Source organism: Pogona vitticeps, chromosome 6 (assembly GCF_051106095.1).
Source record: "Pogona vitticeps strain Pit_001003342236 chromosome 6, PviZW2.1, whole genome shotgun sequence".
Taxonomy (NCBI): domain Eukaryota; kingdom Metazoa; phylum Chordata; class Lepidosauria; order Squamata; family Agamidae; genus Pogona; species Pogona vitticeps.
Genome location: NC_135788.1, coordinates 48,506,187 through 48,578,275, shown reverse-complemented (window position 1 = coordinate 48,578,275; position 72,089 = coordinate 48,506,187). Strand labels below are relative to the sequence as shown.

At 40.6% G+C, this 72,089-nt stretch overlaps 2 protein-coding genes across 7 annotated transcripts in view; both read left to right on the top strand.

The window, feature by feature from the left end:
• The first annotated feature begins 37,686 nt into the window (after window positions 1–37,686).
• ENTPD3 (ectonucleoside triphosphate diphosphohydrolase 3) lies at window positions 37,687–66,383 on the top strand. Of its 6 annotated transcripts, XM_078377339.1 has the most exons (15): window positions 37,697–37,824; window positions 37,937–38,045; window positions 39,246–39,302; window positions 39,801–39,855; window positions 40,294–40,438; window positions 45,114–45,208; window positions 46,014–46,141; window positions 49,721–49,838; window positions 54,885–55,035; window positions 56,945–57,104; window positions 59,618–59,848; window positions 61,720–61,992; window positions 63,128–63,238; window positions 64,427–64,564; window positions 66,135–66,383. In XM_078377339.1, exons 7-15 carry the CDS (start codon window positions 46,034–46,036, stop codon window positions 66,363–66,365), a joined length of 1,521 nt encoding a protein of 506 aa, XP_078233465.1. In that variant the 5' UTR covers window positions 37,697–37,824; window positions 37,937–38,045; window positions 39,246–39,302; window positions 39,801–39,855; window positions 40,294–40,438; window positions 45,114–45,208; window positions 46,014–46,033; the 3' UTR covers window positions 66,366–66,383. The 6 variants fall into 6 exon arrangements, with proteins under 6 accessions (XP_072859576.2, XP_020655152.3, XP_072859575.2 ...); XM_073003474.2 differs by lacking the exon at window positions 37,937–38,045 and having other exon boundaries at window positions 37,692–37,824; XM_073003475.2 differs by lacking the exons at window positions 37,937–38,045; window positions 39,246–39,302 and having other exon boundaries at window positions 37,687–37,824.
• Window positions 66,384–70,975: 4,592 nt separating this feature from the next.
• The window catches only part of RPL14 (ribosomal protein L14), a 12,074-nt gene continuing 10,960 nt past the window's right edge, over window positions 70,976–72,089 (top strand). The window contains exon 1 of the mRNA XM_020799486.3: window positions 70,976–71,257. Within this exon, the coding sequence (XP_020655145.1) occupies window positions 71,255–71,257 (3 nt within the window). The 5' untranslated portion in view covers window positions 70,976–71,254. The remainder of the gene's footprint in view (window positions 71,258–72,089) is intronic.

The window sequence follows — 72,089 nt, the reverse complement described above, 5'->3', positions numbered from 1 at the left end:
AACTAATATTTCAGTGTAAAACAAAGATGATGCAGGAAGGAGAAGAATGTATGGATGGATACATCTTGCAGACTCCAGCACAATGTCACTGTTCAGAGTTTCTGCCTCGAAAATCAAAGTAGACATGCTGATGTCTGACCTCCCATAGAAGACAAAGCAGCAGACAAACTACAATGGGAAATAGAATGAGTTTGCTTTATTAGCCGTAGAGTTTCTCCTGTGACACAGGAGCTTTGAGCATACAGAGCTCCTTCCCTACAATGACTTCAGTCACTTTAGGGAGAAAGAGAAATCTATGCATGCAGAAGGATGGGTGTGTGAAGCTACCATTTCCATTAATGTGAATGGGGAAGCACTTATACAGTTGGTGCCTCAGTCATAATGCCCAGGCTTAGAAGGCAAATTCAGTGGGTACAAGGCAGTTTAAGAAGTCTGTTGATTACGGCTAAGGATGGATGGATCAATCTGCATCCAGTCCATGACAGTTTTGCATGTGTTTGTTTAATTGTCCCAATTTCTGTTATTTTAAGTGCACACAAATATCTGTTTAGCTCTATGCGTTCCCCCCTGAAAGACTCACTTTTGTACACATTTCTCAGAGAAAATGTATATTGTACAAATTTGTTTTAGACCAGAATTGCACCACAAAACACAGACAACTGTACCCTTACAGGAAAGTAAACTGCTGGGTGTGGATTCTTGTTTTAAAGACAAAAAAAAAAAAAAATGAGTCTGGGGAAATGTTTCCTTGATCTGTGATATTTTAAGAACCTGGGTGACAAACATAACTAAATTTCAAAGGGCCTTGAGAATCTTGGTATTGATTTCCCCTCAATGAAAAAGTGTTTTGGTTGGAATCTCACATTTCTTCGTAATGCTTTAAAATAAGGAGACTGATATAGTGTCTAAATTAATCAGATAGGAATGCAGATCAAAGACAATGCTGAAATTGCATACACATCGATTCTCTTTTTAAGCTTTTCCTGAGATTCATAATGGTCAATTCAATTATGATTGACCCGGTGCTGCAAGTGAGAGAGATCTTTTTATGGTGTGTACTTGCTATTTTTATTGTGATGGCAAATGAACAATAAGATGCAGTCTGTCTAAAAGGCTACTGTCTTAATGAGGCTTGGAAATTTTCCTTTTTTGGATTACAGTTCTCCAAATCCCAGAAACAGAGATAAATGGTCATAGGATAATCAATGACATCTCAGAATAGTTGTCAGGAAAATATAGACTATTCTGCAATTTATGGAAATTCTGCTTTTGGACTGCAGACTGAAGAAGTAGATTGGAATCCATGAAACCAACACTAAAATAAATGCGCTTGTCTTTAAGGTGTCACAACTCTTCTTTTTCATTGCTCCTATCCACACTAGCTTAAAACACAGAGGCCCACTGAGAGAAGAGCTGGTTCTCTAATGCATACTTTGTAGGTTCTATAGTTTCAAGGTCAGAACATGAAATCAGTGGGGTGGCCCCTTGTGATTTCAGAAGCTGCACAGTGCCTTCTAATTTAGTGCAAAGGGAAGCACTGCGCCTGGAAACGCTCAGAGTTTTAGCTGTAAAACACTTCTCACTTATGAATAGTGGAGCCTCACATGCTACTGGATCTATACTATGGACATGGTGTCATAAATCATGGCAGAATAAACAAGCCTTTTTACTTGACAGTTTCCTAAAGTTCCTTGGTTTCACCTTCTCTTTCTGGTTTAACTAAATGACTTAACTGGCTGCTCTTTGAGTTGACTAGTAACTGCCAGGGACCTTATCATGTATCCCAAATGTGTAGTTTTAGAAGAGGTAACCATGTTAGTGTGTGCTGACATATCAGATATAGGCAAAAGGGGAAAAATAAGACAAAATCATCTGAGGACCATGCTTTGATCACAAAAACTCACAAATATAGCAGTTAGTCTTCAAGTTGCCACAACATTTTTGTTGTGTTTTTAAATTGTTTCTTTTGTCTTTGTCTGATATTCTTAAATGTGATTCCTTGAAACCTCTTTCTAAAGTGGGAGTGGATGATCTTTATACCTCTCAGTGCTTTGGGCTTCAGATTCCAGAAGCTCCAGCCAGCAAACCAGTGTCAAGGGATGGTGAATTGCTGTTAATTAATAAGTGGGTGATACCTTTTACTGAACTCTTAAAAATTAAACAAGTTGCAAACTTTCAAGGAGAAAATTTCACTTCTTCAGGCTTAGCACAATCTCTTCATGGACAGCACAAAAATGTGCACAGGAGTCCAAAAATGGTAGATGTCTGTAAGAGTTGATGTCAGTCCTCTGAGGCTGTAGTCCCAAGCCTCTCTTCGGCATGGTTTGGAATGTTTACCCCCCCTTACAACCAAAAGGTTGCCAATTACTCTGTGAGAAATATATGTGTGGGGCAATCACTAGCAGCACTTTGTTCCTGCAGTTTTATACTACTGCATTTAAGGCCAGAATAAATGACCAATAGGATTTTGGCCACTGGGATGTAAGCTGCTCATGACTAAATATGCATAGTGGTGGTCGCACACCTTTTTAAATTTGTGAAGGCCTTTTATTCCATACATTTTAAACATAGCTATAACTTAACAAATATCCACATACATTTAATTCTATTAAAGGAGCATTTGGGCACAACCTCCTTCTGTCTTTGGTCTCCATACTTTCTGCCAGATATAATCACAATGCTGTGGATGTTTGTGCATCTGTAAACAGTTTTCTCTCTTCCTTTCCTGTATTTGCTGCCTTTCTACTGTTCTTTTCCTGAGGAGAAAAGCATTTGGGGAGAGATATTTTAGGAGGCAACCCATGCTTGCTGGAAGAGTCTCACACTTAAAGCTTACATACTGCTTTTGCTGTTAAATGTAGGCTCCCTCTTTTGATACGGTCTGCACAGATCTGAGTTTAAACATGGATATTTACAATATTATATATGTCTGTTCAAAAACACCTCCTATTGCTTTCAGTGGGGCTTACCTCAAGTAGGCGAAGAGTCACAGCCTTCCTTTGGTTCTCAATCTACCAGGTTTTTAATATCTTTGACTGTCAGTGGATTTTAAACATAATAGTTTTTTTTTTACAGCTTGCATTAAGTTAGCAGAGTTGGGAGCTTATGTGAGAAAGATTTATTCAGATGATTTTCTTCCTAAATATGGTATTCTGTGAACAAGAGGTCAGCTGTGCAGATATGATCACTAAAACCTGCAATGTGTACTGCAGAACAAGATGCAAAAAGAACCAATAAAAAGAGCAAATATAGAACACCAGACAATTTCTTCTTTCTCTCACGTGGCATTCCTCTGATTGGATCACTTCTCCTTACTAGTGAAGGGGAAACGTGCACGTGCAATAATAATAACAACCTTTGACCTACAGACTCGAACAGACCCTGTGGGTCATCGGGTCCAGTCCCCCTCAAGGAGGCACAGTGGAGAATAGAACTCCCAATCTCCTAAGCCACTGAACTATCCAGCGGTTCATTTTCAGTTCATTTACAGAGTCTAGGCACAAAAACCCTGCAAGAAGGAATGGTGTGTGGGCGGGCATTGCACTGTTTACTTATTCCCTCAAATCATACTTCCACTTTACTCTGCCCCGGTGGAAACTCACCAACAATGCAGTAACACAGAATCAGGCCCCCAGACGATAGCAAAATTCAACCAACTCAAAAGAACTCAGATCAGATGAAATCAAATCAGAAACTAAGTTTAAAGGTTGCCTAATAAAATAATTAGAGAGCAGGGCATCATCAAGAACAAAGGCAGATGCTACCATTAGGCGGAATGATGTTCCTTCAGATGGCAGGCGCTGCTGTGAGCAGAAGGAATAAACATGAGTGTGCCACATGACCTGCTGTTCACCTCCTCAACCAAACTGCTGTGCTCTGGTGTAGTGAAAAATGCTGTCCCACAGACATTGGGGGAATCTGGCCATTGCTTCACCATGTTGTAGCCCATCATGGGTTGGTTCTTGTCTAAACTCCTTTAAATGTCACACTGCATTCTTGCTTAGCTGGGATCTGAACAGACAAGTGTACACCCACCTCCACATCATAAATGAGTGGTGTAGCAGAGCCAGGGGTCTTTTTTTATCAGCACGACTATGAAGTTTTCTGTCAGGCCTCCCTGTTTCCTCAGAGCTAAGTTGCAATCCTCACAAGTAGCTGGGAGAGACATGATTTTTCCCAGAAACAGTGTATTGTTGAACATAAGATGCATTTAGGGGAAACAAGGTCTTTACTTTGGGAGATGCAAGCAGGCCTGTGATTTATTTATTTTTGTTTGTTTATTTAAAATATTTTGACTTGCCTTTCTCCTTAAAAGGACCCATGGCAGCTTGTATCATTAAAAGGACAGTATTTAAAAGCGAAAAACGATAAGTATACAAATATTTAAAAAGAATTGAACAAGTATCTTAAAAGTGGTAAATAAAATCAATACTAAAACACACTTAAAAGCAACAGAGCACAACAATCCAATTTGAAAACCCCATCTCAGACAGCCAGTCACTAAGGAGAAGCCTGTCTGAAGAGAAAGGTCTAATTGGTAGGGCCTCTCAGATGTCACTAATTCATAGAATCACAGTACTCTGGGAGAAACTGATGCTGCAGAACAAAGGCATGTAGCTGCAAACTATCCCTGTTTCATTGCAAAGTATTTGTGGTGGCTTTATCTTGAGCAATTGAGAGCCATTAGCTTTATAAAAAACCTTCTTATTTGTTGATATGGATTGATCCAGCTGCCTACATTTTTGGACTGTCAACGTTGGCGGGCTGGCATGGTAAGTGCCTGCAGTTCCAAATCTACAATGCTGCCAGAAATGCAAACACAAATGGAGAGTGAAAATCCAGTCACTGCAGAATGAAGGACATGCCTTTCAGTTCCCTGATTGGTGAGACAGCCACTGTTGTTCTGCTGTATTGCAAGACAGACAACCAAGGATTCAGAAAAGGGTGAGAAAGAATTGACATTACTCTCTATAACTCTCACAGTTTTTTCCCAGTATGAAAAAAACCCCACCCATCTTCCTGAAACCTCATGGGTGCTATGCTTTGTTAATGCGTTTATTACTTAGATGATCAAAAGTCTACATGTACACCCCATTTCTAGCTAGATGCATGTTAAAACATCTGCCTGTTTTTCTCTCATACTGAAGTAAGATTTGGTTGGGTGAGAAGATCCATTTTACCTTTGCCTCAGGTAACATAACGTTTGAGAGCAGCTTTGCTATAGAATGAGTTTCACCATCCTGCTGCCCCAATGCAAGTTAGCACACAATGTGTGAAAGAGCTGAATACACTGAACGATAGTTTTCTGAAACTGAGACTGGACTCTTTCCAGGGTTCTGCTCTCATACCTCTGTCTGACATCCCTGTCCTCAGCATACCTGGCCACATCAGGGTAGTGCCAGCCCCACCTCCTGAAGTTAGCAGTAGGTGGCAACTAGAAATGTCTGTGAGTAAGAAATCATAGTAAAAAAACATGAGTAAAAAATTGCCAAGCAAACCACTTCAAGAAAAAGTTGTGCTGACCTTATTTTGCTACTGGTTTTCAAGACCAGAGAGTAGTTAACAATTTCATTTATCAAATTAACAGTGGACAAAAAGCATTCCATCTGTGATATAGCTTGGGCTAAGTGAAAACGATTGGCCCAAGGTCATGCATCAAGCTTCATACATGGATTTGAATCTCATGCCCACATAAGCCACAGGCAGAGCGAGCTCTCCCATCAGTCAAAGTGAGGTAGTTGCCTCCGGTGGCAGATGCCACTGGGGATGGCACTGCCAACTTGAAGCTGTCCAGTCAGGGTCCTTCAGCCATTCTTCTCTGCCACAATTAGCCCAATACCTCAGATTAATTGGAGGATACATCTGCCTGTGTCTGAAGTAAGACCGAACTACCAGTCCAACCAGGTCTATACATGGAATGGGGAGAAAACCCTATCTTTGCCTTTGCATCAGGCGGCACGTTATCCTGTGCTCCCCCTGCTTGCATGCATTTTTTCATGTTTGCTGCCCAGACTCAAGACAATGCTTGTAGCATGAGTCCATCTTGCTGGTATCATTTCTTTTGTTTTGGGTACTTGTTGTATTTGGGTGGGAGGCAGTGACTGGGTAAGAACAGGGAGTATTCTATTATATTTTAATGAAAGTGTAATTTAATTTTAGTATCATTTTCCAAGTGCAAATAGTCCCATATTCATGGGCTGTCAGGTCAATTCAGACCTTTTCCAGCATTTTCCAGATAGAGAATACTCATTATTCTGGAGGCGCCCTGGGAATGTGTAGCTTGCCCAAGGCTACACAGGCTGGTTCTGCTCACAGGAGGTGCAGTGGGGAATTGAACTCCCAGCCTCTGGGTCTGTAGCCAGATGTCTTAACCACTGAGCTATCCAGCCAGCCAAATGCCCCCTATATCTAGAAACAGAAATTGAGACATTGTGTGAAATATTTCCTTTGTTAAAAGATCCATCTCATGGAAGGGGTTGGAAACCTGAACATAGTTTTGCTATACTATATTTGAACATGGCTGGAATGAGGAAATTATTGCACTGTGGGGTTTCTTCAAAGCAGCCATAACTGCTGTTCTTCCTCACTATGATTTTTGGGACAGGCTGGGACACTTCCTGGTTTACAAAAAGCTCCAAAACTGAAGGGAGGTAAGTCTTTAAAGTTAAGCTCACTTCAGAAGCAACTTGATTTACAAGCCAATTACGAATGATCCCTCTGGCTCTTAAATCACAGTAATGCTAGGTGGCTAACTATATGCCACTGTCTTAAATCCTTGCTCTCCTGTGTTCTTTGCTGGGGTAATGTTCTCTCTCACATATGCACCCTCCCATCAAACCTTTCGCCATGCAGCGGTCAAGCACACATTTTCCCCCCATACCAAAGCATGCAGCACTACATCTCCTACTTAATTCATTCCTTAAACAAGCCCGTTTATTGTCTTGGCTCAAGAAATTACAATCATTGGCTTTAATTATAGCATTTGCCCAAACCTGTTCTTGCCTGGTTTGTTTGCAGTCCAAGACTATCAGCACCTTCTTTGGTGTTGTTCATTACAAAGCACAATCAATGGACAGTTCTTTTGCAAGCACCATAGAGGTGGAAATGAATAGAAGCTGCACTAATATGATTATTTCCCAGATGAGCATAGTGTTTTTTTTTTAAAAAAATTATAACTTTCATACAGAATTATTGAATGCCATGGCTGAGTTTTAGGAGAGGTAAGAGCTAAGACTTATCTCCTACCTGCAGAAGTAAAACACATTGGTCTGCTATCTGCTGCCCTTCACAAACATGCCAAGGGCAACCTGTCCTATGTTGATTAAGCTGTGTCAGGTTTTCCCCAGATTCAGCTATGAAGCTTTGTTCTTATGAGAGATGGTTTCTGGTGCAAGTGCATGATGATTGTTACAGTGTTTGTGTAGGTGGAAAGAAAGGCATTTTTAAATCCAGGGAAAACATAAGCTGTTGGCTTATTATATCGTATATAGAAATTGCAACCTGAAGTCTCCAAGTATAAAGCCAAAGGGACACTATTGTACACTATCCTTGTACACAAGCACAAGGGAAGAAGGTGCTTGAGGGAAGCCCAAGACAGTTCAATTAAAACTGAATATGGCAACTTTTCTGTAGCTGGGAATGAAGTACCTTAGGCAAGTGTTTGACTGACTATCCACTCAAGTGTAAATTTAATTTTTACTGTGGATTACTCTTAGGCAAGTGAAGAGAGATCTACAGGCTGAAATTTTCAGTAGATGTGTTAAATGCTGCAAATACTAGCATTATATTATTTGTTACATCATATTATATTTTGAAATATTTCTGTTCCATTTTCCTATCCACAGAGATCACTCAATGCTGCTCACAATGCTCATAAATACAACACCATCAAACAAAAATGCATTAATACAATGCACTATCAAACAAGAATATTAATATCACCATCAATCAAACAACATCACTTTGGACTAAATTAGCAACAGCAGAAAACAAACAAAAGCCAAAACTCTTTCAGCCATCATCTATATCAAATTCTAATGGAAACAGGAGGGTTTTGATCTGGCATGTGGAAACAAGACTGGTGCTGTAGTGTCCTTAGAGGTGGGATCGTAAAGCTGATCCGCTGGTTCAGTCGTGGGTCTATGGATTTGGAGGTCGAGAGGTTTAGCCATGCGAACCATTAACTGAGCATAAGTTTGAAAGTCCTCCGCTGGAGATGGAGGATCTGTATCTGCCAGGTCTTAGTTTGGAGATGTTAACAATACAGATGGTGTTTGGGGGTTAGAACCATGCTCAGATGTTTCGGCATCATGCCGTGAGTCAACTGACTGTCAATTGACATCAACATCGAGGGGCTGGTCCTTGAATTATTGGTGTTGAAGCTGAGATGTCGATGCTGATGGTGCGTCAGTGGACAGTGGTCAATGTCAAGGGTTGCCGACTGGTATTGACATCGATGGGGCATCCAGGGACAATGGCCAATACCGAGGATTGTTGGTATTGATAGAGTCCGTGTCAAGGTGGTGTTGAAATAGAAGTTGCTGTTGGTATCAAGACAGTTGTTGAAATGATAGAGGCGTCGATGGACCATCGGCAGTGGCAGCAGCCATCCCTGACTAGTCCCCCAAATCCTCATTATCTCCCCCCGTTGCAAGATATCTGTATGTGCCACATGGCCTAATCTCAGCTGCTGCTCCCAGGTATGGTGGAAGGTTCAATCTTTGACATAGGAAGAATAATTCAACCTGGAATCCTGTCAGCTTCTGTATGGTGAGGGAAGGGGCACCGTATAGTCTCAGGATGTAGAAAATAGAATCAAGCTCTTTATTCTGTATTTCTTTAAATGAGTCATTAAAAAGCTCTGGCTCAACGCGTTTTGGTGAAGCCTTCTTCTGGAGCTAACACAAAGCAACATATATACACTTAGCTTGGGACTCTCAACTTTATATAAATACATGCATTTATACTGAGCACATTAGGCATGATAAAATATATTAGACAGAATATCAAATACATGCCAAGCTTCTTTATACTCTCTGCACCTTTCTTTGGTCTACATCAGCTCCAAAACTAATTGAAAGTGTTCGAAGGTCCAGGCACTAAAAAAGAGGCATTTGTACACAGCTGTACAGGGTGGCAAGATAACCAACCCGCAGAATGTCTTGGACTGCTGTGTGGGCAAGAGGACATCAAAGAGCACACGCCAGAAAGCCATAGCTGCTACACAATAGTAATTTTGTCCTTCTACTATCTACAGTAGACCTATCAGCCTTCAAGGGATCTTCTCCCCTCAGACCCTCAACCTACCTCTGTCCCATATGTTTGGTCTGAATGGCTAAACTTCACCCCCTGCTTCCTGACTGCACAATCCTTTTGGGCAGTTCTCTTCACCACCTCTCCTTCAGTGCGTTAGCCCCTTCGGCTGCTCTCTCTCTTTTTTTTAGCTCAGAAGTCCCACTTGAGTTGGCAGAGCCTCTTGAACTGCCACTGCCAACAATGGAGTTCAGTTGAAGAAAGTGTCAGAGCTGGTGATGGAGTTGTGCTAGGCATTGCCTGAGCAGGCCTCATTTTGGGTGAGCCTAAGAGCTCCTCACCCCTCCATCTCAGGTGTGGTCTTGAAATATCAGGGATTGGGATGCTGCCACTATCATAAATAGGCAACAGATCTCCTCCTCCAGGAACAAAGGCAGGAATTCCACATTTGCAGATAATAACTTTTTATTATGGGTGACCCTAAAACTGGAGTGAAGCCACTTGAATCATATGACTGTTTTAATGCCAGTTTTATGTGGCTGGATGGGAGTGGCGGCAGGGGTCTCCAGGCCATTGAAGACACTGCTGCCACTGCTGCTGTGTCTAATCACTGCACTCCTGGCCACTTCTTTTAGCCACCCACCAGAGAAGCCTGGCTGACTCCAGAGGAAGCTCTACTGAGGTTTAAAATTGTGCACATTGTGTGCCACGTAAAAGTGACAAAAATTGCTTCATATTCCACCTATTACTTTTTCATCCAGTGTGTAGTTGTGACCAAGGCATTTCTATACTCTTTACTCACAAGTAAATCAAATTTTGCAAGCTTCCCTGAACGATTACTGAATCCTCCTTGCAAAGTGTGCCACATTATTTGTCTTCTGTTCAGAGACACAGGGTGGATGAAGGTATCAAATTGCTTTTTAATCATTCTGCTTTGGTTCCCTGACATTTTAATTACTGCTTGCCTCCCCTCCCACTCAAACTTTTCTAACAGAATAGCAAGTCCAGTTAAGCAGCCAATATGCCTGTAAGAGTTACAAATGCTCTGATGTTATTCAGTAGACATCTGGAGAAGAGAAGAAGGCAGATTCTGCTATGCTCCTTGGCCTCTCAAGAGTCAGAAAAACAATGTACAGTTCATTGCACCAATTTGAAAGCAGATCATGGAAGAGTTAGTCTTTTGGACTGCAGCCCCCAGAATGCCTGGAGCTATACTGACTTTGAGTTGAAGTCCAAATAAAGTAACATTTCCAAGCTCTACTTCATGTAAGAGAAAAAGCTGGGAGCTCCTGTGACAGAACCATTCAGATGTTGATTCTGTTGCAACAACCAAAGCCACAGTTTTGCAGCAGCGCAGTTAAAATTGGAAAGCCTATCTAAACAGCAGGCATCTCTGAACATGGGGGTTGAACAAGGCAGCACTGTGACAGAAAAAGAAGCCTGGGAAAAATATCCATGTTTAAGTGTTCTGAATTAATAAATCTCTTGTGGACACAGTTATCCCACATGGATCCTGTGGCTGTTTATATATCTGCTGAGGCTGACTCGATTGCTCTGTGGCACCAGAGGCTGGGAGTCTGATTCCCACTATGCCTTCTGTGTGTACTAGGCAGCCTGTGTGGCCTTGGGGAAGCCACACAGTCCCAGGGCACCCCTAGAGGAAGAGAATGGGTTCTGAGTATTCTCTACCTGAAAAACCTTGAAAAGGGTTGCGAAAAGTCAGAACTGACTTAATGGCACAGGATTATTATATCTTCTGAAAGAATTAAGCCCCACTCCAGGTACAACATGTTCCTAAGTAAGCGCATCTAGGATTGCAGCCTGAAATATGTACTGAGTTACAGGGACCCCCCAATCCCCCAGTCCCTGGATTGCTTGTAGAAATATGTCAAGTAAAAGCTATCAGGAGATTCTCTGACACTATCAAGCAAACCAGATTCTGGTGCCAAATGGGGAACAGCTCTGTTTCTTTCCATCTGTAGTCTATAATACATGGTCTATTTCCTATTAACATCCATACATATGAAGGGCTCTCAGCTGAACTCAGTGTTGGCTTGTGGACTAAGCAGGAGGTACTTCTATGCCCCATCTCCAGACTGATTTCATGTCAGTCTTTTTCCCTGCCTGCTCATCTCATTTTCATCACTGATCACCAGCAGCTGATGCCTGTTGGGGGTGGTAAGGCAGAGAGGGCAATCACCAGAGGTTGAGGCAAATACATCTGGGGGGGATGTTGGGGGTTAAGAGCATGGTGCCCCATTTGTCCAAAGAGCAGGAGCATCCCAACACTGACTGATTGATAGTAGAATGAGATGGAGAGAAGCAGGACCAGCCTGATCATTAGGAAAAGTGAAGCCTCAGGTGGTAGATGCTAACGTATAGGGCACCTGCCATATTGGAAGACAGAGATCTGGGTGTCATTCAAGCCTGGTGCTCTGCAATGCAGTTCAGAAAGTGTCCCATTGCCAGGAGGAAAGTAAGATTCAAGGTGCACTTAAATGGCTAGAAAGGCATGCTCGAATTGCATTGGAAAGGGTTGCTTGGCAGGGAGCCATCTCTCTTAAAGACAGCCCCTTCTGTGTGCCAGGGAATGGCAACCAACAGGTAGTAGACCTGCCAATGGACCAAAAACATCCAGCTTGGGCACAGATCAGGTCAGCCTGAAGGACAATTTCCCATACATCATGTGACCACTGAGAAATAGATTGCACTAGACTGCTTAGTAAGTGGTCTAAAATGTGATCTGTTTCCAGTCCAGTCAGCTTCTGCCCTGGATGGAGAGAAACAGCGTTGAAAAACATACCATTTTAATTTTTTGTCTCAAGCCAACCAAGCCCTGAATAAGTGAGGAAGGCATCAGAGATATGAGATTTTTGAGGAAGTGAGGAGGATTGAAAAGCAACATGCATGAGAAGAGGTGCCTTGAGGAGGCTTAGAGTGAGATAGGAAGCAAGGACAAATATTGAGAGCACACTTGTTTCACAAAGTGTAACAAAAACAAAGCAATATATATTATGGGAAGGGATCCTGTGAAGATTGGTACAGGCACAGAAAATTAAATTTCGAAGTATCCACATTTTTATTAATACAGGCACAGTAACTCTGATGCAGAGACAGGAACAAGATCCTGATGTAAACCTAATCCAACTGTGTCCTGCATCTACTCTGGCAGCAACATTATGGCTCCAGGATCTGTTTTTATGTTCATCTGCAAATCTGCTCGATGCCATCCTTTACTAACACTGATTCTGTGCATTCTGCACAAGACAAATGTGACAAATTCTCTGGAATAAAATAAATGGACCCAGATTTGATATCAGAAACGACAAGATACAGAAGTTAATTTCAGAACACATTATCCTCTCTATCACCAATTTCCAAGTAGCTATCATTTAAGGTCAAAAGGCAGCCTATCTAGGAGAAGGAAAACTCTGATCTCAAACCGCCATGCCGTGAGGAGAAGGAGGAGGTGCCACCATCAGCCATGTGGCGAGGGAGCAGCCCAAGTAGATGGGGCTCATCAGCCTGGGAAGACAGCCCATCCAGGAGAAGGAAAACTCAGATTCCAAACCTCCACTGCTTTGTGACTATATCCACTGACGGAAAAGGCTTCAGGAGTTAACCTCGAGGCAAAATCCGGAGCCGGAGTCCCGGAGGCAGTTCATGTCGTTCTGGCAACTCCTGCGACATCGATGGAACCAATTGTATTGGCTCTTGCCTTTCCATTGGACTATTTCAGTGATGTGGAGAGGGGGGTCTTGCTGCTTGGGTAACAGCCTATCCTCCATATTATTTTACCCAGGCTTCGTGCTCTGGAGAGGACACTCCAGCTTCGCATACAAAGTCCTCCATACAGAGCACGTTACCATAGTCTCTCGAGACTGAAGGATGCCTATGAAGGTGTCATTTTAAAAGGATTTACAAACAGAGATTTGAGAGGGACAGAGCTGAAGGGGTTTACACCCATAAATGTCAGTATGCACCTGAAGGAGTAAACAAACACTGAGGTTTTGACTGGATCTTAACAAGTAGTTTTTAAAATATTTTCTATATAAATAAAATGATTTAACCTAGCCACAAAATCAGAAATTAATTCAGAAAAAAAAACCCAAGCCACTTTCTTTTAACTTTAAAGCTCACCCAATGGTTGTCTAGTAAACAACCACTCCTGCTATAGCCAGGATCTTTAAATAATCAACACTTTCAGAATTTACTATTGTCTTAATAATGCTATTGCCATTTTGAAATTTACTTTCTTTGTCCTTGCATCTATTTTTCCTGAGTCCCAATTCCCACAATGTATATTACATATAAACCTCTGGCTAAATGTTTCACTCCATTTGAGGAAGTGAGTTGTGATCCATGAAAACCAAAATAGAAGTTAGTCTTGAAAATGCCACTTCAGATTTGTTTTTTCTTTTCTTTTTGTTCTATATGCTGAAATAGACTGACATTGTTACCTTTTTGAAAGCTTATTTCTAGAGATTCTTATTTGCATACAGCAAGTTACTTTTTAAAACCACAACTCCCAAACTTCCCAGCCACCATAGCTGTTCTCCCAGAAGGTCATTTTTCTTCTTCTCTGCCATAACAACCTCGTGACAGGCATAAATTCAGCAGGCCAGTTTTTCCCCAGCTTTGAGGTAGCATAATTTTTCACCTGCCTCCTCATTTTTCTGATGGCTGTCATACTCAAGCTCTGCCAGAAGAGCATCACTCCAACTGGGCCCCTAGTAAAGGCCTATAATTTTTTCTCATGTACCGGAATCTAGTTGATGTTTGTAATCTGCAGACATTCAAATCCAAGACACAGGCATCTGCTCCTTCCTTCTGTCTAGCTATTTATTTAAAGTTCTACTCATCACCATGCTATCTGAATCCTCCAGAGATTTCAGCAATGTGGGATGATGAGAAGAAAAAAGCTAATGTGAACTTGGCTGTTATTTTTGGACAAACAGCTAGACAAATCAGAGACATTGTATATATTTCAATAGCGGCCCTTTTTTAAAAAAAATCTATTTTTTAATTATTATTCTAAGATTGCTCTGGGCAAATAATGACAGAGGTACTAAAGTTGCCAGTGAAAGAATGTCACAGTTTGATAGAAATCAACATAATTAGCAGGAAAATGAGGGAAAGTGTTTTAGAAATGGAAGGACCATCTGCTTATAGAACCTGCCAAAAATTTAATTGTGGTGATTTTTGCCAATTATATTGATGGAATATAAGCAGTGTGTCATTATGCCTGAAATTCCATCTATCGGGCCTCCCAGAGAATCTTATTTTCTTCATGGTTGGATTCCCACCACCCTTTTCCTTTTTTTTTTAGCATCTCAGTTGAAATTCTGTCTGAACAGGAAAGCACTGAAAGTTTGACAATACCATTGGATCTGAAAACATTAAGCTTTGATGCTAAGAGAAAGTGATGCTGCTCTTGGGATTGTACCCCCTAGGAACTGTGAGAATAACTGCACGGCATTTAAGCCATTGTTTTGCCCACAGAAGGGACAAGCTGGTTCACTCCTAGAGGTAGTGGATCAGATGATGATGTTGCTAGAATGAACAGGCCACCCCTTGAGTCTTTGTACCGGCACCTTTCTGTGCCACTTCAGGGGCTTCTACTTTATTGGTACAGGCAGGATCTCTCTGTTTTGGTTCATTTCCAGTTTGTGAGATTACTGGAAAGAAATGAAAGTGAGCCTTCCTCTTTGAATTTGCCATACTGTGAAGTGGCTTAAGAAGAGAGCCACTTCAGGTTATTGGAAAATCAAACACTTCCTGGGCTCCATGGAGGGACAGAGGAAGTGCTTTTAATATATATATTAAAAGCACTTCCTCTGCACCACTTTTAAAAAGGAAAAGACAAATAGAAAACTTCCTCCCAGAAGTTGGAGACAGGAGGGAGCAATGAAGGGCCTTTTTGTTTGTTTTTCTTTTAAGGTTCCAATCAAGAACCTGTCCTCAGCCAAATCTGAGTTGCCCTAGTAAACTTAGTTTGCATTCCTTCTGCTACTGCCAGTGACTGGTGAACAGAACAAAAACTAAAGAACAAATAGGAATGAATTTTACAGAAGAAAAATTAATTTGGTTAAATTTAATGCAGTTGGAGTGGTGGGTAATAGAGAGTGATCAATCCAGATTAATGGATAGAAAACTGACCAATTTTAAAGACACCATAAAGAATATGGGCAAAGAGAACGATGGGAAAAAAGATAAAGGAAGAATAGGTGTAATTTATAGAACTTTGATAGATCAGGGAGAGCAGCTAGAAGTTTTAAAAACAGTATGGGAGATAAATATAGAGAAAACAGATAAAGAGGATTTGGGGAAAATTGGAATAGAAGGATTTTTTAAAAAAATGTAAATTAGAATAAAAGAAAATGGTAACAAAATATTGTGGAGGTGGCATCTGACACTGGTAAAATTAAATAGTACCAACTCTAAATATTCTATGAAAGTTGGAACATATTTACATTTGCAGTGGAATTATTTATATTGCGCTCTATATCAGAGTGCATTCCAATAGTTAAAACAGTTAAAATACAACCATAACACAATTACAATGATAAAAACATACAGTAAACAATTATCATCCCATAAGAAATAAACAACAATCAAAATAAGTATAATATATATAAAATAATTGAAATACAGTAATTCTGTCCCAATAATTGCCCATTTCCATGGTCACCTCCTATGCTTCCAGGTTGAAAAAGTAGGTTTTTAGGTCACGTTTGAATTTGTCCAACTCTGGTTCCACACAAAGCTATTGTGGAAAGGAATTCCATAATTTTGGGGCCAGATGAGAAAATGATCTAAGTCTGGAGTTAGCCACTGTGGTCTAAAGGACTAGTAAGAGATCAGAATCTGTAGATTGAGTCCTCCTATGAGGAATATGCCACCCCACAAGTTCCGCTAAATAGCTAGGGCAAGAGAAATGCAATACTTTAAATGTCAGAACATGTACGTTATAATACATTCTTGGTCGTATTGGAGGTAACCAATGCAATGCCTTGTGGTGCTGGGAAATGTGAGAGAAGCATGGCAAGTTTAGAACTACTCATACTGCACCAAGATGAGAGGACAAGTGCAGAAGAAGAGAGACTAGCCAACAGGCTATTACAATAATCCAGATGTGAAGTTATATGAAAAGCATGGGACAAAGTTTTTGAAGAGATTGGAGAACTACTGGAATATTGAAATGGAATATTGAAATCCAAAAATAGGATTGTCATTGCTGATAGAAAACTGTGAGGCAAATTATAACAAGCCCCTCAAAAAAAAGAAAGAAATGGTAATGAATATTATAGCAGTGGCTTGATTGCTTATAGGAAAAAACTGGAAACAGAATTGGAAATTTCAGATGCAAGAATGGTATAATAAAGTATGGAATATAGAAATCAATGATAAATTGACTTCAGAAGTTAAGTTCAAATTAAGAGAGATAAACAGATTTAATGAAATATGGGAACAATTTATAAAAGCTGTAATGTGTGAAAGTAAAGGGAAAAATGGTTGAGGAATATACAGTATGTATTTTGGGAGCATTTGGGGGATAGATAAAAAGAGATGGAAGATTATGTTTATAAGAAAACATATGTAAGATATTATGGTCCCTAGAGTGAAGGGTTATTATCTTTTTCATTTATTAAGCAGGTTTATAATATATATATATTTTGTTTTGTACTGTGGAAGGGGGAAGGAAATGTGAGGCTGAATCCTACTGGATTTTTCCATGCTCACAAGAGCAGCATGTCGAAGCTGCATGCTCATAGGCAAGGTTCTTGGTGTGCATTGGGTGTGCCATCAGGCACACATCTGATGTGAGACTAGCAACTCATGCACTAGTAGCCGCAGTTTCTGGGATTCCTCTTGTGTGTGCATACAATCCTAAAAGGATTCCATCTAGAATCCTGTTTTAAGATTCAAAGAGGCCAGAGAAGTGAGCAGGAGCTTCAAAGATAATTTTCTTCTGGAAAACATCAAGGCCCTCTTGTACCAATAACCATCTACCTATTGTCTTTAGAGAGGCTCCTGAAATTATTAATTTCTGAGTGTCAGTTAAGATATTTATGAGGAAAATATGTTTTGTAACTGGGGATGTCACACTTCAAGTAACAAGTGATCCCCAGTGTTTGGGATTTGTTTCTTTGCTATTCTAATGGAAGCAGGCTTTGAGGTCACAGTAAATGTTTCTTTGGATATTGTTATGAAGGGTGGCTGTGAAGCAAGAAGTTGGGAGTTTAATTCCCCTCTGTGATTTCAGGGTCAGCCAGTGTAGCCTTGGGTAAGCTAATCACATGCCAAGCAGAGCTTTATAAAGTTGCTTTCTTTGACTGCAGCTCCCACAATTCTCCTAACCAGTCTAGCCATAGGTCAGAATTCTCTGATGTCAGAATGAGGTCACAATCTGGAGAGGTTCCATTTCTCTGCAAACTGAGAGGCAGTTAACAGTCAGGCTGAGCCTTCAACTAGTCAGGATGGATCTTCCTATTAGGTCAAGATGAGGGTTGAAGGTGCGTTATATGACCCCTTGACAGCTATGGTGTCATAGTGGATAGAGTGTCAGGCAGGAATTCAGGAGGCCTTGAGCGAGGAACCTAGAGGAGTGAGCAGGAGCTTTAAAATAACTTTATTCTGAAAAGCTTCAAGGCCCCCTTGTACTAATAGTCAACTACCAATTTTCTTTAAAGATGCTCCTGAAATTAATTCCTGAGTGTCAATTAAGCTATTGATAGGGAAAATATGTCCTGCAACTGAGGGTGTCACACTTCAGGTAAGGAGTGATCCCCAGGGTTTGGGATCTGTGTCTTTGCTTTTCTATTGGAAGCAGGCTTTCCGGTCATGCAAAAGGTTTCTTCGGGTATTGTTACCCTTCCAACAGAAATTCGGCTGACACCCTCGCTGGGTGTTTTAAAAAGCCAGTTAAAAACTTGGTTATTCAAGCAGGCTTTCCCTCCAGTCAATTAAGTCTTTCTCCTTTTTTTCCTTTCTTTGCTAGTCCATCTTGGTAATCCTCTCTTTAAATTAATTGTTTTAAATTGAAATTGTAATTGTAATTTTATGATTTTATATATTTTTCTACTGTTCTGTTCTATTTTGTAAGCCGCCCCGAGTAGACATGGTCTAAAGGGGTGGGGTAAAAATCATAAATAGATAGATAGATAGATAGATAGATAGATAGATAGATAGATAGATAGATAGATAGATAGATAGATAGATAGATAGATAGATAGATAGATAGATAGATAGATAGATAGATAGATAGATAGATAGATAGATAGATAGATAGATAGATAGATAGATAGATAGATAGATAGATAGATAGATAGATAGATAGATAAATAAATAAATAAATAAATAAATAAATAAATAAATAAATAAATAAATAAATAACGAAGGCTGGTTGTGGAGCCAGAGGTTCGGAGTTGGATTTCCCACTGTGCCTTCAGGGAGGAAGAGCTGGCCTGTGTCGCCTTGGTCAAGCTCATCACATGCCAAGCAGAGAGTGATAAAGTTGCTTTCTTGGACTGCACCATTCTCCTGGCCAGCCTAGCCATAGGTCAGAATCCTCTGAGGTCAGAATGAGGTCACAATCTGAAGAGGTTGTTTCTCTGGAAACTGAGACACAGTTTAACAGTCAGGCTGAGCCTTCAGCTGGTCAGGATGGATCTTCCTATTAGGTCAAGATGAGGGTTGAAGGTGGGTTATATGACCCCCTTGACAACTATGGTGTCATAGTGGATAGAGCGTCAGGCAGGGATTCAGGAGGCCTTGGATATGGGGTTTAAGTCCCTCCTAGGACACAGAAACCCTCTGGGGAGTGGCAAAGACAAACCTATCCTCTAACATCAGTACTACGAAATTAGGATTGCAAGAATCAGAAAAGACTTTAGGGCCCATGCTAGTGATATCCATCTAGTGGTGACCACCCTAAGTTATATACATTATTCATAAGTTGTATGTTAATGTGGTTGTGAGGCAGGGCCAAAGGGACTGCTGAAGAGGCAGAGCCTGGGAGAGAAGAGTTCAGTCAGAGAGAGCTAGAGAAGAGGATAGCTTGGGGGGTTTGAGGCAGAGAGTGTGTGTTTAAGGAGTGATTAGTCAGAGTGTGACTTGTATTAATTAAGATAGAAGAGGTTGAAGTAAAATACTGAAGCTTTGTGGAAGTTTAAGAATGTGCTTAAGAATTCTTCCTGAAACCATGTGTAATCAATAAACCTGTTTCTGTTCAGTAGTGAATGGACTTCAGTCTTTCATAGGAAATATAGGTGGATAAAGAGATCAACCGGTGACAGCGTGTCAAGAGGCATGTTGGGATACCTTCGTGAGCTCTGTGTTTGGTGAAACAAACAGGGGCCTTGGGGTAAATATCACACTTGGTGTCCAGTGGCGGGATATGAAATAATCCAGTGAAGCTAATGTTTAAAAGTTAATTTTCTGGAGTTGTGGGTACCTTTTAGTCAGAGGTCTGTGGTAAAGAAGTGAGTGACCTGCTAGAGCTTTTGTGGAAAAGCTTAGTGGCTGGGCTTCTGAACCCAGATCTGGGGAAACTAAAGATAGGAAACTGACTCTAAAGGGAAAATTATTTTTGTTTATGTCAGGATTTGAGAGACCCAGTGGGCTAGCTTGAAATCCAAGGCTCTGAGAGATAAGGGAGCACTGGTGGATAAGAGCGGAACCCCGGGTCAGAGCAGTTCTGAGGTGATAGGAAAATCAAAGCAGAGGCTTGAAAATACAGTAAATTATTTTGGTGTCTGAGAACAAGAATAGCTCAGTCATAGCGAGACAGTAATTAAAAGGTTGTTAGCTGGAGGACAGCCAGATAGAGCTGCTGAGTGAAGTGCAACAACATAGAAAGACAGGTCCTTTTAAAAAGCAGTACAGACATTAAAGACTAATTCACTCAGACTTAAACACACCACCCAAACGTAGCCAAAAAGGGAACAAGGAAGCAGAAAGTTTACCTCAGGAAGTGGAGGAAAATGGAGACCTTCTAGCTCCAGTGGAACAGGAGGAGACTGATGACTGTGCCTCAGAAAAGATTTTCTAAGCTCCCAATATTTTGAAAAATGGAAGTTGGAACAGGAATTCAGGCTTAAGGAACTAGAGCTCAAGGAGAGAGCTGAGGCCAGACAAATGGAATTAAGACAAAGAATTTGAGCAAGAAAACAGGCAAAGGGAAATGGAATTTCAAATACAGATAAAAACATTGGAATTATCATCATCATCAACAACAACAACAATTCTAGTGAGGTAAATCTCTCAAATATTGACCTAAAGAAATTTCCTCAATATAGGAAAGGAGAGTGTCCTGAATCTTTTCTGTTTCATTTGAGAGAGTGTGCTGGGACTTTGAGATTAAGGATGATGAAAGGATGATAGTGTTGAGATCACAAATAAGTGGATATTTAGCTGAGCTTTATTCTCAGATGCTTCTGGAGCAAGCTAGAGATTTTGAGGCATATGGAAAAATAGTATATTCTAGATTTGGCCTAAATGCAGAACGCCTTAGAAGAACATTTTGTTCCCTTACCAAAAAGCCTGAAGAATCTTATGCCCAAGTGGGGGCTAAATTAATTCAATGTTTGGACAAATTGATGGAATGTGAAAATATCACTTTTCTAGACCAAATGAAAAATGTGGTTGGTTTCGAATAATTTTATTCCATTTTGCCAGGGGAATTGCATTAATTGGTCAAAGACAAAAATCCTATTAATGTATTATAGGTGTCTGAATTTGCTGAGCCTATTAATGAATTAGAGATCTTCAATTTTCTGAGGTAAAAATTGGTAGAAAATATGGGACAACAGAAGGAGAGGGGCCCCACCCAGTAGAGATTACTTCAGAATTACCCAAGCTATGGGAAGCCATTTTAGAGACAAGCCCTCATCCACAGAGCAGAGTCACCTGAAACATAATAGCTCTGAGGAAAAAGTTAACAAGGCCCTTTATTTTGAACCCAAGGCCAGTAAACAACATTATGCGTGTGGGGAGAAAGATCATTCTTGAGCTCAGTGTAGACTCAAAAGAATAGGGATTTTAACCAGCATAAAAATGGAAAAGATGATAGACCAAAAATGTATACTATATAAAACCAGTGGAAGTAAAACCTGTGGAAGCCAGTGAAGGAGGTTATAACAATGGTTCTGTCTCCATCGCAACTAGCACGACAGAAAATTCTGATCTGCCAGAAACCAGAGTCGTTCAGTGCTTTCTTATAAAGTCAGATAATATTTTACTACAGATCTCTAGAAAGAAAATTCGTATTAATGGGACATCTTATGTTGGACTTGTTGATACTTATTCCCACATAACCCTGTGTCACCCTGATGTGGTTCCTAAAGAACAGATACTTCCAAAACGAATAAGTTTTTTTAATTTTATTTTTTTAAATTTCCAAAACAATACAAGAATACAAAAGACTTACTAATACAGTCTAAAACACAGTGCACCCCCATACACACAGGATCCTTTGGAGCAATACTTTTATTACGAACCTCCTTTCCAAAATTGCATTGATTGTTGCTTAGAGGCTTTCCCCTTCCCTTTTGCTAATACAAATTCAATAAATCCACACCAAATAGCATAAAAATATTTGAACTTATTTCCCCTCTTTTCATCTTAAGTTCAGTAGTCAATTTATCATTTAACACAATATCCCATACTTCATTATACCTTCGGGTTTGCTGGGAAATTTTCTATTTTGGTCACTAATTTTAGTGGTGAAGTAAAGGGACATAACTTCTTTTTGTATCTGTTCCAGAAATTTAACGTTTATTTAAAAAAGGGTTGTTCACCTGATTTATTGTATTTCTTTTTACTACATTAAACAAATATTTTTCAGTATTCCCATTTATTTCTCAGGATTCTATATCCCACGAAATTAACCTTCCTTTGTTATACAGTGGACTAACAAATGTCTCTACTTACGACCATTTCGAGTTGTGACCAGTTCTGGCTGCAATATATTGCTTCGACTTGCGGCCGGAACGTTGAGTTGTGACAGGAAAAAGGCAGGGGAAAAAGGCAGAGAATTCAAATTTGCTAACTGTTGGTAGGCGAAGAGGCTGCTTCTTTGTAGCTCTTTCGCCCCAATGGTCAGAGTGAGTGCATCAGAGGAGGCTTGGGACTGCCTGGGGCTGCTTTATGCTCCTGAGTAAGTACATTTACTTTGTTTTGCAGGGTGAGTTTGGGTTTTGGGAGGGTTATGTTTCTGTGCTATGATGTTTTTTGTGTTTTGGTGTGTTTTCTTCCCCAACCCCATAGTGTTCTGCTGGGGCTGGCTGTGCGTGTTGGGAGTTTTGAGTGTTTTTCCTCATCCCATGGCATGTCTCTATGGCTGGCTGCATGTGTGTGTGTGATTTTGAGTGTTTTTTCCCTGCCCCACGGCATTCCGCTAGGGCTGGCTGTGTGTGTGTGTGGGTTCTGTTCCCCCCCAGCCCCATGGCATTCCACTGGGGCTGGCTGTGTGTGTGTTTTTCCCCCCAGCCCTATGTGTTCCGCTGGGGCTCGCTGTGTGTGGGGGTTGTGTTCCCCCCCCAGCCCCATAGTGTTCTGCTGGGGCTGGCTATGGTTTTTTGGGGTGTGTGTGTGTGTTTGTTTTTCAGCCCCAGTGCGTTCCTATGGGGCTTGCAGTGTTTTATTTTTATTTTATTATCTTTTTGGTATTTTTTCCAGCTGGAATGGATTGATGGGGTTTCAATGTATTCCTATGGGAAATTGTCATGAGTGCAGCCAAAGATCTGGAACCTGAAGGGTTAACTGTAGCTGAGGAGAATGCTGAGCAATCAGAAATACAAACACCTGAATCGCCTCCAGGTTCTCCTCCCCCAGTAGACAGGCTGAGGGCCAGGCTTCGGGAAAGACTTATGACAAAAAGGTCAGAGGATCGCTTGAAGGCTGCCCACAGAAACATCCGATCAACTAGCCCTGAGTTCTGACAGGATGAAAAGGTTTCCAGCAGTTCAAGGGCTGTTTTTACTATATAAACAGCTCTCAGACGGCTGAAAGTCCGTGGAAGCAACAAGTCAAACCTCTGATTTGCATCCACACTCTTGACAACCTTGAATCTTGTTCTCTGGACCCTTGGCTTTGGACTCTGACCCTGGACTACATTGTGTGTTTTGGTTTTGGACTCTGACCCTGGACTATGTTGTGTGAGTTGGCTTTGGTATTTGGATATCCGCTCTGCATTCCCTGAATTCCTGACATAAGACTGGCTTATTGGACTCTGTTGTTGTAACCCCCGGGGATGTGACAGAAATTGTGCTTCGACTTATGACCATTTTGAGTTATGCCCATCTTCTGGAATGGATTATGGTTGTAAATTGAGGCACCACTAGATATAATATCTCCAATAATAATAATTTTTGATATTAGGAATACCTAAACCTCCATTTTCTGAGCCTTATACCAATATCTTTTATTTATTCTTGATTGTTTGCCTTGATTACAAAATGCATTAATTAATCCCTGCTGATACGTAAAATTTTCTTCTAATTGTATTGGGAGCATCCTGAATAAAAAAGTAATTTTTGGTAATATTTTCATTTTGATCATAGTGATTCTCCCAAACCACGATAGTTTCAATTTAGAATACTCCTGCAATTTATCTTTAATATCACTTTTTAATTTGTTAAAATTTTCCTTTAATTTTTGAGTCACTTTAACTATATTTATACCTAAATATTTAATATAATTACACATTATAAACCATATTTATTTACAAATGTTTCTTGTTCATATTTATTGTAATTAAACATCATTATTTGTGTTTTTTTGCCAGTTAATAGTTAATCTTGTTATTTCCCCAAATTTTTCTAAATGATGTTTAATTTTATTCATACTTTCTAATGGGTTTTTAATAGTTAATAATGAATCATCAGCAAATAAATTAATTTTAGTTGCATCATTTTTACCTAATCCTTTAATTAATTCATCATTTCTTATTGCATTAGCTACCAGTTCTATAATCATACAAAACAATATTGGTGAAAGTGAACAGCCTTGTCTTGTACCCCGGCCTAGAAAAATCCGTTCTGTTAAACCATCATTAACTATTACTTCTGAAGTATTATCTGAATATAATTGATCTATAACCCCAATAAATATTCTCCCAAATCCCCAACCCTTTATAAGCACCTTTAATGTTGGCCATTCCACACAATCAAAGGCCTTAAATATGCCTAGTGATAAAATAGTTGCCTTTGTTTTTTCGTTTTCTATCTCATATATAATGTTCAAAACTCGCCTAATTAATTTATCTATTTGACTTCCCTTTATAAAGCCACATTGATACTTTTTAATATAATTTGCTATAAATCTATTTAATCTATTTGCTAATATAGCAGTAACAATATTAGCATCTTGATTTATTAGAGATATAGGTCTATGAGATCCCGGATCTGTTATATCCTTGTTGGGTTTTGAAATAAAAATAGTTAATGAGTGTTTCCAAGAAGGTGGCATTGTCTCTCCTTCCAATATTTTATTATAAAACATTTTAGCTTAGGTATCAAAATGAAACTAAGATGTTTATAATATTCTGGACCCAATCCATCAGGACCTGGTGTTTTACCATTTCTCAGTTTATTATTGACTTCAGCAATTTCTTCTTCTTTAAGCTCTTCTTCTAATATTCTTTTATCACGTTCCAATAATTTAGTATTTAAATTCTCATTTATATACTTTTCTATATCCTCTTTCAGTACATTGTTTCCTTTATATAATTTCTGATAAAATTCTTTAAAAATCTTGAATTTATCTTTCATTATATTACACCTCTTGCCTGTTCTATCTTTAATTATCCCAATCATGTTTTTAATCTTCTATGTTTACACATTCTAGCTAATAACTTTGAGTTTTTATTGCTAAATTTAAAAAAATCCTCTTTATATACATCAAATCCCTCTGAACTTTCTCTGTCTCTAAGTTTTTTAGTTCCTTTCTCTTTGCCTGAATTTCTGCCAATATCCTTCTATCTCTTTCTAAAAAACTTGCTTTCCAAATTTCTCAATTCTTCTTCCAGTTTTTTTCACATTTATCGCCTTTATTTTTTTCAGTGTACAGGATTCCCTTATTGTTATTCCTCTTGAAATTACTTTCATTATGTTCCACAACCGGCCTAATTTCGTACCTCCTGCTTAATTTATTGTCCATAATTCTAACTATTCTTTCTTTATATTTTCTATTACCTCTGGGTGCTGGAAAATGCTAATATCTATTCTCCATCTTTTAGAATTCTTTTTAAATCTCAATCTCCATTGACATCAAAGCATGATCTATTATTTTTATAGAATTAATCTCAGTATTGACTATCTTAGAAATTAAATCTTGAGATGTGAATATGAAATCTATTCTGGAATAACTATTATGTACTGCTGAAAAATAAGTATATCTTCTTTCATCAGCTTTCATTACCCTTCAAATATCCTTCAAGTGGTTATTTTTTACTTTCTTGCTCAATATTGTGTTTTTTTGAAGAACATCATTCCGATCATAAAAAGTTTTTTCCTTTATCTTGAAATCCCCTGTTATAATAATATAACCCTTCTTTACTTTCTCCATTTCTTTAATAACTGTGTCATAAAAATCTCCTTGTTTATTATCATGAGAAGAGAAGACTCCCTGGAAAAGACGCTGATGTTGGGAAAGTGTGAAGGCAAGAGGAGAAGGGGATGTCAGAGAACAAGATGGTTGGACAGTGTCATCGAAGCAACCAACATGAATTTGACACAACTCCAGGAGGCAGTGGAAGACAGGAGGGCCTGGCATGCTTGGGTCCATGGGTTCACGAAGAGTCGGACATGACTTAATGACTAAACAACAACAACACATTCTCTCTTGCTAAGTTATGGTACTGACCCTATACTGTTGCATTATCACGATAAAAGTACAATTGATTTGGCTCCAACACCTCAGTTAAAAGAGCGATGGGCACATAAATTTAAAGGTCACTCAGTGCTACAGGCTGCTAAGGAAATGGATGTTGCTCCTGTGGAAAAACACCTTTCTCTTGAGATGGTGAACTTCAAACCTCTCCAAACTCATGAGACTTCTTTGAATTGTGCTGCTGCATCTCTATATCCCAAAAGAAAGCTAGTCTGTGAGCTGATTCTAAAAAAAGAAGCCCATGTTAATGTAAAGACAAAAGATTTCTTAACACCACTTCACTTTGCTGCAGGATGCAGTGGTGTGTCTGTAGTTAAGTGCCTTCAGCAGCATGGGGTTGATGGTCATGCAGAGGACAGGGAGAACCTTGTTCCTTTGCACGATGCCTGTTCTTATGGACTCTGTGAGGTGGCTGAGTTACTTGTTGGATGTGGTGCAGTTATCGATGGGCCTAACTTGTGGAAGTTTACCTCTTTACCTAAATCTGCTCTGTTAACAAGCTTAAAGAGGGTTCAACAAGCAGCTGCAAAAGCACTTAAAATCCTACTAGGCAAACCCTTGCCCGAGAAACCAGATGGTGGAAGTCTCAACACCTCTGAAATAAGCCAAGTGTTTAAGATTTCACCTAAAAAAAATGTTGGTGAATCTTAGGGTGACCTGTGATAGTGTTTCCTTAGTGCGACTAAAGCTCCTGTGGGTGAGTTTATGGGTGAGAGTGAAAGCCAGAGGAATAAGATCTCAAAGAAGGACGCAGCCATAGATGTTCTGGAGGAGAAGGAGAAAGTGCCTACCCTTTCCCCAGCTGAGAAAGTGAAGCCACAAGCCAGAAAGAAAGCAGGCTTCACCCAGAAAAGGCGAGCGGAGGAAATCCAGTGGACGTCAGAGTGCCAGCTGACTGTCAATCGTTGGAAGAGAGCGCAGACTTCAAAATCAGTCTTTGTTGCACCGAACTCAAATTGGGAATTCCTCAGCTGCGGGGCTGCATTGAGCATCGGACTTGGAGCTGGACTGTGCCAAGTGGATGACCGTGAGAGTCTATGCCCAGAGACTTTTACCAGCAGAAGACTTCAACCTTGTGAGAGACATTGGTCTGCCATCGAGAGGGCCTACCTGTCTATCGTATGGACCTGGAAGAAACGTAAGCCATACAGATGGAGAAGAAAGTTCATACCTTGTGCACTCACCACTCACCTTTGAAATGGTTGAGAACTTTGCAAATGAACAGTAGCAAACTGCCCAGATGGTCTTTGATTCTCCAAGATTAATGATTTTGAAATTAAAAACATCAAAGGATCTTTAAATGTGGTAGCGGATGCTTTGTCCAGAAGACCCAATGATTAAATGTAAATGTAAATGTAAATGTTTTTATCTGTAATGTGTCATTTAATCTAGAGGAAAATGTTTATGAATGTGTGGTTTTCAGAATGATGTAATATGGTAAGTTTAAATAGTAAATATATTACTTGATAAAAGCCCATATGGCAAGTATGTACAGTACAAGTATTGGTAAGTTGTTATACTGTATGTGCATGTACTTAGCTGTTTGTCTATGAGGGCAAACTGCGGGCTTCCCCTCATAGAACAAACTTCTTAAGGGGGGAGTTATGTAGCGATCACCCCTGGTATGAATATTCAGCAGTGGATTTGCATGTACCAACGAGAGCTACCAGGAGGTGGAGCCAGAGAAACTAGAAGGGAGGGGTGAGTCAGAGTCTAGAGAGTTCAGTTAGAGACAGAGTGGAGAGAAAGAGTTTTTGGCATTTGAGGCAGAGAGCATGTGTTTAAGGAGTGATTAGTCAGAGTGTGACCTGTATTAATTAAGACAGAAGAGGTTAAAGTAAAGTACTGAAGCTTTGTGGAACTTTAAGAATGGGCTTAAGAACTATTCCTAAATGTGTAATCAATAAACCTGTTTCTGTTTAAAAGTTCAGTGCTGAATGGACCTCAGCCTTTCATAGGAAATATAGATGGATAAAGACATCAACTGGTGGCAGTGTGTCAAGAGGCATGGTGAGATACCTTCGTGAGCTCTGTGTTTGGTGAAACAAACAGGGGCCATGGGGTAAACGTCACAGTTGTGTTTAATGTTGGCTCCCAGAGAGGTGTGTATGGGTAGGATTTTCTGCCTCAGGGGTCCAAAGAATTTGGACTGTCCTCCATACAAGACAGCTTAATATAACACAAGCAGGAAAGTGGAAAATTTGAAATAATCCTTCAATCCGTAAACACGGAGAAATACTGTAGTATTATCCACATCTAGGTTGAAGAAATAAGACTCCAATCAATGGAGAAATAGTATATCATCTTAATCTCTTCATTCCTGGGTACAAAAGGAATTGAGAGGAATGTTTTCATGAACACATAAATATTTAGGTTTGTCCCTCAAACTTTCTATCAGTCATTTTTTTGCAAGGGCTTGTGTTGGAGAGGACATTCTCTGTGTGACACAAACGACATCTGTACAATTGATTTGCTTTCCAGTGTCTTTTTATTTTACACATCTGTCCGCCAGTTGCTGATGTTGGGCAATGAGCTCAGACCAAACCAACTTTTCATAAGAACAACCAGCAACATGAAAGGCTCCGTGGAAATTTCATCAAGCCATGGATGATGTGAAGATGGCCACGCAAAGAATTTGGTAAAGAAATTAAGTTTCAGCATTTAGTGTGCAATCCTGGTGGTTTCTGAATGTTGGACCGGAAATCAGGAGACTTGGGTTCAAATCCCTGCTTGTCCAGCCAGCTAGCAAGGATGGCAAGGGAACCCCACCCCACCCTGGTCAATCAGGAGCCAGAGGGGTGGCAGGGGATGCCAGTGGCCACCCTCCCCTCACCCTTCTGCTTCTGTCCCCCAGATACTTCTGACTGGTACCCAGGCAGCAACAAGTGATGTCCCGGTAGGTCTGAGCAAACCATTTTTCTCCCACAACTCTTTTTGCTCCCTGACTATCCTTTTTCTTTCTCAGCTCAGGAGTTGCATCTTCTGAACTCCCTCTGCAGCTCGTATTGGCCCCACTGACAGTGACTTCCTTTTCCAGGGGAAGCCTCTCCTTTGTTTACAGTTGCTGAGTCCCTTTAAGGTCATTGCCTTTCAAGAGAATTCAGTCTCCGGACATCTCACTAGCCTGTGTGCCCTACACAGCTCAGCTAGCGAATACAATGCCACCATAAAACAATTCACGCTCTCCAACCCCCATCTATCATGTAGACTTTGGAGGTTCTGGATCAAAGTGGAACATCTATAAAAAATATTTGGTCCCTTTCTTACCTCTCCTTTCATTCTTTTAAATTGCATGTCTTTCCATTCTTCGTAATCCTGTCCATTCTTTGAATCTTTTTAAAATTCAGTGTAAGTGAGATACATTGTGTCTGATCACTCCTTCCTCTTGTGTTCTGTCATTCCCCTACCACTTTGCTTTTGAACCCTGTTCCTATTCAGGTCTGTGCTTCACTTGTGTTGCTTCCTAGGAGGTTGTGGTGGAGGGGATAGAACATCACCGAGCCCTTTTGCCCTCTGTCCTTGCCCAGAATGGATGCTTCTGCACACCCTCACAGAACTTCCTAAGTCCCAGTGTCTCTTGCTTCATTGATGCTTTGCTTCGAATCAAGAGGTGGATATGTTGAATCCATGGTGCAGCCACCAGGTAGGGCTGAACATCTGTCTTAAGGAAGAAAATCCACCCAAACCCCCCCACAAGGACAGCCACATTCTTAACTCCGCTACACTTTCCACTCCTCCTGAATGTAGGAGATACCCCTCTATTCTTCTTTCAATCTCTTTCTTTTATTTTACTATTGGAAAGACACCCACACCCACAGCAGAGCACCAAAAGAGAACAAGTCACCTGAGCATTGCCTGCCCAGGGGAGGGGAACCCTTTCTCCGCTTTTCCTGCTGTGACCCCAGTCTCACTCCAGCACTAGAAGTGAGGGAGAGTCACCTTTGAATTGGGAGAGTCTTCCTCCATTAACCATCCTGGAGAGCAACACATTCCTTCTGAACAGGGAAATTAGGAGGCTCAGTGCCATCGGAGGCCCTGTGATTCCCAGGCTCCCCCAGAATGGGGCTCCCAGGGACCTTGGGAATCATAGGAGCCATAGCCGTCTTCCATGTGCCTGAGGATGGGGGGCAGGGACGTGGAGGGGGAGGCCTCCCTGCCCTCCCTTGCTGAAGCAGAGCTGGAGGCAGTTTAGTGGATGTGAGTGGGAGGGAGGGGCCACCGTGGGGGAAGGGGGATGTTCAGAATGTGGGCGCCTGTCTGAAAGGCATCCAGTGGATCTTCCAAACTGGGGGATTCCAGGGCTCAGGGGCATAAATTCTCCTGAGAAGCATAAATTATCCATGTCTCCAGGCCATCAGAAACGGAGGTCCAGCTGCTTGTGGAGAATGGTGGTGGAAGAGAAGGAGTCTGCTGGGAATGCACAGAGTCCTCACTCTGCTGTGTTGCTATTTGCTGTTAGAGACCATGAGTGTGAGAAGACATGGCATTGCACTTGAAGAACACAAATGTGCAGACTTTGAAATATGCTGCTGCAGAATAAGAAAAGATGTAAAATCCAGATCTAAGAACTGAAGAGCCAGCATGAATAGCAGTAGCAGCAGCAAGAAGATTACCTGGAAAAGGGCAGAGCCAAATTCACTCCAGGAGATGTCTTTCGAGCGATGGAGGCGGTAGCTCTGCCAGTCATCTAGGTCAGACACTGCCCCACGTCTACTTGGCCATTCCTCCAGCTGGCCCTGTGTGTCTCAACTGTGCTACAAAAGGACTTTGTTACTGCCACTGGTGGTATTTTATCCCTTTTTATTAGGGAACATAGCTCTGCTAAGGGTCTGGGCCCAAGGATGCATTTCTCCTCTTCCTGCTCATATTGACCACTGGGAAATGGCTCAGCTTTCTCCTAACCTTTTTATGATGTTGGTCTTCTCCTCTGTATTATTCCTTTTTTTCCTGCTGTAACTGGCATGGCGACACTATTCTTTTTAAAAAGAAGAAATAGAATTATTATTTTCTTATTCTATTTCTTATATGATGTCTGTGATGTGATCCGTATAATATTTTGCTTTAGATCACTGGTTCTTAACCTTGGGTTACTCAGGAGTTTTGGACTGCAACTCCCAGAAGCCTTCACCACCAGCTGTCCTGACTGGGGTTTCTGGGAGTTGCAGTTCAAAAGCATCCGAGTAACAAAGGTTAAGAACCACTGCTTTAGATTATTTATGCTTTCTGTATGATTATGTTACTGTTGCTCTATTTTATTATTGATGCTTTATATACTTGTTTTGAAACTTATGGTATCAGCATATTGTGTACTGAAAGACTGTTTACAAATAAAGCAGAGATTGGAAATGAAAGGAAGCAGAGTGTTTTTATACTACAACTCCCAGAATGCTCCAGATCTGAAATAAAGGCTATATTTTGTAGGTTCTCTCCACATGTAATACTTGGTGATCTCCAGGTCACCTTCAGCCTCCTCTTTGCACATCTGCCTCAGCAGGGAGTCCACTCTTTCCAAGAGGAAGAAGAAAATGTTAATGGAAGAAAAATGCAAACTATTTTGATCCTATTTTGTATTGAAAGACTTGCTACAAATAAAGGAGAGATTGGAAATCCATGAAGCAGCAACTCCATATCCCAAGGCATACCCCAATGCACTCATTTTTCTGTTTTCAAAGGTCTCGTCCTTTAGGGATTGGGGGCAATTTGTCTACTACCCTATTTTAGCTTGGGGAAATTTTTGTTGTTGTTGAAAACTGGGATTCACCTCACTTTTGTCCCAGGTGTCAAGCCACATCCATTCTCTCACCATTTATTAAAACTTTTTTTTAAATGTCAGACTCTGGCCCCTAAGGCACCAAATGTGGGTTCTACCTGCCTGCACTGCATTGGATGCCTTTTACACATAGATCCATAACCAGAAGAGAAATGGAAAAGGATCAGTGTTCCTGGGTAAAAATGGGCATGGACCAGGAAGATGGTGGTTCATGGTGGCTCATAGTTTGTTTTAGTTCATGAATAATGAACTTTAACATATTTTCCAAAAAAGAAATAAAATGAACTAATTCATGGTTTGTTTGGCTTGAAAGTTTCAGAAGCCATAGAACAGGCCCCAAAACAGAGATGCCAAGCTCACAGAGAACTTTAAGATAACTTTCCAATACTTCCCCTCCATGTTTTGTGAAGTTTGGATCTGGGGCATATGAAATTTTATCACCCCAGAGCAGGTCTACCCAGTAAAGTGCTCTCAAGCAGCTGGCTTCAGGAAAATTCAATGAGTGGTTCATGTGAGAGAACTCGACACAGGGTGTTGCTCATAATGAGATGTCGTGGGAAGGGACAACACCTTTCCCCCAAATCCCATGGACAGTGCCATGGCAAATAGGCTGTCCTGCATAGGACATGATGCTGGAGGTCTTCTTGAGGTAGAGAGATTGCTGTGTAGTCAGCAGGCAGAGTGGGGAGAAACAGTCTACTGTACTTAGCACAGGATGGGACATGCCGCTGGAGGTCTGAGCTGAGCTGGAGATGTTGCTGTGTGGTAGAAGGGTTCCTTTGAGATCAAGGACCCTCCAAGTCCTCCAAAACAGAAGCAAGAGTGCCTGCTTCCCCCGACTATCCCCATCCCCATCGTCCTCTGAGAGCACCACGTGACAATACTCCCAGACCAGCACACCTGGATTCTCCCAGACCAGCACCACACAGTTTTCCCAGGCCAGGAGTAAATGGGGCCACTTAACTCTACATGCTGCCCTGCTTTCTGCAGAACATTCCAGATCCCCGCTGGGGATAGTTTCTCCACTGCTCTTTATGATATTCACATGGTGTGCTGCAACGTGTCCAACATTGTCGCCCACAGGGGCTTAAATTCGAAACGTCTGTCCTCCAGCATCCTCCACAACCCTCTCCAGAGGCGTCACCCTAGTTTATTTTCTCCCAAAGGGTGTTTGTCAATGTCTGGGTGGGGAAGAAAAGACAGACACTGGGGGAGAAGTGGGGAAGGAAAAAGAATCACCACCAGTCAAAGAGAGAGCCACGGGGCGTGTGGCATGTGACCGTTTGAGGCAGGCCATGCTGCAGGAGGTTGTTCTCATGGGGGCTTTAGTGACCTTGAGCAGAAGGTCCAGCTAGAAGGAAGACACAGGAGGTGGGCACTCATCTTTGTCGCCAAGATCATTGCTCTGCTAGGGCTTTCTCTGGGTTCCATGACAACTGCAGCCTTCCGCCATGTGCTTCATTTCTTCCCCCCTGGGATGCTCCCCATGTCAAGAAGAACCATCAGCCAGTGAATCCTGTCCTCCATGTACAGCACTGTGCCAGGGGCTGGTCCAAGCCCAGCTTTCACAGACCAAGTAATTCATGCATCTGTTTTAGAAAACATAATATCCATTGTTTAAATATTTGTTCCAGCAGTCTTTGTGTAATTTTCAAACTACAAAGACAATTGTTTTTAATGAAAAGTTTTATGAGATAGAAATTCAGGTAAAGCAAGATCTTCCCCACGCCCTTAAAGTGTAAAACTCCAATTTACATAAAATCATATTTTTACAAAAACAAACTAAATTATATTCAATTTAACTAAGAAATGCAGTCAAAAGGATGGTCAGCCTGCAATTGCAGGTTACTGGAGAGAAAGGAATGATAAGTGTACTGGAAATGTCAAGTAGCCAAACCTTTCCCCCACGCTCATAGAGTGTAGAGGTAACATCATGCAGGAAATTGGTGGTTTAAGGCTTATTAACTTCAGCAATTTACTTTGCAGTAGGAACATAATTTCACAGTAATATATATTGTGTGGCTCCTTCTTACATCTATTCAGGCACAGTTTTTATGTTTGAGGGGGCCCATAACTAAATGCCCTTCTTAACTTATAGAGTTTGATCTATCGAAACCCCCCCCCCATTCCCTCAGCTAGCATTGATAAGACCAGACTAGCTGGGGTTTTCTGGAAGCTGCAGCCCCTCCCTGTAACATCTCCAAACTCTGGCCCCTTCCAGTGTTGTCCAGCTTCAGCAGGCTTACCTGACAATGGAAGCCAGCAGCACATTTGAATTAGTGGTTTACAAGCTGAAACTGGTATCTTAAATTTCTAACAACATAGCACTGTTACTGGGCATTTTGGGGAATTTAGAACAGTGGTTTTAAGTTGCTGAGAGATGGTGGTGTTTCTGATAGGCCACTGGACTCTAGATGGGTGTCCAGAAATGTCATGGTCTGACTCTGGGCACTATTCTAATTTTGCTGTAATAAGGAAATTATTATCTGAGTACAACAGTGTGATTAGCTACGAACAACACTAGAGATATCAGCCACATTCTTCTGTGTTTCCCATTTTGCTCTCCTATGGCTATCCCCCTGCATGTGCTTATAAGTGTGTAGGAGGGAGTTTCTGGAGAAAATGAAGAAAGCACAAGGGACTGCTGCTTAGCAACCATTTTGTATTTCCCTTTTGGATGATGAAGAAATTGCTTCTGGATGATACAAAAAATGAAAGGAAAGCATGCCTATGCACAACCTTCAATTCACCTTTTCCATCTACAGAAGGATAATACAAATATGGGCATGAAAAGGAAGACAGATGAACAGAACAGATGGTTGGTTGACCAGCTGGGGAAGGTCTCTCATCCAAATTTTATAGGCAAGCAACTGACCACTGATGGATGAACTGCTCTATGTTGCATTACACTATTATAAAATGCCACCTATATGTTTTTCTCTGTGTTTTTGTTTTTGTAGTAAGGACCACATGCTAGTGCTATGAAAAATCAGCACACACTCTGAAAATACAGGGACATAACAGCAGCAGTTTTGAGAAATCTGTTCAGTTTTGAGGGATCTCGAGCCAGGAAGATAGGTGATATATGAAGGCTCATTAGTTAATATGTAGAAGGGAGGACCTCAGATCAGAATGGCAGTAGGGGATTGTAACTTCAGCAGGTCAAGGGAGGGTGAAGGAGTACTCCACCTTACTACTTTCTGTATCATAATGTCAACTAAATGTGGAGAATAGCATATTTGAAAGCACTTTGTCAAAAATGTCCTATTATACCTGTGGATGTTTTGGGGTGGGTGGGGCAGTGGTCAGCACCTTTTTGCTTTTGATTAGGGCAAAAGCAAAAAAATATCTGGCTAGGAGATTCTGGGACCTGTAGACAAAAACAAAACAAAACAATTTTTTTTTCTGAGTTCTGGAAAAAAAAGCTTTTCTGAATATTTCGGAACTTCCACACTGATTGCTAGTTTGTTTTTAGAAACAATATAAGGCGCTGTGTTCAACCTTGGGGCTGTGGACCCCAGCTCCATGGAGTGTATGTCCTGTTGAACTTAACTGCCCTTCTGAGTAGATGTATCACCATCATAATCACCTGCACAATCAAACTGCAGAGCTGGAAGGGACTCTATGGATCATCAAGTCCAGCCCCTGTCAAGGAGGCATAATGGGGAATTGAACTCCCAGCCTCTGGTTCTGCAGCCAGATGCCTAAACCACTGATATCCAGCAGTTCTCTAAGATACTGTACACACGCATTTAGTAATTTTGGTTTTACCACAAGATGTTGCCCCCTCCCCATTCCAGTGAGACCCTTCTTGGGATTCCTTCATTTTAAAAAATCCCAGAATACAGCAGGACCTATTTTCCAAGACAGCTGGATTAATATGCTCAGATTTAGAAAGCTGTCTAAAGCTTCTTCTTCTTTTTTATCATTATGGTTTTGAGGCTGGAGATTTAAAATAATTTAATTTGTTATTGTTATGTGCCACCAACTGCATCTGACGTAAATGAACTCTATTACAATTTTCAAGGTAAGTGAAATATTTAAGGAGTGGTTTTACCAGTGCCACCTCCTTAAGAGTTTCCATGGCCAGTCAAAGATCCTGAGTCCCAGTCCATCACAAAATATAGATCCAAAAAATACAGAGATTGTAGTTGGTTGGGTACTATATTTTGGTGTCTGTATTTTGATACCATGTATAAATATTTGCCGTGCTAAATCTCTTTCTCTTGAGTCCGATGAAGTGGGCTTGTGCACAAAAACTCACACTAAAAAAATATAAAAGTTATTCTTGTCTTTTGGAATTTTACCACATGTGAGGGGGAAAATGTTGTTGCTGCTTTGTAAACTTACCATTTTTCTGTTGAGGGTAAAAATAGTTCCAGTAGGTGGAACACAAAAAATGTTTAATTATGAGCATTTCCAGAAGACCAGACAAAGGATTTCTAATGCTACTAATCAATAGATACTGTACCTATTTTATCTTTTCCTTCTGAATGACCTTCAGTTCCGCCCCCCCCCCCCCGCCCCGGTCCTCTGAAAGAACAAGGACAAAAGAAACATTGGAGAAACACACTGGAGGAGTCCAGGTTGAAAATGACTTCTTTTGGTTATGCTTCCAGTAAACATTTGTGCACGAGGCAAGGTGAGTGCAGGGCAATTAAGCTCTCCTCTGGGAGTATGAGAAAAGCTGCACCTTTATCTTTTGGCTAGTAACATATCTCCCATCAATCTAGAAGCACCTGGTTGTGTCTTCCTCATGGCCCCTGCAGACTTTGAGACAGTTAACCTCCCCATACATATGCCTATAGAGTAGTTTTAAAATGGTATGGTCCCTTCAGGCCTCTTCTGTAGTGCTCCCTTAATGGCTGGACCATCCCATACAAATTTGTGGGGGGGGGGAGTTAACAAAAGAAGGGAATATTTATCTAGTAAGCTGCATCCTGCGCATCTTTCCTGGAAAGAAAGTCCTATAAACTTCAAAGGGCTCACTGGCAACAAGCTCCGGACCAAAGCAGAGCCCTCCTGGAATTTGGAGGTGAGCCCCCTCGCCACCAGGTCGACCAGCTGCCCTTGCTGCCAGAAGCAGCCCAACAGAGGGCGGCCCTAAGTGCGGATAATGAGGTGAGTCCAGCTCAGCAGCTGGGGCGGCCTCCCTCGAGCCCCACGCAGCCGCCCAGGAGCTGAAAGACTGCGCCAGCTATGCAGGGGAGCCAAGAAAGGGGTCGGCAGCCGCTCTCTTGAGGCCTGCAGCTCCTCTCGAAAAGAGAAGAGGGCGCCAAGGGACGAGAGGCTGTGAGGGCGCGGAAGCCAAAGCGAAAAGGGAGGTCTCCTCCTGCCCTTGGCCGCTGAGGAGGCACCAGAAAAGCGAGCGACCACCCATCAATCCCCCGCCGCTGCCCCCCAGCTTTGCCCTCGCGCCAGGTTACAGCAGCTCCTCCGGGGAACGGCGGCGGGAGGAGGAGGAGGAGGAGCCCGCCAGTGTCGCCGCACCCGCAGTAACCCTGGGCGCGTTGCTAGCAGGCGGCAGGGCAGCTTTCTGCCTGACTCGGGAAGGGGAGGAAGGAAAGAAAGGAAGCAGCGGCAGCTGCTGGCTCAGTGTGCTGGTTGCACGAGGGGGGCAGCCTCGCCATCCCGGGTTTGCTCCCCCCCCCCGCCGTCAGCCCGTCCCCCCGCCCCGCGAATTCCTCTCTTGGGGATGATGAGTCCCAGGTCTGAAGCGAGACAGCTCCCTTTCCGCCGCCTCGCTCCCCCTCCAACGCAGGATATATTAAGAACGGCGCGGAGCCTTCCCGTCTTCACCGGCCGGCCGTGACAGCCCGAGCATCTCGACAGGCTGCGCCTGTGGGCCGGGGGCGGCTGCGGCCGTGCCTCGGAGGGAGGATTCCTACGACCCTTGGTGCGCGTGCCAGGTGAGTGCCGGGCTATTCAGGTGGTGGCCGAGGGAGATTACGAGTGGCTCGAGAGATGTGGAAGGAACTGTATGTCCAGGGCAGGTGTTTATTTATTTTCACTTTTTTTAAGCACATATGGAGAGAGTTGGGCAGAAAGGATGGCAGAGGATGAATTACGAGCACACACGGAAGCAGCCTCTGTGGCTGTCTGTGGATGTGTAAATTCAGATGATGGAAAGGTGCGTTGTCCTAGCAGAGGCCATCCTGTGCCGATGCATGGCACATCTTCAGAAGATGTGTAGACAGAAAGCCGCAATATAAGAAGAACCCACTTGGGAGGAAAGGCGGATCATCGGCATTTTCCCCCTAAAAAAGGAGAGATGTCGTACAACATAAAGAAGTTTAAAATATTTTCACATGCCTCTACTAAGGCTGATCTACAAGCATTTTGTTTTTCATAATGGAAGTTGTTGCAATTGTTTGTCTTTACCTTCTTAGGTTGAGACAGATTATCCCTGCAACATATTGTTTTACAAAGTCTGCTTAGAGATAGCACTGAGCAATTATCAATTACATTTTTAAATCTGAGTTTTCCACTAAAAAAGAAATGCATCCAGGCCCACTGGTGCCCTTGCTTACCAGGAGGGCGTTCAAGGTTTAGTGCTGAGTGGAAGACTACTACAAGTTGTGGCTAAAACCACAGCGTAAAATATAAGCAATTGCATATTTATGACCTTAGATATCTCTCTGTGTCTAATCCTACGCATACAGATACCATCTCTGTAATAATGTGTTTCTCTTTCAGAGACACATAGACTCTTCTGGTATGCTCCCTCTCCTGTCACATGCCTCTCTATGTGTTCTTTTTGTCATTGAAAGGGTTCCCATATATGCACAATTAGGATTTACTCATGATGCTTACTCATCATCTTCCTGGTGCTGGTGCTTTCTTGTCTTTCAGTTTCTCTAGCTATATTGTTAAAAAATGACTGAATGTTCATGTTATGTATTTTGGAAACAGATGCCTAAGTACAGTATGTATGTACCTCTTCCATATTGTAAAGCAGCATTCTGCATATTTAAAGAGTGCTCTCTAAAAATAGTATGAAAGATTGGGTCTTTGCTTCTCTGTATTTTTAAGGAGTATTTACTGGATTTTACATGAATAGTCTACAGGTAATATTTGATGACACTGACATGTATTTGTACTCAGTTGTGTGTGTCAAAGGAAAGAAGGAACACAGATAATTAGATCCTGGGAAATAGGTGGATAGTTCTTTACTTTGCAATTAAGCTTCCCTCCCAACTTTCCTGTGTTTGGTTTATATGAATCTACACATGTAGTAGCATTGAATGTTAATACTGTATATGGTAGAACAGACTGTATGAGTCTAGCATTCAAGTGGGGTATGTGTGTCATACTTGTTTTATTCTCTCAGGCAAAACAAAAGAAAACCCCAACTCCCTGAAAGTAGAAAACTAGCACAACCGATTTTGTAAGTCAAACTATATTGCACAGTTAAAAGATATTTGTTTATTCTAATGAGTTTTTCCTAGTTTTTCACATTGCAAATGTGAAAACACAGGCTCAATTTGCAAGGCTAATTGTTCCGTCATGAAAGAGTTTGTCTGTAGAGGAATAATGTTTTATTACCTTCTAACTGCAAAGCCCCCAGCTCCTGTAGTATGATTCCTGGTTTCATTCTGCATGTTATCTCCAAACTATACTCCAAAGTGCTCTGGTCCATTAAAACCCCTCATCCATTGGCATGTGCGGATAAGGCCTTTGGTGCTGTATTGGTATTTGGACATCCCAATAGCCTGGCCTCTCTCTTCTGTTTCAAGCTATTCATGAAATGCTTCCCTTCCTGTTTTTTTCTGCAAAGCTGTTATGGGACTAACAATGTTTTGAGTTCTACAACAATTTCTTGTTCACATGCTTTGATGTTCATAAACAAATCTCAGATTAAATGTGTATTTCTTCCACTGTGTAGTTTGAACAAAAAGAGATGTTTACTACGCTGTCCTGCCAGCCCTGGAAACAAACAGGTTAGTCCCTATAATCCACAGGCAGAATGACATGCCCCATGCATGTACGGTGCCACATTTTTCTTTGAAGAGATATATATTTAATGCCGTTCACTGGCCACATGTTTTATTGAGCTAAAGAGGGATAATTTCTGAGCCAACTTTGTGGGAAATGTCTCTTGAACTGCAGCAAGCTGTCAGAAATAAATAATCCTGTGTGGTCCATTACATGTAACTGAATTAGGCTTCAGAGTTGAGGGTATTTATGTTATCAGTTGCACTAGTCTAATAGTAGTCTAATATTTAAATACAACCACGGGTTGAGATGTTATTGGTTTTTAGGTAGGTAGGAGGGGACATGAATCTGTTGACTGTTTTTCCAGTTTTAATGAAGGAAGACAAATAGGTATCAGTGTTAGCTAGCTTGTATTCTACCACCTCCTCTTTTTCTTCTTGCAGTCTGTTAGCTCTGACAGGAACATCCTTAATTCTCCCATCTGCGCTTATCGAGTAAGGACAAGCAAAGAAATATTCTCACATGTCAGTGCTCATCTGCGGGAGATATGTTCTGTGCTTGGACAGCCTTTAAAAAAAGCCTCACAAAGTTAGTAGTCCTCAGCATTTTGTATTTACTTGTCATTTGCATCCTCCAGTGGTAAAAAAGAAACATCTTTTTTTCAATGTACAAAGCCTTCCCTCTCTAGTTATGTATGCTCAATTACATATGTAGATTTGTGTGTTCAACTGCAGTTGGTTTCACCTAGCTTTTTGAGGTCAGTTTTTGTTAGCATTGGATTTTAAAAATTAAAAGTAGTATATGCTATTTTTATTCCTGTTTGGTTCTGCCTTTATTTTCCATATGTTGTTGTCTACCTTGTGCTCTCAGGATGGTAGGGCTAGTCATCTAAACTGAGCAAAATTCTGGGGACATACTTCTCGTATAATGTGAACATTCTCTTTAAGGTTCAATCATAGCCATGCATCACAGTTCCTGGGACTATAACAAAATACTGTAAAAGGAGCAAACAATTCCTGTGACATCGTTAAGACGTAAGATTTATTTCAGTGTGGACATCCATGGATTACATTCACATCATAGTGAATCTATTAGCCTTAAAAGTATCACAGTGCTTTGGTGGGTTTTGATTAGTTTTGTTTTTGTGATAATTCCCTAGAAATCCCTTAGGCTGAACTCAGTGGAACCTACTTCTAAATGTACATGTCTAGGAGTTCTTGAAACTAGATAAAAGTTTCAACAGTTACTTGCATTTTTTGTTTGTGCATTGCAGTTGAGCTGTAACTGCAGTCATTTAATGCACTTATAACTAGAACTGTTTTAGTTACTGTGGTGTTTGCCCTTGTGGCCCCTGCTTGTTTTTCCTTCACAAAGGCTCACGTTGTGTTTTCTTCTCGCTGCCACCAGTGGATTACCTCAATCCACAATATAAATGACGTTTGTCAGAACACTTGTCCTGTGAACAGAAACAGAACTTATTTATTGGAGTGAAGCCAATTGAATAATAACAGAAGTTCTTCAGATGCACATTATACATAAGCAATTCATCTACAGTTCTCTCAGTACATACTTCTTTTCTCTTGCTATATCATTACCACCTTCTCTACTTATTTTCCTAACCAGCTCTAGCTCTCTTGGTACCCATTCCCTCTCTCTCTGACCAACCAACCCTATCTGACTCCTCCTTCTCCCACCAAGCCTCATGTAGCTGCTGACTCCGCCTCTCCAGTCCTCTCATAGGTTCATGCAAATCACCTCATGAATACGAATACCATGAGTGACGTGGGTGATCACCACAGTTACATTTATTTTTAGAGGGGTAGGTAGTCACGTCAGATGGTTTTTAAACTCATTTTATTTATTTATTTAACCTCACCTTTCTCCTTAAAAAGACCCAAGCTTACATCATTAAAAGACAAATTTTAAAAGCTAAAACAGTATGTATAGAAATATTTAAAAAGAATCAAACAAACACCACAAATACCCCAAAATCATAAAATCATCATCACAAAGCAACAAGGCACAAGACTCCATTTAACCCCCCCCCCCCTCTTATACAGCCAATCGCTAAGAGAAAGCCTGTCTGAAGAGAAAGGTCTTCATCTGTTTGGGGAAGGACTGCAAAGAAGGGCCCAGCCTAGCTTACTGTGGGAGGGAGTTCCAGAGTCTGGGTGCAGTGACAGAAAAGGCCCTCTCCTCAAGGTTCCTGCTAAGCTGGGTGTGAGCCCGTCTCTGCCTCCCTGCGTGCAGCTGTCTTCCTCCTCCACTCAGCGATCGCATTAGGTTCTGGTCACAATGGAACCCAGTGAGCAGGGAGGCAGAGCTGCGTATTGCATGAAGTCAGGTGAGAGAGAGTCAGAGCCACACTCAGCGGGGCTGAAAATTAGAGGGTACATTGCCTCTCCTGCTCTCTACCAAGCACGCCTGAGACTATAGAGGCACCAATAGAAAGGCCTCCCCTGATGATCGTAACACCTGAACATGAGAAATTTTTAAAGTTACTTTTAACAATTTCAATTATAATTGAAGCATTACTTTCTAGGCATTGGCATAGTTGTTGTTGTTTAGTCGTTTAGTCGTGTCCGACTCTTCATGACCCCATGGATCAGAGCACGCCAGGTTCTCCTGTCTTCCACTGCCTCCCGGAGTTGGGACAAATTCATGTTGGTAGCTTCGGTGACACTCTCCAATCATCTCATCCTCTGTCATCCCCTTCTCCTCTTGCCTTCACACTTTCCCAACATCAGGGTCTTTTCCAGGGAGTTTTCTCTTTTCATGAGATGGCCAAAGTATTGGAGTCTCAGTTTCAGGATCTGTCCTTCCAGTGAACACTCAGGGTTGATTTCCTTCAAAATGGATAGGTTTGTCCTGCTTGCAGTCCAGGGGACTCTCAAGAGCCTCCTCCAGCACCACAGTTCAAAAGCATCAGTTAGTTCTTTGGCGGTCAGCTTTCTTTATGGTCCACCTCTCACTTCCATATGTCACTACAGGAAAAACCATAGCTTTGACTATTTGGACTTTTGTTGGCAAGGTGATGTCTCTGCTTTTTAAGATGCTGTCAAGTTTTGTCATCACTTTCCTCCCAAGAAGCAGGCATCTTTTAATTTCTGTCACCATCTGCAGTGATCATGGATCCCAAGAAAGTAAAATCTGTTACTGCCTCCATCTCTTCCCCTTCTATTTGCCAAGAGGTGACAGGACCAGTGGCCGTGATCTTAGTTTTTGAGCTTCAGACCGTTTTTGCACTCTCCTGTTTCACCTTCATTACAAGGTTCCTTAATTCCTCCTCACTTTCTGCCATCAGAATTGGCATAGTAGTGATAACTAAATTTCCTTTTTAAACCAATTTTCCAGGCTCTGAGATTGCAATATAATATTGTGCTCCTTACCTTTATGAATAGATATGAATAGATTTTACCTTTTTAAGATATAAATTACAGAATAAATGGTAGTGTTGTGTTTAACTCCGATGTCATGAACCTTACCCTAATGTAATAACTGTATAATTAAAAAGTTTAGCTGACATAAGGGCATATGCTGTGTTTCTGCTCAAAGGTTTGTTAGCTGGGTTTGAACTTATGAAGTATGCTGCCACAAAATTACAAGTGACAGCTTCTTAATTCAGTGATAAAGAAAATACAGGGCTCAGCTCTGTGTCAAAAAAAAAAAAACCCAGTTCAAGCAGCATATTCATAGCTGTCAGTTTTAGGGGAATAAGACATCATAAGTGCCAGTTGGAAACAATTTGCTACCTCAGAGAAACAACAAAGATGGCATCCCACCTGATTTCATATACAGAATCTGGCATTTGATACTGGAGGATGATATCATGGGCATTATGCTTGCACCTTCCACTGCACCTGAAGGCAGAAGGTTAATTTAGATACAATATCTTAGAACTACAGAGCTGCAAGGGACCATAAGGATCATCAAGTGCAGCTCCTGTCAAAAAGACACAGTGGGGAGTCAAACTCCCAACCTCTAACTCTGCAGCCAGATACCTAAGCCACTGAGCTATCCAGCAATACTGTCCAGATCCTGCAGGACAGATGGCATGGCACACAGAACTCAGCTGTTGATCACAGAACAATAGCCAGGAGTCTCAAGAGGCGCAAGGGAGATACCACTGCTGCCCTGTTAGGAGGTTCCACTGCTGCCACATAGAGGCAGCCACCTTAAACTGTTGCTTTATTCTCCCTAATGGCAGAGCCAGCCACCTGTGATACCTCACATGCATTATGGACTGAAAATAAAAACAAAACAAAACAAAACATAAAACCACTGAAGACTACGTCAAGTCTACTCATGGAAGAGAAGCATGTCACTGAAACATTTTGCAACAATTATGTTATTGTAGTCTCCATATATATCTATATACTGTATATACACATATATATATATCTCCCCTATTTTTATAGAGCCATTTCTGCAACTATCCTTCAAGGTTAGGATGTGTTATTATTTCAGTTTCTATTGAACTGCGATAAAACATCATAAACACAACAAAAAACTGAACTCTCTTGTAGCCTCAAGTATATTTGTTTATTTAAGTATTTATAACCCACCCCTGGAAAAGACTCCCTGGAAAAGACCCTGATGTTGGGAAAATTTGAAGGCAAGAGGAGAAGGGGCAACAGAGGACGAGATGGTTGGACAGTGTCATTGAAGCTACCAGAATGAATTTGACCCAACTCTGGGAGGCAGTGGAAGACAGGAGAGCCTGGCGTGCTCTGGGCCATGGGGTCACGAAGAGTTGGACACGACTTAACGACTAAACAATAACAACCCACCATATGTCAACAGATCTCTAAGACAGATACACTCAGTAAAATCAAGTTAAAGAATCAAGCCAAAAAGTCAAGTATTTTAAAATAATTGAACAGCTCAAGGAAAACAAAATCAATAGACTGAAGGGTTTGAAGCAAAACCATGAATTCTTCAGGTGGCAAATGGATAAACGGTCAGGTTTTAATTTAGCATCAGAATAAAGGCCTCTCCTATATCTCCATGTATTGTAGTCCATGTATTGTACTGCAGATCTAAAAGGCCTCTTCCAGCACACCATAATGATCAGGCACATGTACTTGATATCCTTAAGCCTTAAGGCCTATGCTCTGTACACCATCCGTTTATGTTTGAAAGCATGTTGTAAGGGGATGACTATATACCTACTGCATAAAATTGTCACTTGTGCATATCTGTCACCAGTATTCTACCTTTTCCACTGTGGTCATCAAACACAAAATCCTGTTTGCTTTCCTAGTGTGTGGAGTTCTGTTCAAATTGACGAGTTGGGCAAGTCACACTTTTTCTTCTGAAACAGAACATTTGGTAAGAATTGTTTCCTGAGAGCCATAAGTAAGTATCAACTTGCGGTACATGATGTACTAGTTTGTAGTTCTTTTTCTGTGGTCTCAGTGCAGCCATACACTTGTGCAGCTTGGAAAAGTTAGTTTTGGAGAAGTACAATTTCCAGAATCCCCAAAGCAGCATGGCTGTGGCATATCTGCATGTGTGCGCTAGCTGTTTATTTGAACTTGCCATTTATATTTTGTCAGAGTTTCATTGTCTGAAACAGGTGCATGGCAGGCAGAAACCCAACAGGAAAACATCCCCCATCACAGCATTTGTGTATTAAATTTCTGCCTATCACACAGCAGGAAAGACAAAAACCCATTAATGCAGACAGTACCAAAAAAAAAAAAAAAAAAGCAAAGCGTGCTGCTTATATACCGTCCCATAGCGCTTCAAGCACTCTCTGGGCGGTTTACAATTTAATTATGCAGGCTACACATTGCCCCCCCAGTGAGCTGGGTACTCATTTTACTGCTTAGTAAAAGCATGCATTTAAAGCAAAAAGCAAAAGCATGCTGCTTACATACCGCCCCATAGTGCTTCAAGCACTCTCTGGGCAGTTTACAAGTTAATTATGCAGGCTACAAATTTAGCTGAGCAGATATTTCCGGAGGAATTTGTAAGGTTATCCTTTAATGTCTACTATTGTACACTTACTGTAATAAGAAAGATGACCAATAAGACTTGATTTTCCTTGTCTTAGACAAATGCGAAATATAGACTACCTAATTTAAAGTGCAGTAAAAATATAATATAATTAAATCCTTTCAATTAATTCTGAAAGAATTTTCCCCTTCCCTATTTTTAGGTTTCCGTGTGCTATACAAAATGGCAGCCATCGTCACTTTTGTCTTTCTTCTTTTGAGCATTGCAATTATTGTTACTATTACTCTTGTCCAGTTGAATCAGAAGGCAGTAATTTCTCCAGGTCTGAAGGTAAGTTTAAGAAATATGCTGTAAATATAGGCATTTTTTAAAAATGTGCATGTACAGAAATATATTAATGTATACAAAGTTTTATGCACGTCTGTGTTGTCTTTTTTGGTAATCCATTCCACTTTGGGGCAATTAGAAATGGCTACTGTAGGTCATGCTCTGTGACCCAACTTTTTTTTAAAATGTTCCCTAGGGACAGTGAAGATCATGACTTGTGCATCCTTATGGATTGTCCTTTAAAACATGTGGATATACATATGCACACAAACAAACACACATATAGGTATAAAAGCAAGCTTCTAGTTCTCATGGATATCAAGCTGTTCAGTTGTAGCAAGTGCCCATTGTGAGTGAACTGCATTCATTCTGAAGGTAGCTGAGCAGAACATTGGGGATAGGTCTTTAATTGCTCTGTGTGGCAATCTGCTGACCCCAATATAAAATTAAAATATGCAGAGAATAAAAGTCTATGGAAAATACATCATGAAATGGACATTATGCTAGGGCCTGGTTTTGCTCCGGTTGTGTACAAGATATCCCTTTATCCTGTTTCATAGTAAGCTTGGTTCCCTTCAGTTCACCCAACTTGCCTTTTCTCCTCAAGAGATACCCATAGATCTTCTGCCCTGTGATACTTCAAGTGAGCTATCTACCCCAACTCTGTCTTGCATGTAAACAAAAATTTGTTTGCTGCCTATTAGTTGCCTGGTTGTCATTATTTCACACATATTCACATACTGGCCTTTCAAAACTTATCTGAGAAAAGAAAGAAGAGCTGGCTTCATAACGCATGCAGGGGCCAGACACTCAATGACAGTGCTGTGCATGGCCCTGCTTAAGAGGGATGTGTGTCTTTGTGACTGACATAAGACACAGCCAATCAACAATGTATGACTATATCGATAATTTGTTCGCTTTCCTGTGATAGGAAGGTAGGCATTGGGAACTTGAGTTTCCCCCAATTGTGTTCAGTAAATGTGTAGTGTAAGCTGTTCTGATGGATTCCTATTATTTATTTATTTATTTATTTATTTATTTATTTATTTATTTATTTATTTATTTATTTATTTATTTGATTTATATCCCGCCTATCTGGCCCACCGGACCACTCTTTTATTATCCCAGTAAAAGGAAGAAGTGTCCTCCTGAAGAAGGCTTTGGCATCTTTCTGTTAAAGCTTTGAGCATAAAATGCTAATTCAAAAGAGTTTTCATTTGTTGGCACAGTGCAGTCATGACATAATGAATAAGGTCAGATTTGGGAAGATTGCCAGATAGTTATATCCTGAAAGATGAAATCTACTGAGCTAAAAGGGCTTCCAGGTCCTATTGAAAGAGCTCTCTTGAATGGGCATGCTTTCCTTCAGGCAGAAGGAACTGTCTACTTGTCCCACCAGTTAGAACATGTTGATGGTATTATCCTTCTGCCTTATTAATTTCAAGGTGGAATAAGACAAGCAGGGGAACTAAATTATAGAACAAGCTCAGTGGCTGAGATGAGTTAGTGATAAAACTATGTGGAGCTCTGTCAAAATAAAAGCATTTGATTGTAGCCTAGTGGAAGTGTATTACTTGAGGAGACCTCAGATAGGAAATGACAAAAATTATGTCATGTTTTTTACCTTCAGTTCTCTCCATTCCAAATACGTATGTGTGAACCTTGTGAATGTATGTGATTTCTTTAAAACTGAACTAAAACAAAGTTCTCTCCCATTAGCATTAGCCGGATTCAACAGGCATATCTGTTCTGTGCATTGAGAGAACCCTGCTGTACCTGCTGTGTGTAGAGGTTAAAAATAGAGAGCCCCTCAAAGAAAGGAGTGACATCTGTGATCAGCTCTGGCATGGCTAAATAGACAAGGATTGAAACCCAGCCTTTGAAGAGCATGGTGTTCAGTGCCCTGCATCAATGCCCATAGGACTGCAGACTAAACTATTTCCCCTAAACAAAGGTCTCCATTCTCTACATAAGTGTACAGTACTTCCAAATGCGGTTGATAATAATATTGCCAGAGGAGAGGGATAAAAGTCTTAGGAAAAATACCAAGTTCTCCAGTTCCTGTTTATTCGCTCACATGTGGTATTATCCTCATGCCCTATTAATTTCTCTCCACCCATATGAGTAAAAAAATCTGAACAGTAGATAGCGCCACTGTATGCCTTTGGATAAAATGAGAATGAAAGCTTCAGAGAGCATATTGATATCATTATTTATTGTATCCTGTCTGTGGCTAGAATCAAAGCACCATGAACCCAGTTCCCTGAGTATAAGCATTTGATTTTTCTTAAACAGCCGCACCTCCACCCCTGTCATTAAATAGAGAGGGGGGGACATTTAATAGTAATTTGGGATATGGCAGTGCAGGGACTGCCCTAAATGTTTTTTGCTGAGATGATACTCCTCCAGCTAATTGCACCAACAGTTGGCTTATCCTTCAACAATGACCGTGAGATGCTCACCTCAAGGTCACCTGAGGGCAGCAGATGACTTTAAGGAAGTGCAGAGAAGCCTGCATAAATATACAGCTCTGTTCTCCCAACATTTTTCTTCCACTTACCACTCCGCTTGGTTCCTGTTCATTCCAACAAAAACAACCATGTAGTAATAGCAACAGCAGCAACATTGTCACACAAGCAGAGCAACACCCGTGCATGCACAATTCCTAGTGGTGTGCATAGGCTGGGCTGCCTGCTGCCCACCTTCTGTAAGTCTTTCTCAGGGGCGCACCTTGTAGAGAATTGGGTGAAGGCACTTCTCCCAATGCATCATGAGCTTTCCCTTCATCTGCGGCAGAAGAAATGCTACCAGCCCTCCCACCATAATCTCCATTGCCACTATTGGCTTTCCTGTAACAAGGAGTCCTTGCTCAGAGTCATACATTGTGGGTTGCATTCCCTGAGGGATTCTCCTGCTGCTGGGTGTGGGCATGGTCATGAGTGTGGATATTTATTTATTTATTTATTTATTTATTTGCTTGCTTGCTTGTTTGTTTGTTTGTTTGTTTGTTTGTTTGTTTGTTTGTTTATTTATTTATTTATTTATTTATTTATTTATTTATTTATTTATTTATTTATTTATTTATTTATTTATTTATATTCTTCCTTTCTCCATTCAAAGGAAGCCAAGACAGCTTACACAGAATTTCAAAAATAGTATTAAAACAATTTAAAATACCATATTTTACAGCATGTTTAAAAAAATGTCCTGCCACCTGAGGCAGGTCCCTTTATCTTGCTGGATGGTGGTGGTGGGAACAGCCCTGGCAACTAAGTAATGGAGGCAGCTGCTGCAGTCCAGCATCAAGCAAGTGTTGCCAACATTGGCTCTGGAGGATAGAAATAGGCAGGGGAGGGGGGGGCTGACTAGCTGCCACATCAGTAACTGTCAATGGAGGCATATGCCTCACTCTGCCTAATGGGAGGACTGGTCAGGTACTGAAAGAAAAAGAAAGTTGAATGTATAGTGAGATAATAGAAAATAGCTCTTGAGACCTCAGGGTGTATTTCTAACATATGTTTTCTGTGATTCTTTAGTAAAAGAAACAACCTGTATAACTTAAATAACTCTTTCGTCCTACAGTATGGAATAGTGCTTGATGCTGGTTCATCTCGAACAACAGTGTATGTCTATGAATGGCCAGCAGAAAAGGAAAATAATACCGGAGTAGTAAGACAGACCTTCAAATGCAATGTAAAAGGTGAGGAGGGAATGGGAATTTTGAAATAGTAGGGTGGTATTGGAACAAACACTAAGAAGCAAATACTCTTGTGGATGAGAATTGGCAGTTCATGTGTCTGAATCATGCTGAATGTAGTATAGGCATCCTTCAGTCTTGAGAGACTATGGTAACATGCTCTGAACAGAGGTCTTTGAACAGCATCTAGTGTGGCTGAGAAGGCCAATTCGAGGGTGACAATCTCTTCCACATTGAAGACAAATACAATCTGTCTCCTGTCCATCTCCTTGAGTTGGCTGGTTTCGGGACTGCCTCTTTGCCATGGCCTGCTGGACAAAGGTTTCTTCAAAATGGGAGAGGCCATGATGCACTGCCTGCCTCCAGCTGAACGCTCAGATGTCAGGGTTTCCCATCTGTTGAGGTCCATTCCTAAGGCCTTCAGATCCCGCTTGCAGATATCCTTGTATCTCAGCTGTGGTCTCCCTCTGGGGTAATTTCCCTGCACTAATTCTCCATACAGGAGATCTTTTGGAATCCAACCGTCAGCCATTCTCACAACATGCCTGAGCCAACATAGACGTTGCTGCTGAATGTATGTCTGGCACAAGATAATTTCTTTAAAATCATCTTTGATCCAAAAAGATCCCCTCTGCCTTTAACAGCTGCCTCTTAAGGACAGACAGATCTGGCAGTTGGCAATGTATGAGAGGTTCATGCATGTCAATATGGTGGAAAATCATACATAAGTTGCAATCTGTGCAACTGTGCGTTTGCAAATTATGACATGTTAATGGGCAGGTCAATGTCACTAAATTTTCTTTTACCACAGATCAATGGAAATTGCTGTGACAGTATCTATTAGCATAAAAGAGACTTGGATTGGATGTATTCTGATTAGAGGAAAAGTACTGATCTTAATGGGACTAGAATAAACCATGACTGATTGACCGACTAATTAAGGATGCAACTGCACTACTGACTTAAATTGAGACTTCAGGGCTTTAAAAATTGGTTTATCGTCATGTGGCTTTTGTGTTGGTGTGTGCATCTTTATGGAACAACTCGAATCCCCATTTTCCATGCCTTCCATTTGTCATGAAAGGGGCCATCTCTCTTTAAGATCCTTTCAGTTTGTTTTCTGCATTTGGAGGGTAAAGAGCAACAAAGATGTGCATGGTGGCAGGAAGGAGGGGAAAGAGCAGCAGTTAGGCTGGGCAAGGGAAAACAGCAGCAGGCAGGCAGGCAGGCAGGCAGGCAGGCAGGCAGGCAGGCAGGCAGGAAGGCAGGAAGGAAGGAAGGAAGGAAGGAAGGAAGGAAGGAAGGAAAGATCAGCAGGAATGACTGGGCAAGTTAAGGAGGCATATGGTAACAACTAGAAAGAGGAGAAAGAATGGTGAGCTAAGGAGTTGCCAGGCAGCAGCTAGATAAAATGATCATCCAAAATAGTCATGGCAGCAGTGGTGCCAGAAGAGCAAGAGGGTGGGCAGGGCAGCAGAGCATTGGGGTTGCAGTTCAGGAAGGTGCAGCTGCAATTCTTCACCTCAACTGATCATCTCCCAAGTTTCAGCATCCATCCATTGATAGTCGTAGTTATGTGTGTTTACTTTGCTCAGTAAGACTCAAGTGCCTGTTTTAGGTGACAGACAGGAAGGGGAACATTATCCAGTTTATACCATTTAAAAAAATGTTTTGAATTGGCATAGTGATAAATCAATGCAACACAAAAATAGAATCAGGGGGAGTTTGGACCACAGGGTATCCTACTGTCCAAAGTCCCACGTACTTGGCGCCTGCTTCTCAAAACCCCCAGAGCCCCACAGACACTATTTACTCTAACACAGGTGTTCACACATGCCAAAATGAGAGGGGAAAAGTGTGATCAGAATCAATTTAAAATAAACTATTCCTTTGTAGATGTTTTAAAACAAAACTAACTTTCTCACCCAATGCTTAGCTGTACATCATGTAGTCAGATAATTTAAAATTTGATTTCAAGTATGCTAATCCCGAACCAAAACGAGGAGTATAGTGATGTGTAGCCGAGTTCTGACTTTATTCATTTATTTACTTTAATTTGCATTTTCTTAATTTAAATGGCTCTGCCACGTCTGGTGCTAGCCCAGAATGCTTTTGCTTATGCTGTGGTAAGAAAACTGCATATTCTCAGGATCTAGAAGAAGGTAGCGATGAGGAGGAGGAGGGCTGTTTTACCTCGCCTAATTTTCATGGAGCTCCAGGATCTTTCCTTCCTTGTTTTTAATCCTGAAACAGCCCTGGGAACTGGATGAGTCTGAGAGAGACTGGTGGCTTGAAGTCATCCAGTGAGTTTCAATGGGAGCTCAGTCTCAATTCAACACTCTGGTAACAAGTTCATTGATTCTCATGACTTATTCATGGTTCCCTTTAACTCAGAGTCTGGTTAAGCAAGACTTTACATTGTGTGTATCTGGTTGCTTTTGTGTTCTCTATACATGGAACAGGGTGGACCAGGCTATCTTTTGCTCTTTTTGGTGGCACTCTTTAATCAAAGAGTGCTGTATGCTGAAGTGAGATTTTCAACTCAGGAACATCTCCTTTCATGCCTGCAATTAGGTAGTGCCATTTTTAACTTACGTCTGTGGCCACATTTGATGTTCTGTTCAAGCTCATTGTATTATAAGAATAGTTATACAGGCACTGATGTCTACAAATAGAGTCTGGTCTGGAAATTATTGCCTTTGTGGGATTGCTTTTGTGACTAATGAAAGAACTGGCATGGCATGTTTGGCTGTATTCTGAAGCAGAGTTCTCATTCTGATTGCTTCATGTCATGAGGGCTTTTTTTAGTTGTAAGACCACACATTTGAATCTTCCCATGTTAAAGAATGGCCTTCATTGGTTTTTATCTTCATCCTCCTTTCATGAACCTTCTGGGTGTGCTTTCCGAGTGAAGGTAAGTCTTGCTTTTTCAGATTCTGACACATTGTCTTGTAGCTCAGGAAAGCTCAAGCTGTAAGATCTTTGTTAGGCTTTAAAGTGCCAAAAGACTGCTTTTAGACCCGTGGTGGCAGCTTGAAAATACCCTTCACTGTATTCCATTCAAACATGACTCTTTTTGAGCTCTGAAATAAGAGTTCTGTAAGCTCCCAGTTTGTGCAGTTTGAACTAAGATATATGATTAAATCCATTTATGTGCTACCTCCTTGTAAACAAAAGCAGAGGGATTGCCTGCTGAATTAATAAGAGGGCAAGGCAGAACGGCTTATTTAGTAATAATCTTTGATGGATCTGTGTGAGACAGGTCACAAGTTACAGTGCCAGGTTCATGGCACAGGTGAAAGTTCAGTGGAACTACTGCTAAAATGGTATGGCTCTTATAACCTGCAGGCATGTTGTCTCAAGTTACATCTAGAGCAGTTTCTCCCAGGACTGACGAGAGCTTGAGGAAGCTAGCTTTTAAGAGTAAAATTCTCATAGTTTGTATTCACCCACCTGCCACTAGATTCTAGGAGGTGCAATTTTTAAAAAATCAGCATTCTGTAGGGTTGATGTACTGCTGTAAATTAGACATGGGGACAGAGGGAAGGCAGGTACATACACTTTTTATATTTTTTGTATTTACCTTTGACATTTATAAACCACTTATACAGGTACCGGTAAACCTCACAACATGGTTTACATTGAAATGATTAAAACAGCTATCATTTTTAAAACATCAAATACAGTGCAGGAGAAGGTAAAAAAAACCCCAAAGAGAATAACTATCTAAAAGTTTGGCAAGCAAGGAGATTTTTATTTGGTGTAAAAAATAATAATAATTTTAAAAAAGATAGCAGAAACAGTCTGAGGAGAATGTTATAAAGATGGGACTCTGCAATGGAAAAGATCTCATCAAGGTTATCGCCAGCCTTGTCTTGGTTTATGAGGGAGACCAGAGAAGGGCAATAGCTGAAGACCTCATCTTGCAGATAGGTTCATGTAGAAACAGGCAAACCTGGGTAATCTCAGGTTTGCCTGTTTCTAATTAATTAATTAATATTTATTAACACTTATTACTATCCCACTTTTGTCCCTATAGATAAACTTTTAAATGAGATTAACATTTAAGGCTTTACAGATCACAACCAGCATGGGATATGTTTTTAAATGTCACAGGCTCTTTACAATTTTGCTGCTCATCTCGTTCATCAAAATGAAAAATAGGGATGGGTGTCAGATTTGAACAAATTGTGGAAAGATTCTTTGGCTTTCTTAGGTGAAATAGGATAAGCAACCAAAATTCAGTTTGGCCTTTTTTTGAAGCTTTACAAGCACTTTAGAGGGCAGACTACTTTGTGTGTGTGTGTGTATGTATATATGTATGTGTATATGTGTATGTGTACATATGTATATGTGTATGTGTATATGTGTATATGTGTATGTATGACATAATCTTTGCTCTCAGCACCAACCAGGTTTGAAACTGTGCTCTCTCAAATCCAAAAAGTCCCTAAAGATTTTGTCCACAGTCTGAATGTTGTTTCCAGTCACAGCTTGTCTCAAATATGTTCAGGGCAGCTCTTCAGCTATCTTCATAAGTCACCCAAACCCCTCAACAATTAAAGCTTACAGTATTTATGTACACTTTTCTGTGTGATTTTGTATGCAATGCTGTTAGCAGTGCTCCTCTGCGGTGGTGCTTTGTACTGCTATTGTGATTTTCGAAAGTTTTTCTTTCACAGCCTTATGTAAGATATCTCTTGGTTTGTGCTGGCTGCCCTGGTGCATTTAGTCCCTTTTACATCAATAAATTGAAATTGCTTTATATTTTTAAAAATTCTTGTGTTACTGTTGAAATCTGAGAAATATTCTCCCTTTAGTGCTCTGTTTATTGATGTATCTGGAATGAATGGGCAGTTGTAGAATATTATTGCAGTATCATTGGAAGCTGAAAGTATATGCAAGATGCAGAATGAAATGTAGTGTTTAGTTGCTTAAAGTAAAGCAAAGCAATGCTAGCTTCTGATTTTTATTATATTGATTTTTTGTGATTAAGATTTAAAATACAGTATTCTTGGTAAGTTGAATCCTTGAATTACCTTCTCGTAGGTCCTGGAATATCCAGCTATGGAAGTAACCCTCAAGAAATATCTAAGCCCATTGATGACTGTATGAATAAAGTCAAAGAGAAAATACCTTTTCACTTACATAGAAGCACGCCTGTCTACCTGGGAGCCACAGCTGGCATGAGACTTCTGAGGTATGGGAGGAAATCTATAGGAAATTTAGACATGTATCAGCAAGATAAAACTGCTGTGTGCAATTCTTCACCATTTGTTATAACAAGAACTGCAGTAGAGTGGAATAATAATAGTTCACAATTAAGTTTCCTCTGCCTTGCGTTAAAAACCTATCAATCAATGGAGATTAGTGGATGGGGCAGATTAAGCAATTCTTGAAGAAGGGTTTTGATCTTTCTTGGGGGTACTATTGGAAAGTACAACATTCCCTCAGCTTAAACTCACTGTAATTATCATCGGCTTTAAAGAAAATAGATTTTAGACCTAAGTGACCATGAGTATTTCTTGAGTATTTCTCAATAAACACAGTTGAACCTTTTTCTTTAGTGGATTTGGAAGAACAAGAACCCTAGGGCAGTTCATTAAAAGAACCACCCTAGGGTTCCTGTTCTTGTTCTTTTTGTACCCGTGTTGCTACTCCTGTATGAAAACCAAGGAGGTGATGGGGTTGATCCATGTTTCACATGTGACCAGTCAACATTTGTTGGTACACAGGTAGCTGTGCAAAGAAACATTTAAGTGTGCAGATTTAAAGGGAAATACGCAACACAGATAAGGGCCAACATGTTGCTATAGAATCACCATGTTGGCACTGGTGGTTTGCAGCACAATAAAACAGACTCTGATTAGGTCTGGATTCCTTATTTTGTTATATCATTAAAAGGAAATGCTTGTTGTGTTTTTGTCCATTGGTTTGCTTAAAGTAACCCAGAGTTAATACATGGAAAACAATGTCCTGCTTCATACTATATCAGCTGTGACTGCTGATATGTACATTATAGTTGATATAGGGTGTGACACTCAAGACTAAAATGAAACCCTTATGATACAATTATATAAATATGGATTTTACATTTTTTTTGTTTTGGTATGACAATCATTTATTTTCTAAACATTTTAGCATGACATATACAATGCTCACTATTGAAACAAACAGAACAGGGTAGTATCTGGAACTTTTAGATAATGCACATCAAATCTCTGTTTATTAAAAATGATTTTGTAGGAGGAAAACTGTATTCCTTGTTAACTTTAATATATGTTTTGCCATTGCTGAATCTGGGACTGGTGTGCAATGTGGTTTCTATACGTATCTACTCAGAACAAGCTCAGCAAAACTTATTCCCTAGCCTGAAATCCTGTACACATATACTTGTGAGTAAACTCAATTGAAAATACTTAATTCAATAAAAAGAAGAAGAAGCAAGAATTACACATTTAGTTTTGCTGGGTGTGCATCTTGGGACATGTTAACACATGCATGTTCATCACTTGTCAGACATGATGGTACATGAATTAGCCAGGCCAGATTAATCATTATTAATACTAAAGCAATATTTCAGGTTATTGTCCCAACTATATTGAGTTGGATCCAAATGTAGGCATGTGCAACTAGGCTAGCAAAAGTAGACTCCTTCCCTTTCTCCCTTCAGCAGCACTTCCAAAACGGTTGATGAATAGGGTAGAAACTGGGCAGGGTTGTCTGTAACAAGCATGCCGTAGAATGGGAGTATGGGAAAATCTGTGTCTGCCAGCCCAGTTGCAAATGCCAGCCAATCATTTTTCAGCGAAGAAAGTCCAGAGCTTAGAACAGATACTTTTAAAATTATAGCTCTCAAAATCCCACTGCCAATGTGGAAGTCAGATAGCTGTAAATTTTCAAAAAGTAACATTTGCACATTCTGACTTCCACGCATTTTATCAAAATGTTGGGGAATTAAGTGATGTTTCTGCATGTATGAATTAGCCTGTCCTTCCAAGTTCGAAGTAGAAAATAATAAACTTTTCTTCTGGGCATTAGATAGACCAAATGAAGGGTAAATGTCTCCTTCCAGACACTCAGCATTTTGCGTTCTGTGAATTGCTTAGGTTGCAAAATGAATCAGCAGCCAATGAAGTCCTTGAGAGCATTCAAAACTACTTCACATCTCAGCCCTTTGAATTTAGGGGTGCTCAAATCATAACTGGGCAAGAGGAAGGGGTATATGGATGGATTACAGCCAACTATTTAAAGGACAATTTCTTGGAGGTGTGTGGAAAACTCTGCATGTTTTATTACATACTATTGCTTTATAAATAATTCACTGGTGTTTAAATGGGTATATTCAGATAAGCGTCCAAATTTTATGAAAAGGAAGGTTGTAATACGGATTTATTAACACTGTCATACAGTTTTAAATTCTGAAACCATGGCAATAGTTTTGGAATGTGTTGATGCCAAAAGTTCATAAGTTGCAATAGTTTTTTGTCTTGGTTAATACATTTTCTTATTGTTTTCCTTAATGAGTCACATAAAACGCTGGTGTTGAGTCATTTTAATAGCACCTACTCTTCAAAATGTTCTTTTAAGAGGCTTCTTAGAGTTTATCTTGCCAGGAGATGAGGAGAGCCCTTTGATTTCACTGATGTTTTCAACTGTAGGCAGGTATTTTTATGGTCCTTGGCCTGTCTGCTCTAAAGAGATGACAGATCCCAATATACTTATAGAAAACCCTCACTGGATGCAATGCAGTTTCCCCCTCTTATTTTGGAGGATTTCTCTTCTTCTTCCTATGCTGTGCTGAAACACTAAATTCATGAGAAGGGTTTAGTATGCCTGCAGTTGTGTTTACAGACAGGTGTTCCTTCTTTTTGCTGCTGTTTCTTTGACAAAATAGAGCGGAATCTTTCTCTATTATTGCAATGCCACATGGAGGAAAATATTACCTGTTGGTTTTCATGCTGACACTGCAGTGCTTAGAAAACTAACTGGCCAAAAATCATTGTCTATAAACACGTATCACAATATACAACATTATCCTTCTTGTTCTGTTCTGCATATTTTGCAGAGGAAAGAATCAGCAGTATTTAACCTTGTTTCAAACATCTGCTTAAAAATCAGCGAAAAATCTTTCAGCTATGTTATTATAACCATAGATATAATACTGTACCACTGACCTTCAGATGGATTTTGGCTCCATGAAATTAATGCTTATTAATGTTCATCTGTGATCATGTCTGTGACTCGCTCTTGGCTCATTTATTCTTAGCTCAATGAGCTTAGTTCAATGTCAAGACAGTTTCTTGCAGATTTCTGAAAACCTGTTAATATATTCACCAGTTTAGTGCTTAATAAAAAGAGGCAGGGCAATGATAAAGGGATGCTTTCAATCTTTGTGGATCAGATTTAAAGCATTTCTCAAGTATTCTAAGAATTTATTCGTATGCTAAATAATTGTGTATTATATTTAATTTCTATTGCATCATAATTGATATGTTGATCAACATAGACCATCTAACTTGATTGTGATGGGACTTGTAATCTGTGTGGACTTTCCTACAGAACATTTGACATGAGTTTTTCCAGATTGCTATGGTTTATGGAAGGCGTAGGCAAAAAGGATTTCATTCTGCTGACAGTCTGCCTTTTCTGCCTGGTGCCAGATGACCCAGTGATCCTGAATGCATGTACCCATTGTCTCTCTCCCTGGTTCACTACCTGCCAGGCTTTTAGTGCACAGATGTTGTGTAAGCACAACACACATACAAACATTGCCATACGTAATCAGTAAGCCTTGGCATTAGTTAGCAAAGAGTGAAGACAGGTGCCCAAGCTTTAAACTAGTGTACACACAGGAATGAAACTTTCTCCATCAGCACTGCCTACTCCCAGATTTGCCTTCCTGCTAGAAGACCTTGAGAATGATAGCCATTACCTGAGACTTCAGCCAGAGCCTTGAGACCCAGCAATTCTATTCCTAGGTCAGGTGCCAAACAATAAAAAGGACTCTGAGGAAGAGTTGGGCCCCAAAATTTAAAAAAATGTATCTCCTATTTGATCTGTGGGAATTCTTAAACTAATGGTAAGAAGTACACCTGCAAGGTGGCTTTGATTAGTTATACAAGTACGGAATGCATTTTTATTAAACTAGTTTGTACCACTTCAAGGGAGTTAATGATTATTTTGTTTATATAAGATGGGTTAGGTGAGGAATTAGGTGCCCAACCCACATGTTCATGTCTTGATTTAAGAAGTCTTTTATATGCACATTCATCCCCCTTGCTCTTCCCCTCTTAAAACACTTCGGTAAAACAGGAAGTAAATCCCTAATTACTCACAAAGATTCCCCCCTCCAAAAAAACAACAACAACTGGGAAACCATGGTTACCAGATTTAGAACTGGCCAATGTTTTGAATTTACTTCAATCTATGTTTCAGGAGCCTATCTGGAATTTGGTAACCATACTTTTCTTAAATGTCATGATACAAAAAAGGTTGGATATAATGGTATTAAAATATGGGCTATCAGCCATCTCAGCAAAGGCATGGTGGAGATCCTGTCACACTGTTCAAATCTGTGCAAAGTGATCAGTGAAATTTCAAAAACTACACTTTAATGTTTGAAATATTCTTTAAGATTCTCATGGACAATCTGAGCATAATTGTTTCTTGTTGATCTGAGTGATCATTTCTAATGCCATATAGGCTAAAAAAGATGAGTGTGAGGAGATAATGGAACCCCACAGCAGATGAAATTTGCAATCTACTTTCTTTATTTCTAGAAAGACATTTGGAGTGCTTGGGTCCATCCGCATGGAGCACAGACTACAGGTGCACTTGATCTAGGAGGGGCCTCTACCCAAATATCATTCATCCCCGAGGAAACAACTGAAACATTGAATAATACATTACAGGTGCATCTGTATGGTTATTCATACAGTGTGTATACTCACAGCTTCCCATGTTATGGGAGAGAGGAAGCAGAGAAGAAACTGTTAGCATCAATTCTAAAGGTATGAACAAGGGAATGTTCTTTCCTTCAGATCTACTGGAGCATCCATTGTTCCAGAGAGGAATGATATAATTCAGTGGAGATGGAGCAAATGCTTTGCGTACAAGAAACATTGAGGTTCAGTCCCTGCCATTTCTAGGCAGTTAAACGTATCGGGTAAAAAGGTGATTGTACAGACCTATGGCAAAAATTCTGGAAGGCTGCTGCCAGTAGATTCCAAAGTAGATGATAATGGGCTAGATCAGTGGAGGCAAACTTTTTTCAGCTTAAATGCCCAAAATGAGGGGGTGGGGAAGAAACCAGTGGCTGCTGTGCCGGCCGGAAACCCAGAACCGGAACAAGAAGTGGCAGTTTCAGGGGGAATCATGGGGACGGACAGGAAGTTAAAGGGGGAATCATGGGGATGGATAGGAAGTTAAAGGGGAAATCATGGGGATGGACAGGAAGTTAAAAGACCCAGAACAGGAAGAGAAAGGGGGAATCCCAGCTACAGCAACTTCAAAAGGTTTGTCGCGTGTCAGAAGAAAGCTTCACGTGCCAGCTGTGGCACGTGTGCCATAGGTCACCATCATTGGGCTAGATGAATAGATAGGCTGATCAGTTATAAAGGATTTTCTTTGTTCCTGTAATACAGCCCGCATTTGGCTATATGTTGCAAGTGTGAGCATTGAACACCACAGCTCTGTCTTGCATGGAAACATCATGCTTTCTGCTTTGATTCTGTAAAGCAAGTATCTTGCCATCCATGCATCACTGTAGGAAGGCACAATGCTGATAATATATACACTAGGTCCCTTAAATCCAAGCGTTGGAAGACTGTACTTGCTGTGATCATGAAAATGTCATAGGTGGATGTGAAATATTATCCAGAACTGTTAGTAGACCCATTTCTATAAAAACTAGGAAGTATCCATGGAACAAGTGGTAAGGAATTCATCATCTGTAAGCATTTTGCAAGAAACATGTGATACCGCCCATAAGTACACAAAGCACAGCATTGCCATCAAAACATATGCAGATATTCTCCAAGAAAGGTTCTCCTTACCAATCTCTTCCTTCCCCCATGTCTAATCTGGATTCATGGGTGCCTTTTATGATGGGGTATATGCATGTTGTATTCAGAAACATTGTGAAATTAACCTTTAGTAGTTTGTCCAAATCTAATTGTTAGTCCCAACTAATTTGTCTAATTCTAATTGTTAAACCCACTGAATCAAGGAAGCTTATGTAATAAGTGTTAACATACCAAGTTCCCATTGATTCAATTGCTCTAAGTCATGTTAAGAAGCTGATTTGCTGAATTTGTTTGTTTGTTTGTTTACATATTTTTATACTTGGCTAAGATACAAAGATTTCAAAGGGTGGTAAAACAACAAAACAGGCAATAAATATGATACATTGATATGACATATAATATAAATATGTTGCATTGTCCATAAAACAAATGGTAGGTTTGGGTCCTTTTTAAAAGAAAGGTGGGGTAAAAATATTTTAAAGAAATAAAATAATGAGGTTGGACTACATAGCAAACACTTGAAAGAATAGGTAAGTTTTCTGCAAATGTCAAAAAGTAAACATTATTAGAGCAATCCACTTTTAAAAAGAAAGGCATGCTGTGGAATAATAATAAAAGCACAAGCAATGAAAAACATTGACTGGTACTGTATTATATAACATAGACCAGCTATGTTCCCTTTAATTTTCAGCACCGCTTCGTGGGGCTCTGTCCCTCACAGATGCAATTCTGCTCCCCCCAAATGTGGGACTCCACCCCCCCACACACACATGGGGCAGTACCACCAAAACCAGATTGCTACAATGAAAAATATTTGATCTAATGAAATCCTACCTTATCTGTTTGTAAATTATCAGAACTCAAATGATAAATCCCGAATTGAAAATCCATGCTACCCTCAGAATTACAAGACCATTATAACAACAAAGCACTTGTATGGAAGCCTCTGTACAGCAAACAAAAGGCCAGAGAACCACAATCTAAGCCACACTATCAGTGTCACGGGAACTGGGGACCCAGCGCTCTGCAGAGAGGCAGTCTCTGGGTTATTTGACTTCACATCTTGCAGAGACAAGGAAGACTGCTCCTTTAATGGAATCTACCAGCCAAAAGTTAAAGGAAACTTTGTGGTAAGTTTCTTTTTCCTGCTTATTGTATTATTTTTTCTCTGTTTTTCTTCCAGGGAGAGAATTATTTTAGTTACATTTCTAATTGTACTGTGTTGTGCTGTACTGTACTGTTAACATTGTTTAATATTTGCTACCAAACTACCTTAGGACAAGTGAATGAGAAAGCAGAGTATCTGTTTTTAAAATGAATAAAGTAAGTCAATAGACTTTAGTCAGCACCCTATTGCAGATTTATGCTGGCAGTGAATTGCTGCTAATTAATGAGTTGTTCTTTACGTTCCTAGTCAGGTGAGTATGAATGCAAGTGGTATGTAATTCATTATCATAGAACCATAGAAAAGTGAAGTTGGAAGGGGCCTACAAGGTCATCAAGTACAACTCCCTGCTCAATGCAGGAATACAATCAAAGCATATCTGCCAGATGATTATCTACGTTTTTCTTGAATGCCTCCAGTGTTGGAGCATTCACCAACTCCCGAGGTAACTGATTCCACTGTCGTACTGCTCTAACAGTTAGGAATTTTTCTTGATACAGTATTCAATTGAAATCTGACTTCCCTTAACTTGAACCCATTGTTGTGTGTCCTGCACTCTGGGATGATCGAGAACAGATCTTGCCCCTCCTCTGTATGACAGCCTTTCAAATATAGACAGTCTTCTTTTCTCCAGGCTAAACATGCCTAATTCTTTCAGCCTTTCCTCATAAGGCATGGTTTTCAGCCCCCTGATTCACCTCTGAACTTGTTCCAATTTGTTAGCATCCTTCTGGAAGTGTGGTGTCCAGAACTGGACACAATACTCAAGGTGAGGCTTAACCAGTGTTGAATAGAGGGGGACTAGGACCTCACGGGCTTTGGAAACTATACTTTTATTAATGCAGCCTAAAATAATATTTTCCTTTTTTTGTAGCCACATCGCACAGTTTGCTCATATTTAGCTTGTGATCTATGACAATTCCAAGAACCTTCTCTCTCGTAGTTTTGCTAAGCCAGGTATCCCCCATCTTGTGGCAGTTGATTGATGTGATTTATGTCATTACACTTCCACTGGCATAAATCCACAACAGGATTCTGGTCATCATTTTTTGTATAATATCTGTTGTCATTAAGTGTTTTTCATCTGACTTTATTCACAGGCTTTTTCTGGATTCTACTACACAGTCAATGCTTTGAATTTAACTGGACAATTTTCATTGGCCGATTTTAATTCCAGCATGTGGACTTTCTGCTCACAGAACTGGAACCAGGTCTGCATCCATCTCCTGTGTTAGTGAAGGGAAGCATTAGCCAAAAATCTGTGGAAAGTAACATTGTCACTTATCTCAGTGTGTTAAAATGCTTAGCAGAACTTTATGCATGCCTAAAATATCATGCCACAATTTCTCATTCCTTGCTTTTGATGAAGTGTTGTTTTTTCTGAAACATCATAACAGAACCTTTGTGGCATTATGGTATTCTGTATTTATAAAGCTGGTCATGATCCAACTAAAGTTTTAGCAATTTGTTTTTGGAACAGGACCTAAAAGTACTTAACTCTTCCTGTACCATACCTCACATTATTAGGAAGGCAGAAGATAAATAATTCAGTTCTATATGAAAGACTGCTCAGCCAGTGTCCACAGTGGAATAAGTTCTAAGTTTACAAACATTTTTGACAAAATCCTAATAAAAAACAAAACAAACAAACACAAAACATGTGGCACCTGTTTAAAAAAACAAAGCATTCAACTTGTTTGCCTTTCTTGCTCCTGGCACATTTCTTCACCTCTTGTAGCTTCATTTGATATTCTTCAGATCATTCCTGTTCAATTTCAGTTCAAGACTGAGATGATACAAATTACGTGATTTTAGTGTGATATCAGTTCCCCTGTTCTCCCCCTCCCTTTGTAACCCCTATGAAAATATTTGGCAATTAATTAATTAATTTAATATACCAACTTGCTACTCTGGGTGGTGTACAACAAAAATGAAAAAACAAAATTTATATAAAAATTAACTACAACAAATTTCTAAATTTCCAAACCTTGCTTATATTTTTCTGTCCTTTTGTTTGGGCCCAATTCAGGTACAGTACTACACTAATATGAATCTTGGCATTTTTTTTACAGTCAAAGTAATTGTTTTTAAATAAAATAAAACAAAATTTTGTGCCATAACAAATTTATCTTAGAAGGTATTCTCACTAAATATATATCAATCTAAAAATGATTGGTACAGGGTTTTTTCCAGGCAGATTTCTGTATTTATTTTCCATATTGACAGTATTTCTTCTCCTTGAGATATTTCTTGAGCTGCCTGAACTAATTACAACAAGAGTTTTCTTTGAAATTACTAGCTCCCTTGTCATTTCCAGTCACAAGAGAAGGGCAAAGTAAACATGTTCTTAAACAAATAAAGGAATTATGAATGCTTATTTTGTTCTTTTTGTTTTTCAGCTTCCATTTATGCTGCCTAAATTTGAGGAGACATATGCAAGATCATACTGCTTTTCAGCAAACTATATTTATTACTTGCTTATACATGGATATAAGTTCAATGCAGAGAATTGGCCTCTAATACACTTTCAGAAGGAGGTAAGCTTAATTTCTACCCTGGAAGATGTGATAAATCTTGAAAAATTGAAAAGTCTCTGAACTGAGGAACTCAAGATTTAAAGTTCCTTTCACAGCAGTTCATGGTAGCCTAGAGAAGCAAAACGAACAAATGAACAAACAAACAAATGAACAAACAAACAAATGAACAAACAAACAAACAAACAAACAAACAAATAAATAAATAAGAAATTGATCCAGTCCTGAGGTCCCGTGAGGTAGCAAATTTGGGGATCTTGCACAACTTCCATTTATTCCAATGGCTTTTGGAGAAGAAAAGAACTATGCCATGTTAATTAATATCAATATCCTTCCATTTGGATTTTTCATCTTAAGCATTAAAATGCTTTAAGTTGGCCTTTGACCACATAAGGCCTCTTCAGGTGGAAGATTTAGGAGATCGTTTTCCTGATTCCAACTTCCCTCTTTTTCAAAAGTGATAAAAAGAGGGAAGTTGGGATCAGGAAAAAGTGGAGTAGGAGGAATGACATTTTAATTTTTCATTACAACAGTAAAGGCATTTAGGGGTCTGGGCTGATGTTACTTACATCAGAGGTGCCCATCCCCTGGTCTGCGGCCCGGTGTCATTTCAACCATATCAGAAAGCATACAAATCACACATATCCAAAGTAAACAGCTAAAAAGAGATAAAATACATTTCAATAGTAAAATATAAAACAACATATACATATTTTAATTGAGTGAGTCAATTAAATTGACTGTTTGCAATATCAGAGTTGGCCAACAGAGGGAACCAAAAAGTAATCCTTGTCTTTTTTTTTTTTATTGGCTGCTAGCAGCAATAATGCAAAAATTCATTAAGAGGCAACATAACAAATTATTTTTGCAAATGGAGTAAGATGATAACAACCTGACTGCTGCAAAATGATGAGGCAATTAGTCCCTTCAAAAAAATGTTCTCACCTCTGGTCCGACATAAGCCTGGTTCAGAAGAAACCAGACAACCATAGGTCTCATTAAAAGGGAGAAAAGTCCATACCTTGCTCCTTGTTCCACAAAGAAGAGATTGAAAGCTTTAGAACTAACCACAGTTTCTCATTACATCCAAACTTGGGAAACTATAGTTAATTTCAACTGTGCTTAGTTATCCTGGTTTATTTTTAAGTAACCGCAAAGAGAGCAAACTACAGTTTCCTAAGTTCTGACATAACAGGGAACTGTGATAAGTCCTGAAATGAAAGCTTTCATTCCCTTCTCCTTATGCACACAAAGGAATAAGTGAGTGAGGGGAGTAATATAGCAACCCAAGTTTTAAGGAGGTTCATTCATTCTTGCTATAAGAAACCATTTATTTCTTTTATTGGTTTAAAGCAACAAAGAGATATTTTTCTATTAGCAAAGCTGTGCCCACCTCAGTGCACCAAGGTAGCTGCTTGTCTAATTGTGCAGAACTAGGAGATTGGGCAAATTGTACAGAACTGCTAAAGGCAATGTGATAGTTTATACCAAATATTTTTCCTGTCTTCCCAATTGGCCCCAAATTTGCATGGCTGATGTTTTTAACATTATGTCCTTTTTCTGTGTGTTTTAGGTTGGTAACAGCAGCATAGCCTGGCCATTAGGCTACATGCTTAGCCTCACCAACATGATTCCTGCGGAGACTGACAAGATCTTGTTCCCCATGAATCCCAATCTATTTGCTGGACTGCTTCTCTTTTTCACAGCAGTGGCGTTACTGTGTCTAATCTTCCTTGTGTATTCCTGTGTTGTGTCACGCATGAGAAAGAATGCCTGTCATGTTGAACATGTATTTGTGGAATAAAAAAAGATCATCAGGGGAGATCTAACCTTGTATTTAATTTAACAAGCAGTGCTGTAGAGGAAAAGGAGCATAAAAATAACTGCATGAGAACAACTAAAAATAAGGAAGTGTACCAACTGAAACACCTGGATAGCTCTCAGTTTTTCTCTTTCACAACCTTGTAATACAGTACTTGAATTTAACCTTCTTATTCTTATTGCACAGAAGAGGGTTTTTTTTTTCTCCATAGAAGGCTTGAGCAACGTGTCCATTTCCCAGCCCCTCAATATACTTCCAGATTCTCCATCCCCACAATGCCCTGAAAAAAAATGGGAGGCTGCTCCTCTGCTGTTTGGGGAAGAAATGCCTTTTAAAGCCTCAACCAGCTCAACCACGTCCAGAGTAAAAATATGTGCAATTGTGCAACTGGGAGAAAGGAAACATTTGCAGCAAAAAAAAACATTAAACAGCACAGTATGAAGATGTATCAAATGACTTCTGTGATGCATTTACGATTTGCTCCAGAATTCATAAATGCTCAGTTATTGATTACTTCAGAATTCTCTTTCCTAATATTAATATTCCAAATCATCTAAGGCAGAATGACCCCTCAATGTACTCTAACTTGATGTAATGGCAGGTTTTTAAAAGGAGGACTAAATAATTGATCTCTCCATGTACGCATGAATTAGGACTTCTTCTGCTATAGTGATTTAAAGTGAAGAGGTTATTATTCCATGTGAGATATGTGCAGTACAACAGTCTAATTTTATTATTGGCAGCTCCAGTTACCTTATAGTTGTGGCTAATAACAAGTTTCCGTGTTAGCTGCTCCCTAAAAGGCAATGTTGAAGACTCCCCCCCCCTTTTGGGAAACTCTTATTAATGCTATTATTTGTTGACACCCCAAGTTCATTTATGAAACTGCTTGAAGTCTCTACTTGTGCTTTTTACCCAGCTGGACCATGTCTACAGGCAGATGCAGAGTGAAATTTGTGGGACTTTTTGGCCCCTGCTTGGGTAGCACTAGCTTTTGGTGAAAGTTCCCCAGGGGAAAACTTTGGACAACAGATCATTACCTTACAGGGTACAATTTTATAACACTTTCTAGTATACAGGATTTATAATTTTGAGAGATAGGCATAAGTGGCAATAGCAGCTCCATGTCCTTTGAGAGCTAGGGAGAATCTTCAGCCACTCGGTCCCCACCCCACCCCCGCCCCAATCTTTAACCAGAAGACAAAGCTAGAACAGGCTTGGGGAAAATCTTTAGTTCAGTGAGGAACTTAGATACCTTCAGAAGGGAGGGACCAGGGATTTAATCAACTGGATTAGAATATGTGACCCTTCGGGTATTATTGGATTGTAAATTCCATCAATCTTAATTAAAATAGGTTGTGATGAAGGATAAGGGAAGTTGCAGTCCAACAAGATAGGTACAGCACATGTTCCAAATCCTGCATAAACTAATTAGTAGTTTTACCTCCTCTCCTCCCGACAACCTGGATTAGCAAACCCTCCTTTGTGATCTAATATATATATGAGTTGGTTTATTTTATTTATATCCCCCATTTTGCCCAGAACTGGACCACAGGGTTAGTCCTGCTAGCTCACATTCTTGTAGTGTTCATTTACTCTATCTGGTGCTCCACCCGTGACAATCATACACATGTGGGCAACAAGACCCATTCCATCTGTGAACCCTGACAGGCATAGGTATGGCACAGTATGCAGTATATGATTTGGCAGACAGTGGTGGGCTGCTGACCTTGACTCTATCAAATTCCCCACTGCTCTCTTCAGATTCCCATCCTCAGGTGGATTAAAACCACAGCCTCTTAGGGTACAAAAAAGGGAGCCTTGCCCAACTCTTTCTCATAATGGCAAAGTCACAGCTTCCACGATCAGCCTGATATCCAGACAGGCAGGAACACGTGGCCCAGCAGATGCTGCTGGGCTGCAACTGCCATCAACCCTAACAAGCATAACCAGTGGGAAGGAAAGATGGGCATTGTAGTCCACCATCTAAATAGCTATACATTTCCTATCTCTACTAAAAAGGAAAGACAGTGTCCAAAAGCTTGTTGTACAACTACACAAGTGCAACTCGAGGTTGTGCCTGCTGTAGATGCACTAGCATGAGGATGGAAGTGCCATCCCTGAAGCATTTCCACTGGAACATTGCATAGTTTCTTATTGCCAGGCATAATGCTTAGCACATTTACAACAATGATCAAGATTTTGCCCAATGTGTGTTGCTAACCAGATCAGGAGTGGACTTACCTCCTTACCAACACCGTGACAAATGGATCCTGCATCTGCAGAGAGCAAAGGCAGGTAGAAACAATAGCTTTGAGTATGCATGGCCATTCCCCTTTGGAGGCAGCAGCAGAACACCATGGGTGAAAGGTCAACTTTTTCTGTTCCACAGAACTAGGCTGTGGTCCTTGATAGCATGAATGTTTGGCCGTCACTATAACAGATATAGTCATGGGATGCCGCATGTTGGTCAACAGAAACAGGTGATTAGTTCCTCTTCTGTGTACGTGAGATGCTGTCCCCCACTCTATAGGTTGAGGAATCTGTCATATAAAAGAACAGCTGTGTCCTATTAAATAGATGTTGTGTCACCAGCTTCTTGGAAGTGTGAGCATAAAAAGCACATTGTCATATCCCATGTTTACCACTTTACTGTTTTAAAGAGTTGCTTACCTTATCAAGGTGATAGCATGCTGACGTTTTTTGTGCCAGTCAACAAGTAACCACACCCTCCCCCAACCAACACTGGAGAGGGTGGGTGGCTATCGTTTTCCATTTCCCTCTGCCAGGTACAAGGTAAGGAGACTAAACTATAAAGTCTCTTTGGTTGCCCAGATCATGATAGTCTCTTGGCCTCAGAGGAACTGCAGCCAGCTGGGCTTGGGGAAGGGGGATCTTCAGCATATGAAGGCATCTGCATGCTTCCTTTTGCTGTATTGTATCATGCTGCACATGTGTCAACCATCAATACAATAAACTATGAAAGGCACCAGTGGCTTTCTGACTCTATCAGGATTCAAAGTACAGTATGTAAGCTCACTGGGCTTTACTGGCTGGTCCAAAACTGCCAATTAGCACATTCCTATTGTGAGAAGAATGGTGTTTGAACAAGATACAATTATATAAGGAAGAGTGGGAGTAAGGAAGACATGGGTTTTATTTTTTTCACACTTTCAGCCTGACCAATAATTGTAGCTTCTTGCGTGGTGTACAAGGGTGGCAATGTAGCAGTGCTCAATCTACTTCCCTTGCTTGCCTATGTGAACGACTTTGGGCACTCCAACTCTTGGGGCTGAAATGGCGCATGGGGCAAGGTGCTCCTAAAGATTCTAGGTAGACAAGTGTTTAGTACTGTGCAAATTCCAGAAATATTATGGAGATCAGCAGTTTTGTGCAAACGTCTGCCTTTTTGTATAAATGCCTTCTTCCCAAACATTCCTACCACCAAAATATTTCTTTTCATCATCTCTATGTATACACAACATACACTACTGCCCCTGAATTACAGCATGTTGCACACCTTAGCAAAATTATCATATCCTGTCCCTCCTGGCAAAGTGTATATACAGGTGATGGTGTGCTGTGACAAGATGATAAACTATACCTTATCCTGCGCTCTGTGGCAGGCTGCACTGTTAATGGAGGTTTGACTGTGATCCGGAGAACTGTGGCATGTACACTCCTTTGCGCCACCCTGTCTATGATTCTATCCGACTGATGCCATTCCATTGATAGATCTATTTTAATGGAACCAAACCTGCATATTTGGAGAGTTCTCCCAAATTCTCTATTATGACAGTAGCTAGCCGAGATTTCACCAAGTCCTACATCATTTCAGCCAGTGAGATTTGTATCATAAGGATTGCACTGCAAAAGAAAAAAAATATTCCACTTTCCCCTCTGTTATCATTGAACTGGTTAGAAAGCAAAAATGGCCAACCGCATACGGGTGATATTGAGCTCTCAATTTCCTTTGCTTATTTGCTTAAGTACACCAGGCTTCAGAGAGAGTATGGTGGAGTAGCAAAGGTAAACTACTTCTTGAACATCTAATGTATCCCAAAATGTAAGAGCTGTGTAAGTCAGAAGCAACTTGATAGTGTGTCACAACAACATGCCAGCTTGGATCTTTTGGGAGAAAGACGGGATATAAATATTTTAAATAAATAAATAAAAATAAATAACAGGAGCGGGACAAGATACCATTTCAGTGTACACTGCTTTCTGATAACATCAGGTTTTTGTTTTTATTTAATTCTTAATTTTCTACTTCTTTGCAACTCATTCTTGAAACTACAGTGCTTATTTCAGAAGCTTGATGAGTCCCAAAGCTTCGGAATGTCATTGGTCAGCAAGGACTGGGCATGAAAGAATATATATATACAGTATATAAACAAAAACGTGGTGGTACAAGAAAATCTACATGGATGAGGTAATTCAAATATGCAGGGAGATCTAAAAACCCGATCTTTGTTCAAGCCAAAATGGAAACGTTTGACGCTCTGGACAACTACCAACTGGACAAGTAACTCTTCCCTTTAGGTACTGTTAACCTTCCACTCGTAAACCGAACATTCACTACGCATGCGTGTAGTAGAGCCCAAGGCAGAGGACTCGAAAATGTCCTCCCGGTTGTAAGGTCAGCAAAAGTAAGGCGCATGCGCACCATCTTAAAGCTTTAAGTTATTCCTCACCGCCCTCGGGCGCGCGCTCTCACGCATGCGTCTCATTGTCTGTACACACAGAAGGGCATACCACAAGTCCCACCTCTTCCTACTCGGCGCTTGCGCAGTTGAGACATTGGAAGAGGTATCACGAAGCAACCGGAAGCGGCTCTTTCTTTTTTCCCGTCGACTCGTATCTCGTCCATCATGGTGAGCGCGGGAGCGTGGTTGGGGCCTGGTTAGGGAGGCTTGCCCTAACGTTTTTCGCGAGGAGGAAGGCTCGTTATTAAGGGACGGGGGCCTTTGTATTTCACCTGTGAAATTCAGTAGCTGTTCCCGGAAAGCAACAGGGCGGAAGACCGAGGGCTGGCCGTAGTTCGGCCCAGGGTTGCTGGAGGGGTGAGGTGTGGACTCGAGGGAGGGGAGCCGCAATAGGCCAACGGAAGGCTTCCGAGATTCTCCCTTGAGAGGAGAGGGTGAATCGGGACATAACGGAGAGGAGTTACTTTTTTGGGGAGCTACAATTGGGCCGAGGGATTCTGGCAACTGCAGGGGGGAAATGTAACTTTCCTAAACTCTGCGGGCAGATAGCGTCAGGAATTACTCCCAACGGGCTTCTCCTTGTATCCGCCTCCTGTGAGGGGGTCGACGTTTCAGCACCACATTAGGCAGCCACAGCCATCCGACAAGGAGAGTTCTCGGCCCTTAAAACGTGGGCCTCGTTATGTGGGAAAAAGAGTTCTTTAAGGGCCGTTGGGGACGTTCTTATATCAAATTTTGAGGTGACAAACCCCTGACATTTAGTCTGTTTCTTACCACTTTACATGAATCTGTAGATAAAAAATAGATAGCAGCGATGTGTTGGCCTTTTTTTTCTCCAGCCCTTTCTGCATGGAAATGCAGAAAGGATGCATTCATGATGCCAATTCTGCAATTTTGAATCCTCATCTTTATGTTGAAACATTTGGCAAAACAATAACTGCAGCCCTTTTTCTCTGTAATTACTCTGTAGCTGAGCTTAAATATAGTTAACTGCAGTAAT

What these genes read in the sequence shown, in the direction of transcription:
- ENTPD3 (XM_020799493.3), top strand. Translation starts at nt 46,034, where the DNA reads ATGGCAGCCATCGTCACTTTTGTCTTTCTTCTTTTGAGCATTGCAATT. An exon ending in TAAAGGACAATTTCTTGGAG is followed by an intron (nt 57,105 to 59,617) that starts GTGTGTGGAAAA and finishes CTTTATTTCTAG; the next exon opens with AAAGACATTTGGAGTGCTTG. An exon ending in AAGTTAAAGGAAACTTTGTG is followed by an intron (nt 61,993 to 63,127) that starts GTAAGTTTCTTT and finishes CTTTATTCACAG; the next exon opens with GCTTTTTCTGGATTCTACTA.